Genomic DNA, 72,089 nt, shown 5'->3' with positions numbered 1-72,089 from the left:
ATGAGTATATTGGTGGAAGGGTACTGAGGATCGAGCTGCCAGGCAAAAGAGCGAGAGGAAGACCAAAGAGAAGGTTTATGGATGTGGTGAGGGAAGACATGAGGGCAGTTGGGGTTAGAGAGGAAGATGCAGAAGATAGGCTAAGATGGAAAAAGATGACACGCTGTGGCGACCCCTAACGGGACGAACCGAAAGGAAAAGAAGAAGAATATACAATTGAGAATCAGATGAACATTTTGTACTTGTTTTAACTTTCAAACGATAGTGCATTTATTACTACTATTGAAAGTATTTTGTGTGCTGTTTGCAGACTTCTGAACAATGCCCTTTCTATAAACAAAATACGAATACTTGTGTTTGATAAATTCCTAACTGATAGTTATAGTGTTTGCCAGACCTAATAATAACCAAGTCTCTTAATTTTGAACTCAGAATGTGTCTTGAGAAACCACGAGGGGACCCTGAGTGATGTATGAAGTGTGGCCACGTCAGGCCTGAAATATGCGCCTGACAGATGCGGTAGAAGTGGCAGGAAACAGGACGGGAGGAACCAGAATTGACAGTAAATATGAGAGACACATAGTTAAAGTTCACATAGTGCAATATTACATTTGAATTTGTTTGTAACATAATTCAAGAAAAAAGTTATTTGTTCTAAATGTTAAACATGTATTACTGTGGGCTGAATAACCTAATTGTTTGTAATTGTCTGTAGTTTGATTGAAAAACAATCTGGTTTCACACTGCATAATAAAGGTTTCAACCTATGTTTTAATGGCTCCATTTCATGCAACATGGCAACATTGTTTCTATGTTCCAAGGCAACGTTGATTGTATGTGGGATTGTCACGTTAATGCACTTCACGATTACAATGTTGAAGCAATGTTGCTTCAGTTCTTTAGAACAGTTCTGTAAAACTTGGGTCCTAAAGTTCTATTGCATTTCCATAGAATTTCTTTAGAAAAGTTTTATAGAATTTAGTTTGTATATATATATATATATATATATATATATATATAGAATTTCTATGGAACTTGGATCCTAAAGTTCTATAGCATTTCTATAGAATGTTCTATAGAAAATTTTTAGCAAGGAGGAAAAACAAATGGTACTTTGCAATACTTAAGCTTCACAGAAAAGATGAAAAAAAAATTAACACAAAGAAACACTCATTTCACTACATATGTATGTACGTATGTATTTTTTGGAATACATCACGAAAAAGTAAAAATAATTTGCACCAAATGATTATAAACTCGAATTGCAAATCCACTGACTTTGGTAGTTCAACAGTGACAACACATATTACTGAGAACTCAAAACAAATGTTTTAAAATGGAGTGCAACATCTATTTGCACCTTTTTTTAGCCACCTCTCACCTTTAGTATATACACAAGGAAAATGATCTTGAAATGTAGACCTTCTTGTAATGTAGTTTTCGCTTTGACAAATAATTTAGAAAACAAATATACATCGTAACAAGTCAATGTGAGAAAGTATCCTCTTTATATATAAGGATGCATGCATTACAAGAGCCCTAGGAGCTCATTTGAGAATCAGGTCAAAACAGTTATGTGCCTTCCTGACTGAAATGTACAGTATAGACATGAAAAGTTTGTCAGAGATTTTCAAAAAATACTATTTACAGTGTATGTATATAAATTTAAGGGGATTATAAATGTGTGATTCTGAGCTCCCATTGCATTCATTCTCCTCTCAGCTATAATGCTAATTCATGATAACACCTTTGAGGCAATATAGCAAAAAATATTGACTTTAAAACATATAATGATATCCTGTAGGGTATTTTTTATTTTTCCTGAAATCTAAATTTTCTACTTTAACTTCAAAACGTATTCACTGAACATCCAGAGCTATTAGACACTTGGGTGTGAAAGATTACATTGTTGAACTTCGAACGTAGGCTGTTACTCAGTACTTACGGGGACCTAAAAGGTAGCCAGCACTATTGAGAGTCCAGCCCCTCTTCTCCTTTGCCTGCAGGGTTAAGAAATCCAAAAGCAAATGCGTTAACAACTTTAGTACTCTGTGCCATCTTGTTAAGTACAGTATTTGTAACTGTTAGGAAACTCACATTCCATTTATGGATTAAAATTATTGCTGGAAAACTAAGTTGAATACTCTGTATGTATCTGTAATAAATGTTGATTTAGTGACTTTCATTATCTTTTAAAACATTTTATGAATTTTAACAAAATAATCATTGTATATAAATCACAATAACTTTCTGGTTATTTGTTGTCAGGGGGGCGGCTGTCTCCGGGGGCAGCTCCTCACCTGCGTTTCATTGCCTCTAATTATGCCATGTATTTCAGCCTTGTGTGTTGTCTCACTAGTTGCCAGTTTGTTGTTTGAGACTGCATTAGTCTGTGTGAGTATACGAGCTTCTTGCTGTGTATTTGCCTCGTTGTCACAGCCAGCGTTCGTGTGCCACCACAGCCAAGTCTAGTTAAGCCTTGTTTTTGTCTGGTAGTTATCCGACCTCGTTTTTGGACTTTGCTTTTTGCCTTGTGTTTTTGTGCCTTTGTCTTTGTTGGACTCCCTACCTGAGTGTGTATGACCTCTGCCGGGATTAAAAACACCCTCGTAATCAGGTCATTGCCTCAGAGTCCTGCATGGGTCCCATCAGTTGTCCCATGCTTGCGACATTGTTGCAGTATGTTGTGAATCCAGAGGTGTCCATTGTTTTTCCGTTAAAAGGAGATAAGTTTCGGATTTTGGGATGGTCAGTGCCCCTAATCGCCATGTTTCTAGTATTGTACCCTGATTTATGGACTATTTAGAGAGCTTGTACATACTGGTGTATCATCGGCTCAATAACAAACAACTATTTTAATAATTACCAATTATTTTAATCGTTTTTAAGAGTAGTAGTACATGCAGCTAGTCTTTGATCCAGATATCGCAAGTGCCAGCTACTGTCCCAAAACCTAGTCACATGCACGGATACATTTTGGAGTTGCTTCAAGAAGGGCGTTTATAAAAACTGCACCAAATAAATTCAAGAGATTTGCTGAACCAGCCCTTATGGGTAAAGCAAAAAGTCACAACAAATGCTGTTTATTTTTTTATAATTTATGGCAGTTTTGTCATGAACCTTAATTTGGCTGATAATCTAATAAACTTTGTCAAGCAATGCACATTGCTAATAATTAATGGGACTGATGAAATCATCTGGGATTTTATTTTTCTTAGTATTACAACATATATTGTAGCAAACAGAACATTGATGAATACAAATACAAAGGCAATAATGAATTAAACGCAATAATGGAAAAGAGATCTTACCGAAATAACCAGCCCAACAGTCTCACAGAACATTGTGCAAAAGATGAGCGACACAAGAAAAATCCCAAAGCACCTCTTCATCTAAAAAATAGAGTAAAGATATGAAAAACTACCTAAATAACGTCAAGAAATTATTTTAACACTGTTTTTAGGATTACTCCAACTAGAAAAACTTTCTTTTTTGGGCGATTTATAAATACCTTACATACAGTATGTTATTTAAATAAGAATTACACAAGTTTACAAAGCAGCAGGTTTACCTTTGATATGACAGCAATACTGTTCCCGAGAGGCAGACGCTGAAGTTGTTGAATGTGTGAACACTTCACAGTTCAGATGAAATGAGTACTTCATACACCTTTTATTATCCTGCAGCTTACTCTGGTTTCAGTCCATCTGCGTCAGCAGCCCTCTCCTCTCAGACAAGAGGACGCAGAATAAAATTCAATTACCTCATGTAATGCCTGGATCCGTTTTTTTCTTTATGCCACCCTCGGAGATATTGGATTAAATCAGAAAATGAGGGAAATACTTTTCTTTCATCGTCTTTCGTTCTATCAGCACATGCTTCAAGTTTGTGTAGCAAATAATGAGTGGACATTTGCTTTTTGCTTTCTTTGGCTAAGCTTAGGAAGAGTACTTATGAAAACATTTATTTTATATTAAAACAATTCCTCCTCAAGCAAATATTTCATCCTTTGGTGCTTTTAAAGCACCTATTGTTATGCTGATCAGATAAATGTCTACCATTCACTCAATAATGTCCCTAGAATTAAATTAAGATGTTCTAGACTTGGCTCTACAATTTCAAAATTGGTGGATGAGCAGGTGGAACATCTGGAAAATCCAAACAGACTGACGTTTGTTTCCAATTACAAACGATCAACTATCCATCCATCCATTTTCCTTCACTTATCCGAGGTTGTGTCATGGGAAGAACAGCTTCAGGAGGCAACCCCAGCCTTTCCTCTCCTAAACCAATTTCTCCAGCTCTTTCCAGGGGATCCGGAGGCGTTCCCAGGCAATCTGAGAGACATAGTAACTGCCCACGTGAGCATTGAGGTCCCCCAGCATAACGATGGAGTCCCCAGCGGGAGTGGTCTCCATCACCCCATCCAAGGCCTCCAAAAAGTGTGGGTGCTCAATTGCTATTTGGTACATAGGCAACATTCAGGACCCATCCCCCCACCCGAAGGTAGAGAGGAGCTACCCTCTCGTTCACTGGGGTGAACCCCAATGTCCAGCTGCTGAGCCGGAGGGCAACAAGTATAACCAAACCTACTTGGCACCTCTCACTGTGAGCAACTTCAGAGTGGAGGAGAGTCCAACCCCTCTTGAGAGGACTGCTACCAGAGCCCAACTTGTGTGTGGAGGAAAGCCCGACTAAATCTAGTTGGAACTTCTCTACCTCGCAAACCAGCTTGGGCTTGTTCCCTGCCAGTGAGGTGATGTTCCACCTCCCAAAAGCCAGCTCCTTTAGCCGGGGACCGGATTGCCAAGGTCCCTGACTTCGGTTACTGCCCAGCTAACAATGCACCTGAACCCTATGTCCCCTCCCACAGGTAGTTGGCCCATGAGATTCGGGACCCACATTACCCTTTCAGGCTTTGTTCGACCGGGCCCCCTGGGTGCAGGTGCTCGCCTTTGCGCCCAACCTCCATACCTGGCTCCAGAGAGGGGCCTCGGTGACTTGCATCTTGGCATGGATGCATAATTTGTATTGTGGCTTCTGTTAAAATTGGAATCAATTGTGAGTACTCCTCGCTAACACTATGATGGCTCAGAGAACGTGACCATGTATTGTCTTGTGAGCTGAGGAGAACGAGACGGAGATGGCATTTTGGGACAGATCTTTGACAAAGGACAAAACACCTTTAAATAGATAACTAATTAACAATATTAAGTCAATTCTTTTCTGAAATATAACCGTGTTTAGATTTGCTGAGTTTCATGAGTCATCTGGTGAGAAGTTCCTGGAACCTCTGAAGGTAAACTGGAATAAGCAAAGCAAAGCAAATGTATTGATATAACACATTTTGCTTTACATGATTAAAATAATATAAAAATAAAGAAAAAAAACATACAAATTTAATAGAAACAAAATCTTAAAATACAAGTATAACAGTGTAAAGTACAAGAAGGATCATTTCAAATTGGAATTGTTCTAAAAAGCATGAGAACAAACAAAAGCTTTGAACCTGGACTTTAAAACATCTACACTTTGGGCCGACATCACTTCTGTTGGCAACCTATTTCACTTACGTGCAGCATTACAGATAAATAATGCTTCACCATGTTCGCTTTGGACTATGTGGACCACTATTTGACCTGAGTCTGTAGATCTCTTTGTGATACAGAAACCAGAAGCAGAATTTTGAAATTTATTCTAACGATGACTGGGAGCCGGTGTACAGACTAGAATTGGAGTACTGTAATATGTTATGACCTCTTTGTTCTGATCAGAAACTAAGCTGCAGCATTTTGAATGAGCTGCAGGTGTTACTGACTTTTTTGGGGGAGTCAAGTCCGAACACCAATATGACCAACATGACAAGATGAGAGAGGACAGGAAAGGACAGGAATCAATGTGAAAAATGAGCAAGGCAGTACTACTATTGAGTAGTGTGGTGGGATGCTTTTATACTGTTTAAACACCTTTAAGAAACTGTGAGTTAACATCTTAATAATCTGCTATTGTTAGTTTGTTTAAGCATGGCCCTAGTAGTCAAGCCATGAAAAATGTGTAGAACCATAACAAAACTATTACTATGGTTACTAGGTCCCCGACTGGCAACCATTATCCATTATATAGTGATCATGTGTGGTGAGGTGGCATGCATTAAAATTGGGGAGACTGGAGGGTTGGGGTAGGATGGTCACAGGCTGTGATAAACACGCTACGGTCATTTCGACCAAGCGTCAGGTTGCTATTAAAACAACGAGAGCTCAAATGTAGAAATGAGCATAATGGACACATTTAAAAAAGCGGGAGCGTGCAAACAATGTGCACACAATTAAAATGCTTGCTCAGTTTTGCAATAGCACCTCTCACTTTTTGATTTCTACCTCTCATGTTCTGATTTCTACACTCGCTTCTGTTGTCCTTGCTCTCAATTCTTCACTGAGCTACGCTTGTTTCCTAATAAGCTACGGTTCCAAAAGAGCTACGGTTCCAACTGAGCTTCACTTGCTTCCAGTTTTACAAGGGATAAGATCACAGATTATGACTCGGTGAGACAATCACCAATCAGTATCTAACTGGAATTATTAAAGTTGTATGCACAGAATTGACTCTGCAGGTGTTCTGTCACAGTTGACACGCATGGGATGCACAGTGCGACGAACGTATTCTGTCAAAGGACCATTGTCACTTGTCCTTATAGACACTAATCACGAACCCATAAGGTTTGTCTTATTTCTGACTTGAATGGGTGGGATTACTTTACTTATTTTTTACTTTGTATACATTTATGTCTGCTCCTCACTAGTGTGTGTATGTATGCATATAGAAAGAGGCCCCATAGCTCAGTGGTCAGTCGCATGTTTTTTTACTCCCCAAGAGGGGTTGCGTCAGGAAGGGCATCCCGCGTAAAAACTATGCCAAACAAATATGAGCATTCATCTGAGATGTCACGCTGTGGTAACCCCTAACGGGACAAGCCGAAATAAACTTACTTATTTATATATATATATATATATATATATATATAGTGTATTTCCTGTCGATAGGATTACTCAGATTATTGAAAGAGGAGGTAGAAGCATGCAGGTGGATTACATTTTTTGCAGACAATGTAATTTGAAGGAGATTACTGACTGGAAGGTAGTGGTAAGGGAGAGTGTAGCTCAACGGCATAGGATGGTGGTGTGCATGATGCTTCTGGTATCTGGTAGGGCAGAGCAGAGAGCAGAGAATCAGGTGGTGGAAGTTAAAGAGTGTTGTGTGGCCTTTCGGAAAGAGGTGAGACTGACACTAGATGGACAGAGAGAGCTCCCAGAAGACTGGAATACTACTGCCAAGGTTTTCAGAGAGGCAGGCAGGAGAGTACTTGGGGTGTCTTCTGGAAGGAAAGGGAAGAAGGAAACTTGGTGGTGGAACCCCAAAATACAGGAAGTCATTGAACGAAAGATTAGCAAAGAAGAAGTGGGACACGGAGAGGACTGAGGAGAGGCTAAAGGGGTACATTGAGATGCGACGTAGGACAAAGGTAGAGGTGGCAAAGGCTAAACGAGAGGCATATGATGACATGTACACCAGCTTGGACATGAAAGAAGGAGAAAAGGATCTCTACAGGTTGGCCATACAGAAGGATAGAGATGGGAAGGATGTGCAGCCGGTAAGGGTGATTAAGGATAGCGATGGAACTATGTTAACTGTTGCCAGTGGTGTGCTAAGTAGATGGAAAGAGTACTTTAAGAAGTTAATGAATGAAGAAAATGGGAGAGAAGGAAGAGTAGAAGAGGCAGCCGTGAATGACCAGGAAGTGGCAATGATTGGTAAGGAGGAAGTTGGAAAGGCACTGAACGGGATGAAAAATGGAAAGACAGTTGGTCCTGATGACATACCAGTGGTGACATACCAGAATTTGGAGAGGTGGCTGTGGAGTTTTTGACCAATTTCGTCAATAGAAAACTAGCGGGAGAGAAAATGCCAGAAGAATGGAGGAAAATTGTACTGGTTCTCATTTTTAAGAAGAAAGGCGATGTTCAGAACTGTGTAAACTACAGAGGAATAAAGATGATGAGCCACACAATGAAGTTATGGGAAAGAGTAGTGGAGGCTAGACTCAGATCAGAAGTATATCTAAGCGAGCAACAGTGTGGTTTCATGCTTAGAAAAAGTACCACAGATGCATTATTTGCCTTGAGGATGCTCATAGAAAAGTACATAGAAGAGCTACATTGTGTCTTTGTAGACCTAGAGAAATCCTATGACAGAGTACCAGGAAAGGAACTGTGGTACTGCATGCGCATGTCCGGTGTGGCGGAGAATAATGTTAGAATAGTACAGGACATGTATGAGGGCAGCAGAACAGCGGTGAGGTGTGCCATTGGTGTGTCAGAAAGATTTAAGTGGAGGTGGAACTGCATCAGGGATCCGCCCTGAGCCCCTTCCTATTTGCGGTAGTAATGGATAGGCTGACAGATGAGGTGAGACTGGAACCCTCTTGGACTATGATGTTCGCAGATGATATTGTGATCTGCAGTGAAAGCAGGGAGCAGGCAGAGGAACAATTAGAAAGATGGAGGCATGCACTGGAAAGGAGAGGAATGAAGATGAGCCAAAGTAAAACAATATCTGTGCATGAATGTGAGGGACGGAGGAGGAGGAGTGAACCTCCATGGAGAAGACATAGCGAGGGTGGGTGACTTCAAATACTTGGGGTCAACAATAGAGAGCAATGGAGAGTATAGTAAAGAAATGAAGAAACGGGTCCAAGTGGGGTGGAACAGTTGGCAAAAGGTGTCTGGTGCTCTATGCGACAGTCGAATCTCCACTAGGATGAAGGGCAAAGTTTATAAAACAATGGTGAGGCCGGCCATGATGTACAGATTAGAGACGGTGGCACTGAAGAAACAACAGGAAGCAGAGGTTAGATACGAGCTCATTAGAGGGACAGCCAAAAGTGGATGGAGACAAGGTGAGAGAGAGCAGACTTAGATGGTTTGGACATGTTCAGAGACGAGAGAGTGAGTATATTGGTAGAAGGATGCCGAGTAGGGATCGCAACCGGTTACAAATAACCGGTTATAACCGGTTTTCGTTTTTTAAAAAAAAAACGAAACTGTAATTGGACTTTCGAAATCGGTTAAAATTTCCAATCATTTCTTCCGGTTCCGGTACTCCACATTCCGCTATTTTTTTCAACATCATTTCCACTTTTTTCAAGTTTCGCTGTTAGAGTAAAGTTGGACTCAAAAGAAAATTCAGTTAAATCAAAGAAACATCAAACATGGCATTGAGGAAACGCTCGGTATACTTTCATGCCCTTTCTGAAAGCCCGAAAGAAGAATGTTAACAAAACATTTTTATAAAAAAAATAAAAATTTAACTTGTCACGTCCCATCTGAACGAGAGGTAGGACCCAAATGCAGGAACTCGGAAGACGCAAGGTAGTTCAAGAAGAGACACGTTTATTGTATGCTGAGGTCGGGGATCGAGCAGGCAGTCCGGTGCAGCAGCGGTTGTTGGGGCGTCGGGCGAAGAGAGCAGATGAGTGGGCAGGCAGTAGTCGGTACACGGGGAAACAATCAACGCAGGCAGGAGTGTCAAGGAGTCAGGCTTACAGGGTTGGTCGGAGAACGGACGAAGGTCGGTACACACAGGTTCAGTCAGGAATACGAGGGTGCTGGAACGGGACATAAAGCTCAACGAACTGGCAGAGGACCAGTCCTCACCGGGTCCTATATATACACGGGGGATGATCAGCCCGCATGAGGCACAGGTGTGTGCCTCCCAATTAGCGCAGCCGCGCGGGCACCCGCACAGCTCGTGCTGAAGCGGCAGGATCATGACATAACTTACACGAGTGCGTTGTTGAAAGCCACATTCAACAAGCTTGTTTGTCAATATTGTATACAAACTACCCCATTACCGCAGAGTAAATTAACGATCGATGGTTTAGCGCCGGAGAAAAGGAGTGTCGGACACAGGAACAAAACTCGTTTTATTGGCAGACATCAAAAACACTACTCGCATAACGGGGGGAACTCTGTGAACTCGTCACTCCGGAAAAGCAACAACAAAAACAGTCCGTGTGGAACCCCGCACCCCAACTTGAGGTCCCGCGGGTGAATTATGTAAACACCACAATGGTACCGGTTTTAAAACCGGTTAATCGGTTTCTTGCTACAGCTGTTCGGTTAAAACCGGTTATGAAAGTAAGCAGTTTTTTGCGATCCCTAATGCTGAGGATGAAGCTGTGTGGCAAAAGAGCGAGAGGAAGACCAAAGAAAAGTTGATGGATGTTGTGAGGGAGGACATGAACATTGTGGGTGTTAGAGAGGAAGATGCATGAGATAGGCTTAGATGGAAAAAGATGAAAAGCTGTGGCCACCCCTAATCGGGACCAGCCGTAAGGAAAAGAAGAAGACGGATTACTCAGAAACCGTTTTAATATCAAATACAATGACCAGTTTGCATTTCACTTTGCTTAAAAAGTTTCTGTTTATGGTTTAAGGTACAACATTGTCATTTTTGGAGGTCCTTATGGATACTCAAGAAAGGTGAGTAAATAATTGGTATTAGTTAGTGTGTTCTTTCCTAAAGGCGGTAACTGTAAAATATGTGGTTAGATCATGTATATGAATGCTGCAAAGGACAAGAAATCAGTCACAGCGCTCAGCTTCATTCAAGAAGCTGTTCAGTGGTTTGGTTGGCCATTGAGGTATGGTTTCATACTTTAACAAAGCCTTAAAAGCAGTAAAATGTAGAAAATTGGGGTAATTATTGATAATTAACTAAACTAACTAAAAATGGACAGTGCAATCTAATGTTATATTTACAGATGCACAGTCATTGGCTTATTTTACAGTGTTGACACTCACCATTATAAATTTGTTTTTCCTGAAGTACTAATATTTCATGGTCATTAGCTATCATAATTTCGAGTCATCTAAAATGGTATGCCATTATGAAGATATTTTTGAGATGCTCTAAAATGAAAGCATACATAACCACCTTGAAAGTTGCCTTCCCTGGAAAATTCCATTTGAGCATTAAAACTCTACTTTTTCAACCAGAAAAATCTGGGAATAGCCCGCTGCATGTTCACAGTGCGTGGTATTGGATGAGGCAGCTTCACATCAGGAAAGAGTATTCTGAGGTGTGTTGTCCTGTTTGTGGAGTGTGTTGTCGTAATCCTAAAAAAGTTGAAAGGTATCGGTTAAACATGAAAATGTTTTTGACACTTTCAGAAATGAGTGTTTGTGGAGAGATGCATGGATGGCTGTGACGAAGTTCTGCATGACATGGAAGAAAATAAATTAGTTGACATCTTCAATAGTGTCCACATGTTATGCCTACATCACATCTTCCTTCCCTGCCTGATAATTTCGCACACTGATTGAGATGTAATTACATACCTTATCAATGAGTCCCTTTTTCTGCCTTTATGACCCCCGTACATCCAAGTAGATCATCAGCAAGACTCAGTGTTCTTCATCAGTAGCTCTTTTTACCCAGAAAATTTTAGATATTAAATTCACATGATTTTCTGGATACTAACTTTGTATAAGTGCACAAATGTTATACATGTATGGATCTTAATTATTGAATGAAGGGTATTTACCTTTTCCATTATCTGCTTCTGTATCTGAGATGTCTTCAGGGGACACCACTACACTATCCATATCTCCAGTTGCAAGACAGGTGCAACACCAGTCGCTCATAAAGTCAGGTGTTGGACCTCCTCGAGCCAAGCATAAAGCAATGATCTCCCCAAAGCTCTTGAAGATATTACAACACGCACACACGCATGCATGCACACACACACACACACACACCACACACACACACACACACACACACATGCACACACTTTTATGTGAAATATGCATAGTTCATGATCTTAAGACCAATGTTTGATGCAACCTGAAGTAGTTTTCCTCCAGAGCACTCATTGCGTATATAGGATTCTTTCCTTTGTTGTCAGTCCCATGCTCGAAGTAGCGCCCTTTAATTCGAGACATTAGTTCTGCCAAAATGATACTCTGCTTGTCAGTAAATCAGCATCACCATAGAATATCAGAAAAAAGAAGTGTAAGAGCAAAATTACAAAATTGACATTTCTTCTTCTTCTTCTTTTCCTTTCGGCTTGTCCCATTAGGGGTCGCCACAGCGTGTTGTCTTTTTCCATCTTAGCCTATCTTCTCAATCTTCCTCTCTAACCCCAACTGCCCTCATGTCTTCCCTCACCACATCCATAAACCTTTTCTTTGGTCTTCCTCTCGCTCTTTTGCCTGGGAGCTCCATCCTCAGCACCCTTCCACGAATATACTCACTCTCTCACCATTGAAAACATGTCAAACCATCGAAATCTGCTCTCTCGAATCTTGTCCCCAAAACATCCAACTTTGGCTGTCCCTCTAATGAGCTCATTTCTAATCCTATCCAACCTGCTCACTCCGAGCGAGAACCTCAACAACTTCATTTCTGCTACCTCGAGTTCTGCTTCGTGTTGTTTCTTCAATGCCACCGTATCTAATCCGTACATCATGGCCAGCCTCACCACTGTTTTGTAAACTTTGCCCTTCATCCGAGCAGAGACTCTTCTGTCACATAACACACCAGACACCTTCCGCCAGCTGTTACAACCTGCTTGGAACCGTTTCTTCACTTCCTTACCAAACTCACCATTGCTCTGGATTGTTGACCCTAAATATTTGAAGTCGTCCACCCTCGCTATCTCTTCTCCCTGTAGCCTCACTCTTACCCCTCCACCTTTCTCATTCATGCACATATATTCTGTTTTACTTCGACTAATCGTCATTCCTCTCCTTTCCAGTGCATGTCTCCATCTTTCAAATTGTTCTTCCACCTGCTTCCTGCTTTCACTGCATACCACAATATCATCTGCGAACATCATGGTCCAAGGGGATTCCAGTCTAACCTCATGTGTCAGTCTATCCATTACCACTGCAACTACACCCAAGGCACACCTCACCATTGTTCTCCTGCCCTCATACATGTCCTGTACTATTTTAACATACTTCTCTGCCACACCAGACTTACGCATGCAGCACCACAGTTCCTCTCTTGGTACTCTGTCATAGGCTTTCTCTAGATGCACAAAGACACAATGTAGCTCCTTCTGACCTTCACTGTATTTTTCCACTAGCATCCTCAAGGCAAATAATGCATCTGTGGTACTCTTTCTTGGCATGAAGCCATACTGTTGCTCGCAGATACTTACTTCTGTCCTGAGTCTAGCCTCCACTACTCTTTCCCATAACTTCATTGTGTGGCTCATCAACTTTATTCCTGTATAATTCCCACAGCTCTGAACATCGCCTTTGTTCTTAAAAATGGGAACAAGAACGCTTTCCCTCCATTTTTTAGGCATCTTTTTGCCCGCTAGTATTCTGTTGAATTGTTGGTCAAAAACTCTGCAGCCATCTCTCCAAATTGCTTCCATACCTCCACTGGTATGTCATCAGGACCAACTGCCTTAACATTTTTCATCCTCTGTAGTGCCTTCCTGACTTCCCCCTTACTAATCATTGCCACTTACTGGTCCTTCACACTTGCCTCTTCAACTCTTCCTTCTCTCTCATTTTCTTCATTCATCAACTTCTCAAAGTATTCTTTCCATCTATTTAGCACACTACTGGCACCAGTCAACACATTTCCATCTCTATCCTTAATCACCCTTACCTGCTGCACATCCTTCCCATCACTATCCCTCTGTCTGGCCAACCTGTCGAAATCCTTTTCTCCTTCTTTCGTGTCCAACCTGATGTACATGTCTTCATATGCCTCTTGTTTATCCTTTGCCACCTCTACCTTTGCCCTACGTCGCATCTCGATGTACTCCTTTCGCCTCTCCTCAGTCCTCTCAGTGTCCCACTTCTTCTTCGCTAATCTCTTTCTTTGTATGACTCCCTGTATTTTGGGGTTCCACCACTAAGTCTCCTTCTCCCCTTTCTTACCAAAATACACACCAAGTACTCTCCTGCCTGTCTCTCTGATTACCTTGGCTGTCGTAGTCCAGTCTTCCGAGTGCTTCTGCTGTCCATCGAGAGCCTGTCTCACCTCTTTCCGAAAGGCTGCACAACATTCTTTCTTTCTCAGCTTCCACCACATGGTTCTCTGCTCTACCTTTGTCTTCTTAATCTTCCTACCCACCACCAGAGTCATCCCACACACCACCATCCTATGCTGTTGAGCTACACTCTCCCCTACACTCTCCCATACCACTACTTTACAGTCAGTAATCTCCTTCAGATTAAATCATCTGCCCAAAATATAATCCACCTGCGTGCTTCTACCTCTGCTCTTGTAGGTCACTATATGTTCCTCCCTCTTCTGGAAATAAGTGTTCACTACAGCCATCTCCATACTTTTTGCAAAGTCCACCACCATCTGTCCCTCAAAGTTCCTTTCCTGGATGGATCACTTCTTCATCGCCCATTTCCTTTACCAATATGTCCATTACAATCTGCACCAATCACAACTCTCTCGCTGACTGGGATGCTCAGAACGACTTCATCTCGATCCTTCCAGAATTTCTCTTTCAACTCTAGGTCACATCCTACCTGTGGGGCATAGCCGCTAACCACGTTATACATAACACCTTCAATTTCAAATTTTAGTCTCATCACTCGATCTGATACTCTTTTCACCTCCAAGACATTCTTAGCCAGCTCTTCCTTTAAAATAACCCCTACTCAATTTCTCTTCCCATCTACTCCGTGGTAGAATAATTTAAACCCTGCTCCTAAACTGCTCGCCTTACTACCTTTCCACCTGCTCTCTTGGATGCACAGAATATCAACCTTTCTCCTCATCATCATGTCAACCAACTCCTGAGCTTTTCCTGTCATAGTCCCAACATTCAAAGTCCCTACACTCAGTTGTAGGCTCTGTGCATTCCTCTTTTTTTCTGACGATGGATCCGGTTTCCTCCTCTTCTTTGTCTTCGACCCACAGTAGGTGAATTTCTACCGACGCCCTGCAGGTTAGCAGTTACGGATAAGTAACTCTTGTTTTCAGGCACCTGTTTTTACACCTGCTTCATTCAAAAAACAAACACTGAGGGAGCAGTTTGGAATAGATGTGTTTTGTCTTTGCCATCTCTTCAAAGCATGATGAAAAAAAGTTTGATCTCGTGACGCAAAGAGAAAATGCATTCGTGTTATCCACTTCTTCTGCTAGACTTGAAAACATATAGCCTTCTGATTCCAGGGTAATCACAGTTATGGTCCGCTGTCCACTTCCACCCGTGAACAGAGGAGCATTACAGCGAAGTAATCTCATTAAAAGTAAAGAATACTCAAGATCTTCCATCAATCCATTTTCTTGGCCACTTGTCATCACGCGAGTGCTGGAGTCAATCCTAGCTGTCATCTGGCAGGAGGGAGGGTATACCCTTAACTGGTTGCCAGCCAATCAAAGGGCACATCGAGACAACCAGCCGCACTCACAATCAAACCTACGGGTTATTTAGAGCGTTCTATTAATGTTGCATCTTTTTGGAATGTGGTAGGAAACCGGAGTGCCTGGAGAAAACCCACGCAGGCATGGGGAGAACATGCAAACGCCACACAGGGATTGAACCCAATCTTTCTTCTTTCTCCAGAATATGCTTTCTGGAGAAGAACTAACAAGTGGCTCTCTCCTTCTCATCACTTCTGCTTTCCCGGTGAGGTGGGTGTTGTGAAACACTGTTCAAAACCGTTATCCTTGAATAATGTGTTTGTGTACTGTATTGATGGATGGCCGATCTACACCTGAGGAGCAGATGTTTCAGAGCAATGGAGCTCAGAAGAATGGAGCAAGTGTGGGTGTGGTGACGTGACACGTTAATATGACCTTTTTTTTTTAATTTCAGTTTATAGCATAGTATAACGCTGAATGGTCAGCAGTAGTTAATGACTGTAAACAGTTATAATAAAAGAACCTCCCCAGTTTAAAGTAAAGGAATCCAATGTAGGATTGAAATGTCTTTGAAAGAGAGAACTTTCACTTTGTGACAACATTGCTTTGGTTAGTGACATGAGCCATTCTTTGAAGTCCTTGATTGTGTATCAGCAAGAGTGGATATGTACGTATACGGTTGTGATTGACTGTAAAGTACAATTGTTAGAGATGGGAAGTTGATTGTAAGAAGAAGACAATGACTATAATGTGAAGTTTTGTTTAAAATTGTACAAAAAGTACTTGAATGTGCTTTCCGGGGAAGAAGTAACAACTGGCTCTCTCCTTCTCATCACTTCTGCTTTCCAGGGGTCCAAAAGGAGAGGTAGGAGAGGTCAGTTCAAAGCAGCAAAAAATATTCAACTTTGAGACGCTGGCCTCAAAACTTGAGGCCCGTAACATCTACATCTACATCTACATCAAAAGCTGTAACAAGACCAGAACTGACACTTTTCCTGAGTCAGTATTCAACCTTATATACTGTAATTTTGCACAATGATCATAGCTGATTCAGTACAGTGAAGGATTTTGAAATTGAAGTCTGTCAAATTCAATTTCAGTTGAAGAAATTGATGAGTTGATAAAAAATAGCTTTTGCAACAATCTTGGCTGTGATGGGGAGACTTGCGATGGATTGATAACTTTCTAAAATCAAAGTGTCCAGTGTTCTATTTTTTTCCATTTTATTTTTATTTTGTTAGAAAATTCATTTCAGAAAACTCCCCTGACTGAAGTGAGTGTTTGCTTCAAATCAGCAGCACAGATTCACAATACCTTTTTGGCCAACTGTATCAAATTCTGAAATGATAATGCAATGCAACTGGAGTGTGGTGCGAGTGCCTATGTATAGAAAATATCTAAACACCAGTGGGAACTGGGGGCAGTGATGAACAATTTCAATGTTCAAAATATGTGCAAAGACCAATAATTCATCCATACATTTTCTGATCCGATTATCTTCACGAAGGTCATGCGAGTGCTGGAGCCAATCCCAGCTGTCATCTGGCAGGAGGCAGTGTATACCCTGAACTGGTTGCCAGCCAATCACATTGCACATGGAGACAGACAACAGTCGTACATGCAATCACACCCATGGGCAATTTAGAGTCTCTGATTAATGCATGTCTTTGGGATGTGGGAGGAAACCAGAGTGCCTGCAGGAAACATATGCAGGCACGGGAAGAACATGAAAAGTGCACACAGGATTTGATTCCCGGTCCTCAGAACTGTGATCCCGACACTCTACGGCTGCACCACCGTGCCGCCCATCGGGTATGCCGGTGCCTATCGAAGCTAGTAAATGCAGGCAGGAGGTGGGGTACACCCTGAACTGGTTGCCAACCATTCGCAGTAGACATATAAACAAACAATTGTTCGCACTCACGTTCATACGTATGGACAATTCCGGGTCTTAAATCAAGCTACCATGCATGTTTTCGGGATGAGGGAGGAACCCGGAGTACCTGGAGAAAACCCATGCAGGCATGGTGAGAACATGCAAACTTCACTTAGGCAAGGCTCTGGATCCTCAAAACTGTAAGGCTGATGTGCTAACCCATCATTCACTGTGACGCCAAGATAATAAATAATAAATATATTAACTAATTAAATAACTGAAGCTAAATATATGTAAACCAGAAACCCAAGTTATGTAATGAAAGTGTAATGAAACAAAACAATTTTAACACTGAAACTCAGCTGTTGGCGGGCGGAGACCAAGAATTGTAATTGCTATCTACAAACATAGCTAAATATTAAAGTAAACAAGAAATAAAAAGGAGAAAAAAACAATTTCCCACAGTAATTACTGCAAATACACGCCGCACCATGTCACCACGGTGCGCAATGGTGCCTCACATCAAGCACATGGAGGAGATGAGGCACAAAGTGGAGCTTCAACGGCTACTTTAACAAAAGACTGATATTATTTGTTTCATAAATTCTCATTTATAAAAGGAACCTTACTGGAAAAAAGTGAGCTTAATACGCATATGAAAAAAATGTGACAAATGGACCCCAGAATTGCCCCAGCCCTTTAAGGCCTCTGCCCATGTGATAAGTGGTCTGGTTTGCTTCAGATCTGCTTTTTGGTCAATTCAAACCCAATTGTCGGTTTGGATTTCATTAGAAAAGGATGTACACAGCTTTTTCCTCAAATGTGGCTTTGTATAATTCAATGGATACATCCATTTTCTTTGCCGCTTGTCCTCCCGAGGTTCGCGGGGAATGTTGGAGCCTATCTCAGCTGTCAACGGGCAGGAGGCGGGGTATACCCTGAACTGGTTGCCAGCCAATCGGACAGTAGATTGAGACAAATAGCCGCACTCACAATCACACCTAGGGGAAATTTAGAGTGTCCAATTAATGTTGCATGTTTTTGGAATGTGGGAGGAAACCGGAGTGCCTGGAGAAAACCCACGCAGGATAGGGGAGAACATGCAAATCCCACACAGGCGGGTTCGGGATTGAACCCGGGACCGCAGAACTGTGAGGGCAACGGTTTTCCCAGCTGAGCCACCGTGCCGCCTCAATTCAATGTATATCAATGTGTATATATATTTAAAAAATGACAATAAGCAATGTTATCTGTCGACTGGATGTAGAGAGGTTACTGTATTTAAAAACAACAACACATACACAGGCATATATGGTGAAGATAAGTTTTTGAACTTCTTCATCTTCTTCTTTTCTTTAAAACAACAACACATACACAGGCATATACAGTGAAGATATTAAGTATTTGAACTTCTTCATCTTCTTCTTTTCTTTCGGCTTGACCCGTTAGGGGTAGCCACAGCGTGTCATCTTTTTCCATCTAAGACCATCTCGTGCATCTTCTTCTCTAACACCCACCGTCCTCATGTCCTCCCTCATAACATCCATCAACCTTTTCTTTGGTCTTCCTCTCACTCTTTTGCCTGGCAGCTCCATCCTCAGCACCCTTCTACCTATATACTCACTCTCTCGCCTCTGAACATGTCCAAATCATCTAAATCTGCTCTCTCATACCTTGTCTCCAAAGCATCCAACTTTGGCTGTTCCTCGAATGAAAACCTCTGCATCTATATTTCTGATACTTCCAGTTCTGCTTCCTGTTGTTTCTTCAGTGCCACTGTCTCTGATCCGTACATCATGGCCGGCCTCACCACTGTTTTATAAACTCTGCCCTTCATCCTTGCGGAGATTCTTCTGTCGCATAGAACACCAGACACCTTCCGCCAACTGTTCCACCCCGCTTGGATCCGTTTCTTCACTTCTTTACCACACTTGGTGCTATATTCCAAGTTCTCTCACTTAGAAATCATGGAGGAGTCTGAAATTTTCATCGTAGGTGCATGTCCACTGTGAGATAATCTAAAAAGAAAAATCCAGAAATCACAATGTATGATTTTTTAAAGATTTATTTGTGTAATACAGCTGCAAATAAATATTTGAACACCTGTCTATGAGCTATAATTCTGACCCTCAAATACCTATTAGTCCACCTTTAAAAGTCCACCTCCACTCCATGTATTATCCTGAATCAGATGCACCTGTGTGAGGTCGTTAGCTGTATAAAGACACCTGTCCACCCCATACAATAAGTAAGACTCAAATTTGTAACATGGCCAAGACCAAACAGCTGTCCAAAGACACCAGAGACAAAAATATACAACTCCACTGGGCTGGAAAGGGCTACTGAGAAATTGCCAAGCAGCTTGGTGAAGAAAGGTCCACTGATGGAGCAAACATTGGAAAATGGAAGAAGCTAAACATGATGGTCAATTTCAATCGGAGGGGAATCAGCTCAGGACTACACGACAGGACTTGTTCAATGACCTGAAAAGCTAGGACCACCGTTTCCAAGGTGACTGTTGGTAATACACTAAGACGTCATGGTTTGAAATCATACATGGCACGGAAGGTTCCCTTGCTTAAACCAGCACATGTCAAGGCCTGTCTTAAGTTTGCCAATGACCATTTGGTTGATACAGAGGAGTTATGAGAGCAAGTTTTGTGGTCAGATGAGACCAAAATGAAACTTTTTGGTCATAATTACACTAATCGTGTTTGGAAACAGACAAATGATGAGTTCCATCGCAAGAACACCATCTCTACTGTGAAGCATGGGGTGGTGGCATCATGCTTTGGGGGTGTTTTTCTGCACATGGGACAGGACGACTGCACTGTATTAAGGAGAGGATGACCGCGGCCGTGTATTGTGAGATTTTGGGGAACAACCTCTTTCCCTCAGTCAGAGCATTGAAGATCGGTCATGGCTGGGTCTTTCAACATGACAATGACACGAAGCACACAGCCAGAAAAACCAAGGAGTGGCTCAGTAAGAAGCATATAAAAGTTCTGGCATGGCCTTGTCAGTCTCCAGACCTAAACCTAATGGAAAATCTTTGGAGGGAGCTGAAACTCTGTGTTTCTCAGCAATACCCCAGAAACCTGTCTGATGTAGAGAAGATCTGTGTGGATAAGTGGTCCAAAATCCCTCCTGCGGTGTGTGCAAACCAAGTCAACAACTACAGGAAGCGTTCGACCTCGGTAATTGCAAACAAAGGCTACGGTACCAAATATTAACATTGGTTTTCTCAGGTGTTCTAAGACTTATTTGCGGCTGTATCACGCAAACTGCTAAAAAAAAAAAAAAAACATACATTGTGATTTCTGGATTTTTCTTTTTAGATTATCTCTCACACAGTGGACATGCACCTACGATGAAGATTTCACACCCCTCCATGATTTCTAAATGGGAGAACCTGCAATATAGCAGGGTGTTCAAATCCTTATTTTCTTCACTGTATCTCCTGCATCTTCCTCTCTAAAAACAACTCCACTCATTTCTTCCCTTGCAACATCCATCAATCTTCTCTTTGGTCTTCCTCTCGCTCTTTTGCCCCGCAGCTCCATCCTCAACACCCTTCGACTATTGTACTCAGTTTCTCGCTTCTGGACGTCCAAACCTTCGAAGTCTGCTCTCTCGAACCTTGTCTACGAAACATCCAACTTTGGCTATCCCTCTAATGATCTTATTGTTAATCCATTCAAATCTGCTCACTCCAAGAGAGAACCTCAACATCTTCATTTGTGCCACTTCCAGCTCTGCTTCCTGTTGTCTCTTCAGTGCCACAGTCTCTAATCCAAATTTGACTGGCCTCACCACTGTTTTATAAACTTTGCCCTTCACACTCCAGTTTCCTCCCGCATCCCAAAAAGTTGCAACATTAATTGGACACTCTAAATTGCCCCTCGGTGATATTGTGAGTGTGGCTGTTTTTCTCTATGTGCCCTATGATTGGCTAGCAACCAGTTGAGGGTGTACCCTGCCTCCTGCCCATTGACAGCTCGGATAGGCTCCAGCAATCCCCATGACCCTTGTGAGGATAAGCGGCTCAGAAAATGGATGGATGAATATCATTAGACTTTTGGATATTTTTATGTTTGCACTGAATGGGCTGCATCTTATTTTATTTTTTTTGCACTTTTTGCAGTGACAATATATCATTGACTCTGAATCTGAATATAAAGACAATGTCAAGGGGTCAACATTTATCCTATACAGTACGATCCTGACCCCCTGATACTGGTCAATGGAGATTTTTATTTCATCTCATAAAAAAAGAAAAATGTGTAACAAGAGGGAATAAATCCCCTGTATGCAAGGTGCCAATGTGAATGCAGCTCTGGTGAAAATTATTTTGTTTGGTTCTTTATTATTGCATATTAATAACAACAACAACAACAATAATAATAATAATAAGTATTATTGATATTATTCTTTTTTTTGGTTTGTGTACAGCGCTTTGGTACAGCTGGAGCTGTTGTGAAAGTACAACAAACTGTAAATAAAGTTGAGTTGAATCAATAGGCGCAAACCATCACTAAGATGCAGGGAGTACCCCAAAATAAAGTGATACTCGGAAAGTTTCTGTTCAAAGAGTTTTTCTGAATTGACTGAAAACATGTCTTCCTCTAACTAGCAAACTTAAATATTAGATTCAAACCTTCCTCGTTTGATAAAATATCTATCCTCTGCTACTGGGTGGCACTGCTGTACTCAACATGATCAATAGGGCTTTACTAAAGGGCTGTGTAACACAGCCATTTTAAGTGAAATCAAACCGCTTCTTAAAGGTCAAGTGTCATCAAACAGATGATTTTTCTATTATATTAATGAAAAGCCCACAGCCAATATGGTCCCATGTGTTTTTTCAACACAAAAGATGATTTTGACGTATGCAGCTTTTTGTAACACCCGCCATGAAAATCCTCTCAGGGTTTTGTTTTTGAGAACAAGCAGGAAGTGACGTAAAGGACAGCGGCGCCCCCTCATGGACTCGTTTGTTTCTATTAGTTTTACCTCCGGGAAGGTAGCTCGTTGTTTCTTCGTGTTAGCCAAAATACCGGCTGATTGCATTGCTGGACATTGCTTGAACACTCGGGAGAATGGAATTACCCTTCATAAGTTTGCAAGAGACCTGGTTCGTTGTGAAAAATGGATTGCACGGGTGCAGAGGACGAGAGCTTTGTGGGTTCCAAATACCAGGTAGGTGTGTATACAGCTACTAAAAAAAATAATAATAGTTAAGGGCGGACCACGTAATCGGTCTCTCTCGTAACGTAACAAATGATCCGCGTATGAAATGTGTCGATGTGCGCGTCGCCCAGCCAACAATGTCTCAATAGTGTTCATTGCGTACTGCGGCGACTTTGAACATACCCCTAAAACCAGCATAGCTCTGCTCCACCTCCTGCTTATATGCCACCACAGGCTCCGAAACTCAGCCACACCAGCTGCGTTCGGCGGTCATTGCTTTTGTGAAGGCTGCGCGTCGGGCTTTGCGACGAGGGCGGCTCTGAAGAACCCAGCCGAGAATGCGTTACTCAGTCACGTGCGCGCGTAAAGCGCCGGTTCGACTGCGAGCACCCCCCTAATGCGATGAGCTGCGATGGCTCATCTCCGCCGCGGAAGTGGATCGGATGGGATGCGGTTTGGCCGTGATCGGATATCATCTGAATGTGGCTCGAAACAATAGTGTAATATTGCCCTGAGGGCTCGAAACAATAGTATAATGTTGCCCCGGTAACTTCACTCGGTTGTGTGGTATTGTCCTTTTCGAAAAGAACTTTGGTGTCAGAAGGTGCGTCGGAAAAATCCGAATATCTCTGTTGTTAAGCTTCCATAGTAGCAGGCTCTGCGCGTTTTCAATGACGGAAGTGACGATGACGTCGAGGACAGAGGACACGACTAATATGGCGACCACTTGGATGTCGACGGACACTCAATTGCGCAACTTTGTGCATGGATGACGCGCTCTGCTCACTTTTTTTTTTCCCGTATGGCCATTGAAATGAATACTGTTATATGTATTTTGTATCTATTTTAGAATGTTTATAAGGATGACAGTCCCACTTTAAAGAAATTAATATTTAACCAGATGTATATATTATAAATATGGACTGATATCCATTCTGCCTGGCAGCACGGTGACACAGATGTGGAATGTTGGCCTCACAGTTCTGAGCACTGGGGTTCAAATCCCGGTCCCGCTTGTGTGGCGTTTGCATTTGCTCCCCGTGCCTGCATGGCACTCTAAATTGCCCCTAGGTGTAATCTGAGTGCGACTATTGTCTCTTTCTATGTGCCCTGTGATTGGTTGCCATCCAGTCCAAGGTATACCCTGCCTCCTGCCCGAAGATAGTTGGGATAGGTTCCAGCACTCCAGGGACCCTCGTGAGGATAAGTGGCTTAGAAAATAGATGGGTGGATGGATCCAACCTTCCTTTTCTGTATATGATTCTCCAAAAAAGCAGTTGCCGAACAGTTACATGATTTCTGGAAAGCAACAATTTTTTTACGAGTTTCAATCAGGGTTCAGAATTTGTATTTCACTCGGTAAGATATTCACTGCACGCAAATGTGTCACTTGGGTGTCCAACTCCACCAATGATGATTATTTGACAAAAGTAATTTCATGTCACGGCCAAGAAATTATTGGCGTAACTCTGTCACCCACTTCTGGTCCAAATTACACTTAATCACCCATCATTTCGGTCATCTTCAAAAGGAAATGCAAGTTAGATAGTAAGTATGATTATGTGTTATTTGGACAACTAATTGCCAGTTTTCTTTGAAGCACCCGGTCATTAAAAAAAAAAAAAATCTACTGAGCCAAAACTGTCCCCAACCCTTTTCTCCTAATGTAGGGACATTCCCAATTAATATGTACAAGAAACCAAACAGTGGATTATGTTAAGTTCTAAGGCAGTTTTATTTGTACAGTTTCCTGGAAACAACCAAAGAGGAGAAGATTTTTATATAAATTAAAGAGAAAAGTTCTGAAGTAATATACAGTATAGTAAAGATTGTGGGAGCCAGGTTACAGCAATTATCTTTCTGATGTTTTGTCAGAAGAAATGGACATCTAAGTTAAAGCCCAAGTGTCATCCCTATAAACATTCTAAAATAGATATTGTAATGAAAAATACATGTAACATTATTCATCTAAATGTCTTTTCGAAAAAATAAATGTGAGCGGAGAGTGCGTCATCCATGCGCAAAATTGCAGAAGTGTCATTCTACGATATCCAAGTGGTCGCCATATTGGCTGCATCCTCCGTCTGTGATGTCACCCGGACATTCGCCAACGAAAACACGTGGTGCACTCTAACTATGGGAGACAAACGCACCCCTTCTGACATGGAAGCTTTTTTCGAAAAGGAGAACACCATACAATCGAGTGAAGTTACCGAGCGGTGCTGCTTTAAGGGGTTGTTCATAGATGCCGCAGTACGCGGTACGCGATGAACAACACAGTCGAGCCGGGGCGCTTTGTTGCGCGCACGCGGCTGAGCGAGGTATTCTCGGCTGGGTTCTTCAGAGCTGCCCCTGTCCGCAAAGCCCGACGCGCAGCCTTCGCAGAAGCTGTGACTGCCGAACACAGCACCTCAGCTGGTGTGGCTGATTTTCAGCGCCATGGTGGCATATATTGCAGCTGAGCCGTGCTGCTTTTACGGGGTTGTTCATAGCCGCCGCAGTACTCGATGAACACCGTTGAGCCGGGGCGCATTACTGCGTGCACGCGGCTGAGTGAGGCATTCTTGGCTGAGTTCTTCAGATTTGCCGCAGTCCGCGCCGTCCGACGCGCACATCGACATATTTTGTACGTGATGAGAGACCGATTACGTGGTCCGCCCCGGAGTATTATTATTTTTAATAGCTGTATTCACACCTACCTGTTATTTGGAACCCACGAAGCTCTCGTCCTCTGCACTCGTACAATCCATTTTTCACAATGTACCGAGTCTCTTGGAAACTTATGAAGGGTAAATCCATTCTCCCGAGTCTTCAAGCAATATCCAGCAATGAGCCAGCATTTTGGCCAACACAAAGAAACAACGAGCTACCTTCCCGGAGGTAAAACTAATGGAAACAAACGAGTCCACTTGGGGGCGCCGCTGTCCTTTACGTCACTTCCGGCTTCTTCTCGAAGACAAATCCCTTGAGAGGATTTTCATGGCGGGAGACACAAAAAGCTGTGTACGTCAAAATCATGTTTTGTGGTGAAAAATGCATGGGCCCACATTGGCTGATGTTTTTTCATTAATAACATACTAAAAATCATCCATTTCATGACAGTAGCCCTTTAAATAAGTGTTACAGTAAAGGCTCTGAATACTTATGGCTGTATGAAATTTCAGTTTTTGTTCTTTAATAAATCAGCAAAGATTTCCAAAATTCTTTTTTTTTGGGTCTATATGGGGTAATATTTGTACATTGATGAAGGTAAAAATTAACATTAACTTTTTAGCAAATTACTTTAACATACATTCAGTGAAAATTTTAATGGTGTGTATCCTTATGCCTGACCTGCCTGATGCCCAGCCACCTTTCAACTCCCGTTTCAGCGGTGGCTGACCCGCCGCCACATCTCGGTCATGCTTCGGCGGTGCTTGACCTGCAGCCGCCTCTTGCTCATGCCTTGGCGGTGTCTGACTCTAAGCTGGCTCTTGCTCCTGTCGCAGCGGTGCCTGATAACAGTTCATGGCTCTGTGGTGCTGAACCAGCAGTAGCAACAAACAGTGTCTCACTCTAATAATGCTTTAGCAGTTCTCGACCAGGAGCAACAGCAGCCGTGGGACGAAGACCACACACCTTCCAGTGGTGTCTCGCAAGGGGCTCTCCTCCTGGGGAACCTTATGAAGCCAAATCACTCCACTCTGACTCGCGCTGTGAGAGGTGCCCTTGTCCCTCATTGGAGCTGCATTGCCGTCCTGCATCCCTGGTCTCTTATTCTTTGGGCGGGCAACATTGAGAGCAACCTGGGCTCCGTCATTTGCCCAGGCTGCTCCAAGACCATACACTGTGACTTCACCCCGATCCCCGATCACCTGTACCGCCTGCCAACGGGGGTTCCACAGGACCTGTTCCAGGCGGGGACGATATTCAAAGGGATTTCAAGGCTTCCTGTGCAGTCTATGCTCGGATTCACCCCTGCTAGCCCCGGTGGCACAGGCTAGTCACAGCACCTCCATATCTGTCACCCCATCATCCTTTGGTCCAAACATTCTCTCGTCATCTCCTTCTCGACCATCATCCGGGAAATGTTCTGTTTGCAAATTGACCATAAGGTCCAAAAAAAACCCTCCCATACAACACCTGCCAAACTGGGTTCACCTATCCTGCACCGGCATCAATCGCTATGAGTAATCCCAGTCACTCACATTTGAAAAATGTACGGGCTTGGTCAGTCATGCTTGCAGATATTGTTACGGGTCTGGTCCACCAGTCATGCCCGCAGATAAAGTTGCGGGTGTGATTAGGGATGGAATCTCAAGACCTTAAAATAATTCACTGGATTACTATAACATACTGTAACTGTAAATTAAAAATAAAATAAACAGATAAATAAAATGGAAAACAAAAATTCCAAACTCAGAAATGGCAATTTCCAATTTCAACTGATATTAGTAGAACATGACATAAAATGATATTTAAAATTTTTCATCAATAAAAATTCATGATCTGACAAACTTTATCTGAAGAAAAGTTAAATGCACTGGCCTGTCGAGGAATAAACCCGAACAGTCTATACCTGCAATGTTTTGAAAATGCTGAAAGTTTAGTTCAACATAATTTGCTTTAGTGGCAACAAACATTCCTCTCGGTATTCGTGATATATTATTATAATCTATCGTAATTTACGGAAGGATCTATTTTCAATCCATCGATGAAATCTATATCTTCCTAAAGCAAGTACAGGGGAAAACTTTTCAATTTCAAGATAACGCATACCATGGGGGAAAATGACCGTTTGCATCTAGATATATGGACAGACTAGTCTAACATTAGAATTTAGATCAAGTCAAAGTAAATCCCAATCTCATATTTATTGTTAGATACTGAAACATTACCTGAGTTATATCCCAGAAATGTTTTCAGCGTAACTGAATTTTCTTTGACATTGCTCATGATGACATTGCTCATGATGACTTTCCAAGTAAATGCGCTCGCAGTACGTGAAGAAGCTCAGAACATGCACTTTTGACATAACTCAGGGCCTTGGCTAGCCTTCTTTCATCATTAGCCATTTTTTTTCGCCAAAATAAATTTTCATTAGCCACTTTTCTATAATCATAGCCAAAAAATAGCCAATCACATGGCAGTCAAACTGTGGTCTACTAAGATAACTAATACTCTTTCTTGTTCTTCAGGTTACATGCATACAAATAACTTTCAGACGTAAATGTGATACAAGGAATTATATTTTATATTGGTAACAATCTAATCAACATTAAGAATGACAGATGTGTCGTAAAAATAAAGTTTCTCAATCCTCTTCTGTACTGCTGACTGTAGAAAATAACATCACTCTTCAACACTACGTTTTTTGTATGATTCCTGCCATAAAGATTCTCCTCTTTTTACTGCTCACCCTTTTACAGAAACATTTATCAAAATCAAACAATTCTTCTTCAGGTCCTTCAATTTTAACGATTAATAGTTCATTTACACTTTCTGTTTTGAGGCAGTTCATTAAGGATGTCTTGACAATGTTATGCCTGCCAGTTGTCTGCATTGTAAACAATTATTCCGTTATAGCTTCTGATGAAAATTTCATCACGCTAAACACAGGAATCAAATATGAATTCTATGCTAGGATAAACAGCCAATTTACACGTTCGCCAATTTTTTTTTTGGCCATTTTAAAACTTTACTCGCCAGACTCAGTATGCGTTTGCATATGGCGAGGGTCCTGTAACTTCCGAACATGCTCAGTACGGTTAACTTGCATTTCCTGTTTCTGGGTGAATACTGATTGTTAGGAGCAGGCTTGTTTAGTTAACAACGTTGATGAAATAAACACGTAAATTAATGTCAAGATGACACAAAATAAGTGACGTCTTCCAATATCTATTTTTTTCTACTTGTAACAAATTTTACGCCCGTGATTTTTTGTGCTCGACTGTGCAGTCAATTATGAGTGTCTCAAATGTGAGTGACTGGAGTAATCCCCCTGCTGGACGTGTTCCGCCTGCATCTCTCCCACAACCACGACTAACGAGCACAGTGCAGCTGCAATCCCACTGCCCAAGGGCAGTCCCCCCACCAACGAGCAAGGACCTCAACATCCCCAACCAGAAGCGCCAACTCCCAACCAGCAAGCACCTCCCTAACTTCCCCATCCACAAGTGCCGCCTCCCAACCTGCAACTACTTCCCAGTCCCCAAGAAATCGTCTCTGCCCAATGTGTAAGGGGAAGCTAGCCCAATATTCCCCCCTCTCCTACAACTCTTGTAAGAGAGGCTTCCACGTCAAGTGCGCTCCTGAAACCAGACAAGCATGAACTCATTTGGTACAACTAAACTCATGCTCCTGAAACCAGACCAGGATGAACTCATTTGAGACAACTAAACTCATGGTGATGCCCAACCTGCATCCATTCCCAAATTCCAAACTCAAGCACCATCTGTGATAACAGAAAGGCCCAACTCCCCCACTGCTCCCAATCCCACCTAAACACCCTGCAGTGGAACTGTGATTCCCTGGCAATGAAGATTACAGAACTAGGGGCCCTAGCAAGGAGGCTGAAATGTGACGTCCTCCTGCTACAAGAAAACAAACTCGGCCATAAAGACCCTACTCCCTCCCTCCCCAGCTATGACACAATCTGCCAACACCGTGCCAACAGTAGTACAAAATACCACAGAGGCGGGGGGTGGCTGACTAACCTACGTTTGTCAAGGGATTGCCTACACCCTGACGTCGCCAGTTAATTCGGGCCCTGCTGAGATGCAGCAAATCCTTATCCTCACTGCAAGAAGGTCCAACCTTTCACTCACCAATATTTATGTTCCCTCTGTCAAATCCTCATTCTCTGGCCCGCCCAATACCCACACAACTTGGCTACCTTGTCTCTCCACCAGTTGCGGCCTTATCCGTGATGACTTCAACCCCCCATCACATCACCTGGAATGATTTTTCACAAGCAGACCCAAGAGGGAAATTCATCCACAACTGGGTTGAAGATAAAGACAGATTGTCCCTGAACGATGGCTCCCTTACACGAAACTCGACGCCTGGAAAGAAGCAGTCTCAGCGCCCCAGACCTAACACTAACAGTCCCTGTTACCGCAGAAGCCTGCAGCTGGACCCCCCTTGTTGAGCTCTCCTTTGACCACTGTCCCATTCTGGTTAAATGGTAGGAAGAGTTCAAGATTGAGGCGCAGAGGCAAAGAGTCACTCGCAACTTCAAGAAAGGTGATTGGGGGAAGTACAAATGTGCTGTTCTTAGAGAACTCCCCTCTATTGATCCGTCTGCGGCCCCCACACCTCTTCTCAATGTGTTCACCCATGTACTCAAAACTACAACCGCAGAAGCAGACCCCCAAAAGTCTTTCAACCAAACAACATCCCCTGGATGAACAGTGACTTAAAACACGTCATGAAGGAGAGGAATCGGTGCCAACACCAAAACTGCTGAGAGGTAGCTGAGAAGACTGCAGAGCCAAAATGCGCAGCTTGGCATTGCCATTCTCCCATGCCTCAGTGGTATCAGACCAGCAGCCACCACCTCTCGCCCACGCCTCATGGATGATTGTCCAGCAGCGCCCGCCACCTCTCACCCATGCATTGGTGCTGTTCAATCAGCAGCAGCCGCCTCTCGCTCATCCTCAGCGGTGCTCAGCCAGGAGCAGCTACGTCTCACCCCGGCATCGATGGTGCTCAGACAACAGAGGCCGCCTCTCACCCATCCTTCGGCTGTGCTTGTCCAGCAGCAGCCGCATCTCAATCAAGCTTCGGCTGTGCTCGTGCGCAGCAACTGCCTCTTGCCCATATTCAGGCTCTGCTCGTCCAGCAGCAGCAACTTCTTGCCCAGGCCTCGGCGGTGCCTGAGCAGCAGCTGCCGCCTCTCACCGATCCCTCGGCGGGGCCCAAGCTGCAGCTGCTGGCTCTTGCTCATGCCTCAGCAGTATCCGAGCAGCATCTGCCGGCTCTCGCCCATGCCTCGACGGTGCTCAGCCATAAGAAAACACCTCTCACCCATGTCTCGGTGGTGCTCGGCCAGCAGCAAAAACACCCCCTGCCTCACATGGATGCCTCAGCTGTGCTCAACTAGCAGCAAAAGCTTCAGACTCTTGCCCATGCCTCGGTGATGCCCAAGCAGCAGCCACCGCCATTCACCCATGCCTCAGTGGTATCAGACCAGCAGCCACCACCTCTCGCCCACACCTCATGGATGATTGTCCAGCAGTGCCTACCACCTCTCAACCATGCCTTGGCGTTGTTCGGTCAGCAGCAGCCACCTCTCGCTCCTGCCTCAGCAGTGCTCAGCCAGCAGCAGCTGCCTCTCGTTCATGCCTCGGTGGTGCTCGACCAGCAGCAACAACAGCCTCTGACTCACATGGATGCCTCAGCGATGCTCAACGAGCAGCAGAAGCGGTAGACTCTTTCCCATTCCTCAGTAGTGCCCAAGCAGCAGCTGTCGCCATTCGCCCATGCCTCAGTGGTATCAGAGCAGCAGCTATGACCGCTTGCCCACGCCTCATGGATGGTTATCCAGCAGTGCCCGCTGCCTCTCACTCATGCCTTGGCGTTGTTCGATCAGCAGCAACCGCCTCTTGCTCATGACTCGGCGGTGCTCAGCCAGCAGTAGCTGTCTCTCACCCAGGGCTCAATGGTGTTCGGACAACAACAGCTGCATCTCGCCCATCTCTCGGCTGTGCTTGTCCAGCAGCCGCTGCCTCTCGCCTGTGCTTTGGGTGTGCTCGTCCAGCAGGAGACGCATCTCGTCCATGTTCAGGCAGTGCTCGTCCAACAGCAGCAGCCTCTCACCCATGCCTCAGCGGTGCTCAAATAGCGGCCACCACCTCTTGCCCATGCCTCGGCAGTGTTCCATCAGCAGGAAAAGCAGCCGCTGCCTCTCACCCATGCCTCAGTGATGCTCAAACAGGAGAAGCCGCAGCGTCTCGACCATGCCTCGGTGGTGTTTGACCTTCATCAACAGCAGCCGATGCCGATCACCCATGCCTTGGCAATGCTTCGCCATCAGCAGCCACCTCTTGCCTATTTCTTGGTGGTGCTCAACCAGCAGCAGCCACTGCCAATGAATAGACTGGCGTGGCAGTCAATCTTCAGTCTGTGATATGACACATGATGTGAGTCTATGTTTCCTGGACACATCTGGTTATTTTTGTCGTAGTTTGTGATGTGTTTTAATCCCTCCTACATCTTTTTTCAATTATTTTCTGTGAAACACTCCACAATGTTCCTTTTGTTTGATGCCTCTCTTTAAGTCAGCCCTGGTAGCGCTGTATTGTACCTATCCCCTGACCTGATGGTGGTGTTGCAGCATCTCTCGAGTGCCTTAGTTTCTCGGGTCATCCAGGGTTTTTGGTTTGGGAAAACCTGGATCAGTCTATTGACAGCCACAGTGTCTATGCAGTTTTTGATATAAGAATGAATAGTATCTGTATGTTCCTGCCCTGCATCTGAGAGAGCACATTCTCAGGCCTTATTGTAATTGTCTTTGTTTTTGTAGTGGAGTGTATGTGGGGGTAATGGAGACGAAAACATGATTGGCTCCAGCAAGTTGGGGCCCTGTATGCATGTTTAATGTTGGAGTAAACATGGTCCAGGGTTTTGTCTCCTCTGGTGGGACACTTCCCATACTGGAAGAATTTGGGAAGAACAGTCTGTGTTAACATTAGCATGCGGCGGTATGTAGACGGCTACCACAATGACTACCGTTAGCTCCCGTGGTAGATAAAAGGGTCTGCACAAGACTGCAAGAACCTCTAAATCAGGAGAGCAATGGGTGTTGATGATCCTGCTGTTAGAACTACAGCCGTTGAGCACAAACACAAAGCCCTCCTCCTTTGGTCTTACCGGTGACTGTGGTTCTGTCCTGCTGATGTACCGTATGGTCTGCTAGTAGAGCTGCAGCATCGGGGATTCGCGGATGTAGTGACGTCTCCATGATGAAAATACTACCGTTCTGGACAAAACTCCTCGTGGCTAGTTGTAATTCAAATTCACCCATTTTGTGGTCAGAAAGATACTTGCTCGTGGTGGTCTGTGAGGTTGCTTCCTTACCTTAACAGCCAGGCCGGACTGACATCCTTGCTTTTGTTTATGCTCCTTCGCCTTCTCCATCGCTTGCTGGGTAGACCAACTATCCATGGAGTTCCCGCGGGTCTCGCAATTTCCTTAGGAATATTGTTTTCTTTTGATATTCATTAGTGATTGATAAATAAATTATGATTCAGTCCCAAATCAATCAGGTCCTGGAAGTTATAGGTGAATGTGGCTTTCCAAAAATCCACAATCCCAAATATCGCGCAAAAATAACGTAAAAGAAAAAAAAAAAACTAACCTGGAGAGCTAAGAGCCACTGCATACATGCCCACTGCCATCTTGAGTCAACCTTATTGTTAAATCCAAATATTTAATCCATCCATCCATCCATTTTCTTATCCTCACAAGGGTCCAGGAGTGCTCTCAATGGGCAGGCAACAGAACTGGTTTCCAGCCAATCGCGGGGCACATGGAGACGAACAACCGTTGCACTCACAATCACACCTAGGAGCAATTTAGAGTCTCCAATTCATACATGTTTTTGGAATGTGGGAGGAGGCTTGCCTTGAGAAAACTCACGTAGACATGGAAAGAACATGCAAACTCCACAAAGGCAGGCCCGAGATTGAACCCTGGACTTTAGAACTGTAAGGCCAACACTTTATAACTGCACCACCATGCCGCCCAAACATTTAATGCTTCTCCTAAATCTCATAACTAAATGCTGTGTTTAAATAATTCCTTTTACTCCAGCACAAGAATATATAATTTATATATAATTTACTTTATTATATGTATACACAGTATTCATAAAACAATGTCTTCACAGTTACACAGCTACCATACGTTTATTTTCCCTGCCAGCACCAACAAGTGAAAAAAAAGAGACTTATGAATCCTATTTCTATAAATACAAACAATATGGCTACCTCAAGAAAGAGTCAAGATAATTTTGGCAACAGGAAACATGACCATACAAGAATAAGAGAGAATTTAAATTCAATAAATTCAGCTGGTGGGTGAACAGGTACTTCTTTTCTGTGGATGAAATTTGTCCAATCAGTTTTTATTTTATTTTAAAGAATTGAGGTTTTGACTGAATCAACCAACGTATGGAAATACAAGGACTGGGGCAACATCTAGGCTTGTGTATTGTCTGTGAGTCAGAGTATACTGACATCACATTTTTTCTTAGAGCTCGCTTTTCATTCTTTCATAATAAAGAAATTGTAATTCAGTGAAGCCCCGCATATCTGTCTGTTTTTGGGGGGTTGCAAAATCCTGTCTCTAGTATGTATGGTGTTAATTGTATTGTAACATATCTTTAATTGAGACAGTAAACGATTACTGTTGGCCATAACCACGGCAAAAACAAAGCAAAACAAACTCGTTGTCTGATCAACACTTGTAAGTCGACATTCTGTGTTCACACACTGGCCAATCCAAAATCATAAGTGTAAAAAGAGCAATATTACAAACCCCAGTTCCAATGAAGTTGGGATGTTGTGTAATGTGTAAATAAAAAAATTCAATGATTTGTATATCTGTTACAAGACAAGATATTTACTTTTTGAACTTCTGAACATTATTGTTTGCAAATATACTCTTAGAACATGTCTGAAGTAAATGAAAATGTATAGTATTTAAAGATGTAGTACATACAGCTGAACTGCATGCAACAAATGTAGCATATTCGATTTCTAAAAAAAAAATCAAGATAGACTTTATGGCACAATATGATCATATACTTCATTATTTGGGTTTCTTACTAAAGGGAGCCTGCATACTACCAGTGGTACTTTTCCCAAACTTTGAGAAACACTGATATAGTCATAGCCATCATAATTGTTTTCAGGGAAGCATCAATCTGTGGGAATTTACTATTTGTGGTCAGGCTCTCTCCCAAACCCCACTGTGAATGACAGAGGTCCACTCTATATATTAGAATCTGAATCAGAATCATCTTTATTTGGCACGTGCTTCAGAAACAAAGAATAGTAGTTGGAGCCGCAAAGTGTTTCATGACAGTCTCCATATATATAATGCTACGCATTAACTTTGTGGTAGCATGACAATTCTTCACAGCCATGTGTGAATAGTGGCTGCAAAGAGTCTAACATCATACAAGTTCATGATATGGCCTGGCCAGCATGGTAAAATAAGAAATCAATATTGCTGATGAGTCCAGTAAGTTTAAAATTTGGAATAGATATCACCAAATCATAACATTTGGTACGACACACTGCTGCATTTACAATGTCATTATCTTGCCACCCTCTCTCATACTTTGTTGAATGCTTCAAGCAGTCTGACTCTGGTGCCCATTTTGATGGGCTCTCAGGTTTGCTGCCATGTATTCAGGCATGGAGACACTCTGTTGGAGGTTTCTAACCACAGGGGTGTTGCCCAATCTTTCACTGGTGAAGTTCATATTGTTATGATTTTGGTAGAACATCAAACAGTCACTTTCCAGGATGAGGTCGCCATCATCATCATCATCATCATCATCATCATCATCATCATTTTCTTCATCACTGTCACCCTCGACAATGCTGTTACTGAAACATATGACAGACACATCATTAACAAAATTATGATTCATAAACAAGTGTACGCACAGAGTTGAGTACAAAATATATATGTAGTATGGTACAAAACTCTTGCCCACAATACAAGGCATAGACTTCTCCTGTCACTGGATACTTGATTGCGTATGAGTCAAGACAAGACAAGCTAAGCCCAGTGTATATATGCAAGTGTAGGCAGAATCATAGCAGTATAAAAACTAAATATGAGTAAAATTTATTATTGCTTTCATTTCCATCCATCCATCCATCCATCCATCCATCCATCCATCCATCCATCCATCCATCCATTCTCTGAGCCGGTAATCCTCACAAGGGTTACGCGACTCCGAGAGCCTATCCCCGCTATCATCGAGGAGGAGGCAGGGTACACCCTGAACTGGTTGCCAGCCAATCTCAGGGTATAAAGAAACAAATAACCGTTTGCACTCACAATCACACCGAAGAGCAATTTAGAGTCTCCAATTAATGCATGCTTTTTTAGATATAGGAGGAAACTGGAGTGCCCGGAGGAAACCCACATAGGCACGAGGAGAACATGCAAACTCCACACAAGCATGGCTGGGATTTTTACCCGTCCTCAGAAATGTGTGGCTAACACTTTACAGTGAAGAAAATAAGTATTTGAACACCCTGCTATATTGCAAGTTCTTCCGATTAGAAATCATGGAGGGATCTGAAATTTTCATCATAGTTGCATATTCACTGTGAGAGAGATAATCTAAAAAGAAAAATCCAGAAATCACAATATATGATTTTTTAACGGTTTATTTCTGTGATACACCTGCAAATAAGTATTTGAACACGTGTCTATCAGCTAGAATTCTGACCCTCAGAGACCTGTTCGTTCGCCTTTAAATGTCCATGTATTATCCTGAATCAGATGCACCTGTGTGAGGTCATTAGCTGCATAAAGACACCTGTCCACACTATACAATCAGTAAAACTCAAACTTGTAACATGGCCAAGACCAAAGAGCTGTCCAAAGTCACCAGACACAAAATTGTACAACTCCACACTGCTGGAAAGGGCTACGGAGAAATTGCCAAGCAGCTTGGTGAAAAAGCTCCTCTGTTGGAGCAATCATTAGAAAATGGAAGAAGCTAAAAGTGATGGTCAATCTCAATCGGAGTGGAGCCCCATGCAAGATATCACCTCGTGGGGTCTCAATGATCCTTAGGAAGGTGAGGAATCAGCCCAGGAACACACGACAGCACTTGGTCAAAACCTGAAAAGAGCTGGGACAATCGTTTCCAAGGTGACTGTTGGTAATACACTAAAACATGATGGTTTGAAATCACTCATGGCACGGAGGGTTCCCCTGCTGAAACCACCACATGTCAAGGCCTGTCTTAAGTTTGCCAATGACCATTTGGATGATACTGAGGAGTCATGGGAGAAGGTTTTGTGGTCAGATGAGACCAAAATGGAACTTTTTGGTCAGAATTCCACTAACCGTGTTTGGAGGAAGACGAATGATGAGTTCCATCCAAAGAACACCATCCCTACTGTGAAGCGTCATGCTTTGGGAGTGTTTTTCTGAACATGGGACAGGACGACTACACTGTATTAAAGAGAGGATGACCGCGACCATGTATTGTGAGCTTTTCGGGAACAACCGCTTTCCCTCAGTCAGAGCATTGAAGATGGGTCGTGAACATGACAATGATCCGAAGCATACAGCCCGGAAAATGAAGGAGCAGTTCCATAAGAAGCATATTAAGGTTCTGGCGTGGCCTAGCCAGTCTCCAGACCTAAACCCAATAGAAAATCTTTGGAGGGAGCTGAAACTCTGGTCCTCAGCGACAGCCCAGAAACCTGTCTGATCTAGAGAATAGCTGAGTGGAAGAGTGGGCCAAAATCCCTCCTGCTGTGTGTGCAAACCTGGTGAACAACTACAGGAAATGTTTGACCTCTGTAATTGCAAACATAGGCTACAGTATCAAATATTAACATATTACCAATGTTCTAACAACTGAGCTATGGGGCCACAGGAAATACACTGTCTATGTGAAGAAGGCGACCCTAACTGGCCAATAATAATCCTCAACAGAACATGTTATGTTTCTCTTCTAAAACACCATTTAACAAAGACGTGTGGACACAAATAAACACAGATTATGACTCTGCAAATCAATTACTTTACAAACCTTGCAGTGATGGGGGTGCTTTGAGAGGCAGGACCCGTTGAATCGTGCGATAGTGCCGAGCCTGTAGATCCGTTTGATCCAAAAGAACCAGAATTTCCTGTGTTTTTACTCCCTCGATGCATGACATTGTTCCTCTGATTAGCTGGTTTCACTGTCACTATAAGATTGTGGCTGTTGGCCACCATCATGTCTGTCACCTGATATAAGATTCAAAAAAGATTGTAGGTGGTGTTAGAACTGGAAAATCATTGGCAAATACATCATAATGTATAGTGTTAGTTAATTATGTGTTGCTTAAAGTCACTTAGACTTGCATGAGACTTTATCCCAGTTTTATTATCATACACACAAATAAGTTTGCAGTGACTCAAATCAGTCAACGGGTAGCACACTCATTTTGAGGTGCTCACGATGTGATATCACTGACGTGATGTGGTCGTTTCTCAGACAGCCACAAATTGGCAAAGCTGTCTAAAATTTTGATCACCCAAGTTGCTTACTGAAAAACTCCAAAATATTAAGTTCTAAATTCTACACCACCTGCAAAAAACACGTGAATGAAAACCTCATTGACAGTACCAGAGAAAACTGAATAATGTTATCTTTATAATGGCAGAATAATTTAAATGTAAAATAACCTCATTCCATTTTGCAAGTCAACATAATGTTGAGGCTAGTTCACCCTCAACATAAAACGAATTCTGAGGATATTTACTCTGTAATATACTGCATTTATTATTTTTGAAAAATAACTTCTCATTAAGGCAGCACAGTGTAACTGTAAAGCGTTGGCTTCAGAATTCCTGAATGAGAAATGGCAAAATTCCGGACAGACTGTATTACCTCGAAGAAATACCTCTGCACACTGGACATCGAACCGTTAGCTGAGCGAATCTTCTTCTTCTTCATTTCCTTTTGGCTTGACCCGTTAAGGGTTGCCACAGCGTGTAATTTTTCGCCTGCATCTTCCTCTTAAACACCAACTGCCCTCATGTCTTCACTCACAATATCCATCAACCTTCTCTTTGGTCTTCCTCTTGCTCTTTTGCCTGGCAGCTCCATCCTCAGCACCCTTTGACCAAAATACTCACTCTCTTACCTCTGGACATGTCCAAACCATGGAACTCTGCTCTCTCGAACCTTATCTCAAAAACATCCAACTTTTGCTGTCCCTGTTGGATTAATTTGGATATAAAGTTATATCCTCTTTGCTCTCTTGGTTGTTTTGAATGCTTCTTTGCTTAATATGATGCAATCAAGAGGCCCACTGGGTGCCGTGGAAAATTTTGCAATGATGTGCTTAAACAATGTGATGCAATCAAGTTACATTGGGTGCCATGGAAACACCAGATAGTGAGGTACAGTGGAAACATCAGAGAGTGATGCAGCAGACAAATAAAAATTGATGATATCGAGAGGATGGTGAAGACATCGCAAAGACTCACATTGGCTATTTTTGTCATGGTTGTTTTGTTTGTCACATTTGTTTTGTTGTGATGCGGACTGCGCTAAAGAATAAAAATGAGGGTTCGTGGAGATGTGGGCAGAACGGGTTGAGGATTGTGAAAGAGACACATCCCACGTTCTTCTCGTGAGCAAGAAGTTCCTCTTCCTTCCCAAAGAAATTTTACTTTAAATGGGTTGCGTAAGCCTGACTATCACTGGATGCTATATCACCAGACACATCACTGACCATGTCCGTGAAGAAGCTGTTAAGATAACCCTGACTAAGCAAAAGGCTGCGTAAACCTGACAGTCCCTCTATTAAACTGATTTCTAATCCTATCAAATTTGCTCAACCTCAACATCTTCATTTCTGTCACCTCCAGCTCTGCTTCCTGTTGTCTCTTCAGTGCTACCTTCTCTAATACGTACTTCATGGCTGGCCTAACTACTGTTTCATGAACTTTGCTCTTCATCCTCGCTGAGCTCTGTCACATAACACACCAGACACCTTCCGCCAGCTGTCCCAACCTGCTTGGACCCGTTACTGCACTTCATGACCATACTCACCACTGCTCTGGATTGTTGACCCCAAGTATTTGAAGTCATCCACCTTCGTTATACCTCACTTTTCCCCCTCCTACTGTCTCATTCTCACACATATATTCTGTTTTACTTCAGCTAATGTTCATTCTTCTCCTTTCCAGTGCATAACTCCATCTTTCTAACTGGTCCTCCACCTGCTCCCTGCTTTCATTGCATATCAATCACATTGTCACCTGCGAACGTCATGGTCCAAGGGGATTTCAGCCTAACCTCATCTGTCAGCCTATCCATTACCACGGCAAACGGGAAGGGGCTCAGAGCTGATCACTGATGCAGTCCCACCTTCACCTTAAATTCTTCTGTCACACCTACGGCACACCTCACCGCTGTTCTGCTGGCCTCATTTATGGCTAACATATTTCTCCGCCACACCAAACTAATGCATGCAGTACCAAATTCATGTCTTGGTATTTGGTCATCGGGTTTCTCTTGCACCACAAAGACACAATGTAGCTCCACAACATTCTTACTTTCTTAACTTCCACCACATGGTTCTCTGCTCTACCTTTGTCTTCTTAATCTTACTACCGACCACCTAGATCCACAAAGACACAATGTGGCTCCCTCTGACCATCTCTGTACTTTTCCCCTAGCATCCTCAAGGCAAATGATGCATCTGTGGTACTCTTTCTAGGCATGAAATGACACTGTTGCTCGCAAATACTTCATTCTGTCCTGAGTCTAGCCTCCACTGGTCCTTCCCATAACTTTATTGTGTGGCTCATCAACTTATTCCTCTGTATTCTGTTTAATAAGTTGATCAAAAACTCCACAGCAACCTTTGCAAATTGCTTCTATCACTCCACAGGTAAGTCATCACGACCAACTGCCTTTCCATTTTTAATTTTAGTCCCTTTCTCACTTCCCTCACCAATCATTGGCACTTCTTGGTCCATCACACTTGCCTCTTCTACTCTTCTCTCTCATTTTCTTCATTCATCAAACTTCTCAAAGTATTCTTTCCATCTATTTAGCACACTACTGGCACCAGTCACATTTCCATCTCTATCCTTAATCACCCTTACCTGCTGCACATCCTTCCCATTTCTATCCCTCTGTCTGGCCAACCTGTAGAGATCCTTTTCTCCTTCTTTCATATCCAACCTGGCGCACATGTCATCATAACCCTCCCTGAGCCTTCACTACCCCTACCTTTGCTCTACGTCAAATTTCAATGTATTACTTTCGCCTCTCCTCAGCCCTCTGTGTCCCACTTCTTCTTTCAAATCTAGGTCACATCCTACATGTGGGGCATGGCCGGAAAGGGAAACCCTCAATTTCAAGTTTTAGCCTCATCACTCAATCTGATACTCTTCTCACCTCCAAGACATTCTCATCCAGCTCTTTCTTTCAAATAACCACAACTACATTTCTCTTCCCATCTACTCCATGGTAAAATAACTTAAACCCTGCCCCTAAACATTCAGCCTTACTATCTTTCCACCTGCTCTCTAGGATGCACAATATAAATGTGAAGAAAATGAGTATTTGAACACCCTGCTATAGTGCAAGTTCTTCCACTTAGATGCCTTTGTGTCTGTGTGTGGGGGGGGGGGGGTGTCAAATGAAGTGACAGAAAAGAATAATAAACCACTGAGTGAGAGTATCTATTCAAAATCCTTAAGTTAGCAGTCCAAGTGCAGGAAGCTAGGCTGATAGCTTGGTTACTGAACTGTGGGCTAATGCATAAATCCAACAAATATGGGAAAAAAAGACTGGCAGCAATCTCAATAATTTTTGGTTAATTATTCCAATTACCTGGTCTAAAGATTTTCCTGTGACATCGATGCCATTGACCTCAAGAATTTCATCATTAACTCCCAAAAGTCCAGTGCTCTCTGCAAGACCACCACGAACAAGGCGGGATATGTATACTCCTGGAACCTATAGCAGGGAAATACAGAAGGTAAATATTCATTGTAAAAGGCAAATATTAACATCACCATCTCCATCACTGAATAACGTTCAACGTACAAGCTCACAGCTACATTTCAACATTGGAGGAGTTCGTCAAAGTTGGGCTTCTGGAAAAAGGCCAAACAATGCATTCTGATCAAGTTAAGTCAGTGATTTTCACACTAAGGGGCAACTTTGGGCACCATGACAAGATTAATCAGGGGTCGGGAACCTATGAGTCGCGAGCCATACCTGTGTCTTTTGATGGTTAAATATGGCCCGTAGAGCCAATAGTGACATTCTGTCGTGCAGGCAATGCAAATGACGCAGAGACAGTTTGTCCAAGTGGGGTTGCCGTAGTTTGGTCTGGCAGTTGATTTGCTCAGGCATAGAAGGATAGAACGCTGATCGGGTCGGAACTAGGGATCTCAACCGGTTACAAATAACCGGTTATAACCGGTTTTCGGTATTTAAAACCGAAACCGTAATCGGACTTTCGAAATTGGTTAAAATTTCCAATCATTTCTTCCGGTTCCGGTACTCCACATTGCGCTATTTTTTCAACATCATTTCCACTTTTTTCAAGTTTCGCTGTTCGACTAAAGTTGGACTCAAAAGAACATTCAGTTAAATCAAAGAAACATCAAACATGGCATTGAGGAAACGTTCGATATACTTTCATGCCCTTTCTGAAAGTCCGAAAGAAGAATGTTAACATTAAAACATTTTTACAAAAAAAATAACAAAAATTTAACTTACACGAGTGCGTTGTTGAAAGCCACATTCAACAAGCTTGTTTGTCAATATTCTATACAAACTACCCCATGACCGCGGAGTAAATTAACGATCGATGGTATAGCGTCGGAGAAAAGGAGTCGGAGGCGGAGTGTCGGACACAGGAACAAAACTTGTTTTATTGGCAGACATCAAAACACTACTCGCATAACGGGGGAACTCTGTGAACTCGTCACTCCGGAAGATCAACAACAAAAACAGTCCGTGCGGAACCCCGCACCCCAACTTGAGGTCCCGCGTGTGAATTATGTAAACACCACAATGGTACCGGTTTTAAAACCGGGTAATCGTTTTTTTGCTACAGCTGTTCGGTTAAAACCGGTTATGAAAGTAAGCGTTTTTTTGCGATCCCGAGTCGGAACAACTCATTGTGGAAACTCTTTTGACAAAGTTTGCTCAAAGAAAAATAGACGAGGAGTCCCGAAATTTTCAACAAAAATGGACAGCCTTTGTGGAGAGAGCATTCGTATTTGATGCTGCCAATAAACATTTTGACCACTTCGCATAAAGACAAGATAATCAAACGAATAAAAGACATGCCTTTGTCGGCAAGAACTCTTCAGCATCGTACATCATGATGGAAAATCAATTTGTATTACGTTCACAATTAACGGATGGAAATCTCATCGTCTGTGAAGCTTAATCTGACGATGTATGAAACAGACTCCAAAGCCATCAGCAAAATCCTGCAGCACCAGAAGTCGCATTAATGATAAAAAGTACTTTTGTCATCATTGTTTAGCAACATTATAACAATGTTGTCTAAAAGAATTCAGAGGGTTAATGCACTCTAAAACTGTTGGTCTTACATAAACGTGCAAATACACCCGTACTTATTTTATTAAAAACTGCATGGCTGTTTTGACATGACATTTTAAAATATTTGGCTCTCTCAACCTCAAAGGTTCCCAACCGCTGGGCTAAATGGTCAGTTTTAGGACCAATGTTCCCTCTAATTGAAGTTACATGGCTTATAAAAAAAATCAGATCATAGCGTTCCTATACATTATACATTCCTATAAGAACACTTTTAAGAACAATTTAAGTATTTTTGCACACTTACAATGAAAATGCCAACAAACTTCTTTTTGTCAACTACACACACACACGCATGCACGCACACACCCATACGAAATACATTGCTAACTAAACCAACCAATCTATAAACTATAGATTTGAAAGCCCACTTTCATATTTATTTAATTAATCTTTTTTAGTCATCATATTGCCGTATGTTTTTCTTGGAGTGAAACTGCAGTGCATGCTGACAGCTGAATGATGTTCCCAAACAGTTTGTCATAACCAGAACGCTAGGGTGGACCCAAATGCATGACTCGGTAGACAGGGAGGCAGTTAAAGGAAGATCTTTATTTGTTCCAAGGTCGTAAGCCAGATAGTCAGTCAGAGAGAACAGCAGTATCAAGAGCGTCAGGTTTAGGGGGTTGGTCGGAGGACAGGCAGAGGTCGGTACACAGTGGTTCAGGATCAGGAACGAGGAAGTGCTGGAATGAGGCATGGATCGCAACAATCTGGAAAAGCCAGACCATCCGGTACCCCACCCTCAACTGCCGTCTCCAGGCGGCCCGGGAGCCTCAGGATGGGATGCGTGGAAGTCTCTGATAAGGCTAGGGTACACAATAAAAGGGGACAGGATCCAGGAATGTTCTTCTGAGCCATACTCTTCCCAATCCACCAGGTATTGAACCGCCCTCCCTCGACGATGGGATGATAGAAATCAGCGTACCTCCAGGGGGAGGGGGGGGTTGACTAGGAGGACTAATGGCGATGGATGAGTTGGTTGAAGCCGGCTTACATGGAACGTGGGATGAACCCTCATCGATCTGGGAAGCTTTAAGGAAACAGCGTGTCATGATCCTGCCGCTCCAGCACGAGCTGTGTGGGTGTCCGCGCAGGTGCGCTGATTGGAAGGTGCACACCTGCGCCTCATGCAGCCTGGTTATGCTCTGGATTTATATGACTGCGATGACAACTGGCCGGTGCCAGTTCGTTGATCTTCATGTCCCGTTCGTGTGCTCTGGAATCCCTGATCGAACCTGTGTGTCCCGACCTTCGTCCGTTCTCCGACCAACCTTGTAAGCCCGACTCCTTCGTTACTTCTGCCTACTTTGATTGTTCTCCTGTGTACGGACTCCTGTCTGCCCGCTCACCTGCTCTCTTCGCCCGACGTCCCAACTGCCGCTGCTGCACCGGACTGCCTGCTCGATCCCCTACCTCTGCATATCATAAACGTTTCTCCTTGAACTACCTTGCATCTTCCGAGTCCTGCATTTGGGTCCTACTCTCGTTCCGATGGGACGTGACAGAACGAACTGGCCACAACAGGACCCAGCAGGAAAGACCCGGCGTCGCCGGGACCGACGCAAGGTAGACCGTCTGCCGGAGGACCAAGTCTGTCCAATCCGGGTAGGCTCCCTGACGTCCTCCGCTTCCGTGTCTTACGCTCCGCCAGCGAGGTATGAATATGTCCCGAACACGACCCGTCCGGCTCCTCATATTCTTCTGGACTCTGACTTTTCGGAATATGAGGAGGACCGTGATTTGTATGACCGGCTGCCTGAGTACGACTCCGATGACTTTGATTTTGAATCTCTTTGCCCGGCTTTTCATCCCAGTCAGTTTGATCCACCTCCCCGCGTTCCCAGCACCCGAACGTCTTCGCCCGGTGGATACAAACACACCAATCCGTTTGAGGGAACCCGCTTGGCCATCTACCCGGGACCTCCGCGTGGCGGCCAGAGGAGACGCCCCGGCCGGGCGCTCCCCGGTGCCTCCCGCTGCGCGGCAACTAAGACATCGTCCTCCCACTCCTCGGCGAAACCGGCAGACACGCAGCTGGTGGCGAAGCTTCCAGCCCAGAGGGAGGAGGAGTCACCAAATCACGAGGCGTTCCGCCGTGAAATGCGGGCGGAGATAGAGCAGCAGAGCGCGGAATTGCCGGCCCTCATGGCCCAGGTCTGGCAAGTATTGGCGAACCAGCCGAGCTATGCTGACGTCGCAACGGCGACGGACTCGCTGCTGGTGCAGGTTCACGTGGCAGTTGTAACTGACCCGCTCCCGAGACACGCCCACGTGTCAGTTTCGACTGACTCTCTGCCTACTCTTATTCACGTTGCCGTAGAAACCGACCCGCCCCTCGCCAAGCGCACGCCGCAGTGGGAACGGACTCGCCACCTCGTCAAGTGCACGTCGCAGTGGGTACGGACTCGCCACCTCGCCAAGCGCACATAGCTGTGGAAACTGACCCGCCTCCTCGCCATTCCCACGTCGAGGTTTTGGCTGTTCCGGGCAGAGTTCACGCGGCAGTTGGAACTGACCCGCTCCCGAGACACGCCCACGTGTCAGTTTCGACTGACTCTGCCAACTCTCGTTCACGTTGCCCTGGAAACGGATTCGCCACCGCGCCACGCCCACATTGCTGTTTCAACGTATGCACTGCAAGCTCATGTAGCAGTGGGGACCGACCCGATGCCGCCTCATGTTGCTGTCCAGGAGGTGGCGACGTCTCCACAGCCGCTTCTCGTCCGTGCTCTGGAGTGCCAGTGGCGACCGGCCCACGGACGCTCCACACTCCTGCTCTGTCGGCGACCGGCCCGCGGTCGCTCCCCGTTCCTGCTCTGTCGGCGACGGGCATGCCCATACGTTCCCGTCCAGGAGGTGGCGACGGTGACACTGACGCTGCCTTCTCACGTTCCTGTCCAGGAGGTGGCGACGGTTCCCCAGCCGCCTCACGTTCCCGCCCAGGAGGAGGTGGAGTTGGTGATGCTGCCTCCGCCTTCTCACGTTCCTGTCCAGGAGGTGGCGACAGTTCCCCAGCTGCCTCACGCTCCCGTCCAGGAGGAGGTGGAGTTGGTGATGCTGCCTGCGCCTTCTCACGTTCCTGTCCAGGAGGAGGTGGTACTGGCGCCGCCTTCTCACGTTGCTGTCCAGGAGGTGGCGATGGTGTCGCCGCCTTCTCACGTTGCTGTCCAGGAGGTGGCGATGGTGTCGCCGCCTTTTCACGTTGCTGTCCAGGAGGTGGCGATGGTGTCGCCGCCTTCTCACGTTGCTGTCTAGGAGGAGGCGATGGTGTCGCCGCCTTCTCACGTTGCTGTCCAGGAGGAGGCGATGGTGTCGCCGCCTTCTCACGTTGCTGTCCAGGAGGAGGCGAAGGTGTCGCAGCTTTCTCACGTTGCTGTCCAGGAGGAGGCGAAGGTGTCGCCGCCTTCTCACGTTGCTGTCCAGGAGGAGGCGAAGGTGTCGCCGCCTTCTCACGTTGCTGTCCAGGAGGAGCTGGGGAGTTCTGTGGAGCCACCCTGGAGCTGGAGAGACTTCAGGATGGCGGTCATGGCTCTGGTCCTTCTCTCCATCATCCTATTCGCTCCAGATGGCTCCCAGCCACTTCATGACCTGGCCTCGTTGGTGACCAATCCACAGCTGCCTACTGACCAAGCCTTGGTGGCGACCAATCCCTGGTCGTCTTGCAACCACGGCGTGGGAGGTTCTCATCTGGAGCCGTGGCCTGCCTCGTTCTGGTTCCTGCTTCGCTGTTTGGTTCCTCACAGAAGTCGTCCGCCCGAATCGCCCCTTGGGGACCCTGGTGCTTGGCGTCTGGGTCGTCCTCCTGACCTGTCCACCCGGACGCCTTGTGTTTGGTGGCCTGGATGGCCACCAGACTGGGGTTCGGGGGACGTGCCCTCCTCCGGACACCCCTTCCGCCCACCCCTGCCTGTGTTAATTATTGTCTGTTTTTTCGTTTAGGCACGTCTGGGAGCCGTGCCTTTGAGGGGGGGGGGGGTACTGTCATGATCCTGCTGCTCCAGCACGAGCTGTGCGGGTGTCCGCGCAGGTGCGCTGATTGGAAGGTGCACACCTGCGCCTCATGCAGCCTGATTATGCTCTGGATTTATTTGACCGCGATGAGAACTCGCCGGCGCCAGTTCGTTGATCTTCATGTCCCGTTCGTGTGCTCCGGTATCCCTGATCGAACCTGTGTGTACCGACCTTCGTCCGTTCTCCGACCAACCTTGTAAGCCCGACTCCTTCGTTACTTCTGCCTGCTTTGATTATTCTCCTGTGTACCGACTCCTGCCTGCCCGCTCACCTGCTCTCTTCGCCCGACGTCCCAACTACCGCTGCTGCACCTGACTGCCTGCTCGATCCCCTACCTCTGCATATAATAAACGTTTCTCCTTGCACTACCTTGCATCTTCCGAGTCCTGCATTTGCGTCCTACTCTCGTTCCGATGGGACGTGACACAGCAACAGGGTTAACAATCTTGGTGATAGGAAAGGGACCCATGAACCTGGGAGCTAGCTTGCGTGACTGCGTCCGCAGCGGAAGATCCTTTGTGGACAGCCATATGCGTTTGTGCCCTTCTTCGCTTGAGGTCTGCCGCGGATTTGTAGGAGCTGCCTATGCATAGTAGCGTCTTTCTGGCGAATTCCCAGGTCCACTTGCAGCATCTCACCACTGCCAATGCGGATGGCACCGCGGAGTCGGCGGACACAGATGGAAACAGAGAGGGAGGGTAACCATGAACAATGTGGAACGGAGCCATACCTGTGGAAGTGGAAGGCAGAGAGTTGTGGGCATATTCCACACATCCGAGGTGCTGGCTCCAAGTGCTGTGATCATGTGATGCCAGACAGCGTAGACCGGTCTCCAGATCCTGATTTATTCTTTCCGTTTGGCCATTGGACTCCGGGTGATGCCCTGAAGTGAAGCTTACTTTTGCCCCGATGAGGGTGCAGAACTTCTTCCAGAATTGAGACACGAATTGCGGTCCTCTGTCTGACACGACATCCACTGGCAGGCCATGATAGCGGACGACTTTGTCTAGCAGTAGCTGCACAGTCTGCTTGGCGGACGGAATCTTAGGAGCTGGTACGAAGTGGACCATCTTAGAAAACCGATTGATGACTGAGAGTACCACTGTGTTCCCATGGGAGCAGGGTAGACCTGTAACGAAGTCTAAAGAAATGTCTGACTAGGGGAAAGAGGGAATAGGTAGTGGCCGTAGCTCACCCATAGGTCGCAGCAAGAGGTCTTACTGGCCATACAGACTGGACAGTACTGCTCCCATTCCCGAGTCCGATGCATCCACTTCCACCACAAACTGCATCTCTGGATCTGCCATGAGGACTGGAGCTGTGGGGAAACGTGAACCGTTGCGTCTGAAAGGTCACTGCTCTCAAGGCCTCGACTACCCATGGATTTATCAGGTTGGCATCCGATTCCGAGTCAATAAAGCCTGTTGCAGAATAAGTATGACCCCCCGTGCTCAAGGTGACTTGAAGCAGAGGTCGACTTGATCCCGCCACGGTGTAATTCTCACTCACCGGAGTCGTGATCTTGAGAGCGGAGCGCTTGGGCCTGACCGGACAGTGCGCTATTAAGTGGCCCAGGCATCCACAGTAGAAGCATCGGCCCTCTCGCTGGCGTCGCAGTCGTTCCTCTGCCGGACCATCGAGCCCCTCAACCTGCATCGGCTCCATCGCGGTTATGGGCGTCGGCAGAAGTGGAACTGGTGGGGCGGACGTGCCCTGCTCTCCTTCTATTACTGTGCCCACTTGTCCCTTGATCGCTAGCCTCTGGGCCATCTTGAGAAATAGGGTGACGAGCGAATCCAGGGAGAAAGGCAAATCCACTGCAATGTGGTGACTGCGGCTCTGCGGTGAAAGCCCATGGAAAAACGCGTCGAGAAGCGCATCCTCATTCCATCGACTCAGCTCCTCTGATGCGAAACTCGATAGCATAATCTGCCACATGACACTGCCCCTGTCGTAGCGTAATCAACGTCGCTGCTGCTTCGCATTCCGGCGAGGCATACTGGAAAACTAGCATCATGTCACATACGGATGATGTCCAGGAGTGGCACGTTTCGGAGTTACGACTCCACTCTGTTGTGGCCCATGCCTCTGCTCTTCCTGTCAGGTGAGATATGACGAAGGCAATTTGTGCGTGGTCTGTCGGGTAGGCGGAAGCCTGTAGCTCGAAGTGGAGGTTGCACTGGGTGAGGAAGGATTTGGAGTTCCCTGGGTCACCGGAAAAGCATTCAGGCCGAGAGAGAGGTGTGGCCCCAAACTGCTGAAACTCCGCGACTGGCGGTGTAGTCGGAGCGACCTGGACTGAGGTAGGAACTGTGGCGGGCGCAGTCGACGTGGCGTTAGCGTCACTAGCCTGAGATGCTAGCCATGGCTCTAATCGGGCACAGATCTCGAGAAGTCTCTGGTTGGTCACCTGCTCGGCCAGGCATCTGCCCTGGATCTGTAGAGAGCGGCGGATGGCTTCTGAGTCGGCTGGGTCCATGTTGTGGACAGATCGTTCTGTCATGACCAGAACGCTAGGGTGGACCCAAATGCATGACTCGGTAGACAGGGAGCCAGTTAAAGGAAGATCTTTATTCGTTCCAAGGTCGTAAGCCGGAGAGTTAGTCAGAGACAGCAGCAGTATCAAGAGCGTCAAGCTTACGGGGTTGGTCGGAGGACAGGCAGAGGTCGGTACACAGGGTTTCAGGATCAGGAACGAAGAAGTGCGGGAACGTGGCATGGATGGCAACGATCTGGCAAAGCCAGACCGTCCGCTGGGTCTTAAATATACTGGGGTTAATTACCCCCGATGAAGCGCATGTGTGCATGGGACCTGCACCGCCAGGGCTGGGACAAGCAGGATCATGACACAGTTTTAAGGTAAACATTATTTTGCTCCCTGTATATAAAATACACAATTAACTCATAACTAGTAAGCAACATTGACAAGCTGCGTAAGTACATATGTGAATTGTGTCATTAAATATTGCAGCCAGACACCACTGACTGATTAAATCACATTGCAAAATTGCACAAACTGAATAGTTGTATGCTATACTTTCAATGCGCATGGAACAGTGGCAAGCAGCCACTGTTTTTTTTCTTCTTTTTTTTTTTTTAAATTTTTTAAAACTACGGTGTTACATTCAGAAGGTCCCAACAATGTGTTTGAATGTTGGCCATATTGGAATGTGTTGCACCATCTAATTACGGAAGTGTATTAATAAAAATGGATGAATCGTACCTTTTCTACACCATAAGGTGTTACTCGCATGCTGGCCCCATCTCGGATGTAGAAGCCCAAGGGTTTATGGGTACCATGCTTATGGAGCCGTACACGGCGGTGTGTCTCTGGTAGAATATCCACGTCAATAATTGATGAAATTTGACGGAAGTTCTGTGGTCGGCCAATCATGAGACCAATTTTGCTCTTTGAATGTGAAGACAATGAGCCAGCATTCCGAAGTCCTGTTAATCCCAGGCCTTTTTTATGCCTTTGGAGGGAGTTGGTTCCAAAACCTACAGGTTCATCCTCTTTATGAAGACAAAGAAAGATGAAAAATAGATGTGTGAAAAAAAGCAATTAGTACCTCAAATTAGCTAATGGTTTTCATAAAAAGACAGATGCCAAAAGCTGTTACTATACTATATACTTTTAGTCTCGGTGAAGTGCAAAGTTTATAAAACAGTGGTGAGGCCAGCCATGATGTACAGATTAGAGACGGTGGCACTGAAGAGACAACAGGAAGCAGAACTGGAGGTGGCAGAAATGAAGATGATGAGGTTCTCTCTAGGAGTGAGCAGGATGGATAGGATTAGAAATGAGCAAAAAATAAAAAAAGGACAGCCAAAGTTGGATATTTTGGAGACAAGGTTCGGGAGAGCAGATTTCGATGGTTTGTTCATGTCCAAAGGCGAGAGAATGAGTATATTGGTAAAAGGGTGCTGAGGATGGAGCTGCCTGGCAAAATCGCCAGAAGAAGAACAAAGAGAAGGTTGATGGATGTTGTCAGGGAAGACATAAGGGCAGTTGGGGTTAGAGAGGAAGATGCAGGAGAAAGGCTAAGATGGAAAATGATGACATGCAGTGGCAACCCCTAACGGGACAAGCTGAGAGAGAAAGAAGACTCAAGGGGAAAATACACTTAACTACTCTAATGACCATTCTCCTCTTCTCATGAATAATGTTCTATTTGCGTTTAAGTGTAATTTTTACAGCAAGTGATGCCATTGAAATACTTTTGAGATGTTGACTTGGAGATCCCTTTGGAATTTCAACCCGCACTAGCTTAATGATGGATAGTTTAGCTGAAAGTTATCAGCCAATCAGAAAAGAGGTTCCCCCAAGAAGCAGAAGAAATCAAACAATTGAGCAGTTTTTGAATGTTGAGGAATAGCAATGCAATTTTACTGTATTTAGAGCATTTCATACACAAGGTAACTCAATGTGCTTTACATGATTAAAAATGATTAAAAACAGCTTAGAAAAAAGCCCAATTAAAACAACGTACAGAGCAATACATATTAAAGAGTGGACATGGTCTAAAATCATGAGAAATTCAAAAATGTTTTTTAATCTGGACATAAAAATAATATTCTAATTTCTAATTTGAAGGTGTAATGTGGCCAGACTTTCTATAGGTCAGCTACAAAAAAGTAAAACTTATTTAGACACACACACACACACACACACACACACACACACACACACACACACACACACACACACACACACACACACTCACATGCACGCATGCACACAAAACAAAATTTCTACAACCCATCATCTCATTTTTTAAACACTTGTGCATTGTACTCAGGTTAAAGTGGTCATTCCAACCAGATGTAGGATTTTGACTGTCACATTGCAAATTTTTAACAGAGTATTCATCCATCCATCCATCCATCCATTTTCTTACCTGCTGATCCTCACAAGGGTTGCGGGAGTACTGGAGTCTGTCCCAGCTGTCAACGGGCAGGAGTCAGGGTACACCCTGAACTGGTTGCTAACCAATCGCAGGGTATATAGAGACAAACAACACCCGCACTCACAACCACACATAATTGTCGCAATGATGCATGTTTTTTGGCTGTGATGTGGCTGGATGAAACGGCAGTGCCCGGAGAAAACCCACGTAGGCATGGGGAGAACATGAGAACTCCAAACAGGCGCGTCTGGGATTGAACCCGGGTCCTTAAAACTGTCAGGCCAACAGCTGTCCCACCGTGCCGCCAACACAGTATTACGAGGAATAATTTTTTAATCATCCAAGAGCACATCAATAAATTTGACTATTATATAAAAGTTTAACACAATAGCACTATTCACTATTCATTGTTCCTGAGAGAGTTACAATAAAGTTATATTCTGTTACTGCTGTCATTTTGCAATGAGTGGTTGTGACTCTTAACAAGTGTTATATGGCATTTGAGTGAAACATATGATGTGTTCAAAAAAAGTGTGTTCATGAGTAATATTTGTTTGCATTTAATGACATGCTCATCACAATGACAGCATTATCAAGTATGAGTACTTGGTATCAGAAAGGACTCATTAAGTACAGTGAAAAAAATAAGTATACGAACACCCTGCTACATTGCAAGTTCTCCCACTTAGAAATCATGGAGCGGTCTGAAATTTTCGTCATAGGTGCATGTGCAGTATGAGAGGGATAAACTAAAAAGAAAAATCCAGAAATCAAAATGTATGTTTTTTTTTTAACTATTTGTGTGATAGAGCTGCAAATAAGTATTTGAACATCTGTCTATAAGCTTGAATTCTGGCCCTCAAAGACCTGTTAGTCCCCCTTTAAAAGTCCACCTCCACTCCATGTATTATTCTGAATCAGATGCACCTGTGTGGAGTTGTTAGCTGCATAAAGACACCTGTCCACCCCATACAATCAGTAAGACTCAAACTTGTAACATGGCCAAGACTAAAGAGCTTCCCAAGGACACCTGAGACAAAATTGTACAACTCCACATGGCTGGAAAGGGCTATGGAGAAATTGGCAAGCAGCTTGGTGAAAAAACATCCACTGTTGGAGCAATCATTAGAAAATGGAAGAAGCTAAACATGACGGTCAATCTCAATCAGAGTGAAGCCCCATGCAAGATATCACCTCATGGAGTCTCAATGATCCTTAAAAAGGTGAGGAATCAGCCTAGGACTACACGACAAGACTTAGTCAATGACCTGAAAAAAGCTGGGACCACCGTTTCCAAGGTGACTGTTGGTAATTCACTAAGACTTCATGGTTTGAAATCATGCATGGCACGGAAGGTTCCCCTGGTTAAACCAGCACATGTCAAGGCCCGTCTTAAGTTTGCCAATGACCATTTGGATTATACAGAGGAGTCATGGGCAAATGTTTTGTGGTCAGATGAGACCAAAATGGAAGTTTTTGGTCATAATTCCACGAACTGTGTTTGGAGGAAGGTGAATGATAAGCTCCATCCCAAGGACACCATCCCTACTGTGAAGCATGGGGGTGGTAGCATCATGTTTTTTGGGTGTTTATCTGCACATGGGACAGGACGGCTGCACTGTATTAAGAAGAGAATGAGATTTTAGAGACAACCTCTTTCCCTCAGTCAGAGCATTTAAAATGGGTCATAGCTGGGTCTTTCAACATGACAATGACCCGAAACCAAACCAAACCAAGGAGTGGCTCCGCAAGAAGCATATCAAGGTTCTGGCGTGGCCAAGCCAGTCTCCAGACCTAAACCCAAAAGAAAATATTTGGAGGGAGTTGAAACTCTGTGTTTCTCAGCGACAGCCCAGAAACCTGTTTGATCTAGAGAAGATCTGTGTGGAGGAGTGGGCCAAAATCCCTCCTGCAGTGTGTGCAAACCTGGTGAACAACTACAGGACATGTTTAACCTCTGTAATTGCAAACAAAGGCTACTGTACCAAATATTAACATTGGGTTTCTTCGGTGTTTAAATACTTATTTGCAGCTGTATCACACAAATAAATAATTAAAAAACTCATATATTGTGATTTCTGTTTTTCTTTTTAGATTATCTCTCTCACAGTGGTCATGACGAAAATTTCAGAACCTTCCATGATTTCTAAGTGGGAGAACTTGCAATATCGCAGGGTGTTCAAATACTTATTTTCTTCATTGTACTTCTTCCCACACCAGGTCTGAAAGAAGTTGTATTGGTGCATCGTTAATAAGTATTAATTTTAATCAATGTTCATTCCAACCTATTCTTTATTCAAGAAGTATTTTCAAATGCACAGCCCTTGTTCAGTGCATTTATGAAATTTCAACGATGTACTTAATTATGTCTTTTAAAATAAAACTAAATCTATGCAACTCAATCCTTACCTTTCCTGGTTATAATAATGCGAAGCAAGGGATTTGCTGATGAGATAGCTTTGTTGAAGTTATCATCATTGTTGATTGGAAGGAGGTCTCCATGGTCATCTGCGTACCCCAATAACATGTCTACTTCAGGAATGCGATGGATAGTTTGGAGGAGGGTATAGAACTCTTGGAAGCCACCTGGGCAGTTCCTCTTGAAAGCAAAGCGACGGTATTCTGCTTCAAACTGCACCAAACAAGACAATGGACAGCAAGAAATGCAATTTTAAGCAATGAAATTACCTTCATGGAAGATTGAATTGAATCCACATGAATTCTTTGGGATGCACAATAACTATCAGGTTGATATTGGGGGAAAAGGAAGCCACACAATAAAGAGGTACTGTATTGTTTTGTTCTTATCTTATCAAATGTGAAATGCTGTACATATGATATATGATAGGAAATTATGATACATTAATATAATACTTTTTTGTTTCAAATTATAGTTCATATGATTAAAAAGGGGTGGAACGGTGGATCAGCTGGAAAGCGCTGGCCACACAGTTCTGAGGTCCTGGGTTCAATCCCGGACCCACCTGTGTGGAGTTTGCATGTTCTCCCCATGCCTGTGTGGGTTCTCTCTGGGCACTTCGCTTTCCTCCCACATCCCAAAAACATGCAACTTCAATTGGACACTCTAAATTGCCCCTCCCGTAATTTCTCGAAAATAATGCATACATTTTTCAAGAAATATTTTCAAAAAGTTAATGGAGTGCATTATATTTCGGTATGGATGAAAAATAAAAAATACAATCACATTGTATAGTCGTATACAGGTACATAGCGTGGTAAAAAACATACATATACATTTCGATATGATATTTGATGTCTTATGTTACACATTTATGTATATTACGGTAATGTGCACCCCCAACCTGTGCTCTCAGAGCAACTCCGGGAGCTTGCATTTTATGTTTGTTAGCGTATCATGCTTGTTGCCACTGCACCAAAGATCAGAATCGACTGCCCATGAGTTTGTTTCAACTTAAACTAAGACAAAAAAAAATGTCAACTACAACGGCGAGTTGTGCAGATGCTTTTAAAAGAAATGTGTCATCACTTGTGCCGATGATGCCAGCAACCCGGAAGTCGTGCCGCAGTCCGAAACAACGATAGCTCGCCCCAATGGCTTCAGGTGGGTATCAAAACAACGTGACGTAACGCATTCTCGGCTGGGTTCTTCAGAGCCGCCCCCGTCGCAAAGCCCGACGCGCAGCCTTCGCAGAAGCTGTGACCGCCGAATGCGGCGCCTCAGCCGGTGAGGCTGATTTTCGGCGCCGTGGTATATAAAGAGGAGGTGGAGCCGAGCTATGCTGCATGAAATGTCCCAGTGTTTTTAGTCCCAAATGAAGACCTTGGGTGGGATGATTGTGTTTAAATTGGATTTTGTCACAAAGGTTTTCGATTTTAAGACAGTACAGCTTTGTTGTGATTTCATACAAATTTGACTGTTGAGCTTATTGGCGTGAGCAGCATGGCTAAGTTCATCAGGCTTGAATCCAAAATGTTCCTACATCAACGTGGTGTTCTTAGACTTTGGATCTACATTAAACCCTTGTTTTTCGTGGTTAATTGGTCCCAGAACCTCCCGCGAAAAGTGAAAAACCGCGAAGTAGCGGGGGATGTGTTTACGTAGGTACCAGAATGTTTAAAATATGTACACACTTTTTGTACATTGCATATTTGAGACAAAAGAGGTATGTAGTTAAATATAAAACCTTATAAATATAATATAAACCACATTATAAATGTATCATATAATTATACATTATAAAACACTATTATATCACTGTATATTTACCATTCATCACTCAGAGACTTCTGCTGGAGCTGCCGTTTGGGTATCATAATGTTTAATCAATAGTACAGCATTTTTACTTTCCCCACTTGAGACAAAAATTACACTACAAGTTGTCATGGTCTTTCCGGTCCCTGTCCTGGCTGTGCCGGTTCCCTACACAGCACACACCTGCAGCAATCAGTGAGACGCACACCTGTGCCTCGTACCCCATAATTAAGACAGATACAAATAGGACTCTTCGAACGGTCTGGCCTTTGCCAGATCGTTGCCTCATGCCTTGTTCCCGCACTCTTGTTATTCCGTTCCTGATCTCCTGTGTACTGACTCCTGCCTGCCCACTGCCACTTACGCCTGGCGTCCTTGTTACTGCTGCTTCTGTTGACTGCATGCCTGATCCCCGATACTGGAATGAAGAAAAACGTTTGCTGAACTGCCTCTACGTCTCCCGAGTCGTGTATTTGGGACCAACCCCACGTTCTAGTGGTGACACAAGTGTCTAGTTAAAGAATAACAAAATAACATTTCTATTGCAGTACAGAAAGTCACAAACAAACCAAATGCATGGTCTTCTCGTATAGCATTCGCTCGTGAAGCCTTTTTTCGATATCACTTCCGACACGTCACTGTGACAACACTTCCGTTCTGCTCGGGCTGCCGTGTGGGTACCAGAATGTTTATTCAACAGCACAGCATTTATACATTGCCCACTTGAGTTAAAAATTACAACACTACAAGTGTCTAGTTAAAAGTCAAGTGTCATCCCTATAAACATTCTAAAATAGTGAAATGAAAAATACCTATAACATTATTCACTTCAATGTCTACACGAAAAAATAATTATGAGTGGAGAGCACATCATCCATGCGCAAAGTTGCGGAAGTCTCATTCGACATCCAAGTGGTCACCATATTGGCTGCATTTACTGTCCGCGACGTCACCACGGACATTCGCCATTGAAAACATGCTGTGGCCCCAACAGTGGGACATGCCCCGAGTGTCCGGGGCAATATCATCCTATCGTTTCAAGCCATATTTAGATTATATGTGGATCACGATGATGCCGTCAACAATTCCTAAACTCGACAGCTCATACCATATTGTCGCATGCTCTTGAAAGTTTTCAAACCAACCTTTGCTTGCCAAAAAGCCTCGTCCTCGAGGGGTTGAATGCTTCATTGCAGCTTCAGGTTGATGCTTACCATTTTTTATGTGGCGCATCGCTGATTCATTCACACCACAATGTTTTTCTTTTCCTTTTGGCTTGTCCCGTTAGGGGTTGCCACAGCATGTCATCTTTTTCCATCTTAGTCCATCGCCTGCATCCTCTACTCTAACACGAAGTACCCTCATGTCTTCCCTCACAACATCCATGAACCTTCTCTTAGGTCTTCTTCTCACTCTTTTGGCTGGCAATTCCATCCTCAGCACCCTTCTCCCAATATACTCACTCTCTCACCTCTGGACATGTCCAAACCATCAAAGTCTGCAGTCTTGAACCCAAAACATCCAACTTTGCCTGTCCCTCCATTTAGGTCATTTCTAATCCTATCCAATCTGCTCACTCCGAGCAAGAACATCAACATCTTCATTTCTGCTACCTTCAGTTCTGCTTCCTGTAGGATGAAGGGGAATGTGTAAGTGCAAAGCTCATTAGAGGGACACCCAAAATTGGATGTTTTGGAGACAAGGTTAGAGAGAGCACACTTCGATGGTTTGGACATGTCCAGAGGCGAGAGAGTGTGTGTATAGACAGAAGGGTGCTGAGGATGGAGCTGCCAGGCAAAAGAGCGAGAGGAAGGCCAAAGAAAAGGTTGATGGCTGTGGCGAGGGACATGAGGACTGTTGGTGTTAGAGAGGATGATGCACGAGATAGGCTTAGAATCAGTGGTGGCCAACCAGTTAGAGATGAAGAGCCACATTTTTTACTGTCTTACGGCAAAGGGCCACATCATACACACGAGCATTATTCCGTCCTCAGACACATACCTTTGCTCAGTCAGATTAATTGTAAATGTCACACACCAATATTATAACAAGAAAAATACTATTCCAGAGTACCATGACCACAGGGCAGTATTCTAAAAAAGTGGTCTCTCACACAGACAAAGTACAAGTTCAACCAAGTTTTGTCTTGTTATGTCACAACTCTCATCCAATGCCACACTAAAATACTCACATGCTTGAAGGTCAGAGTGCAACTGTGATTCAACAGGTGTATTGATATCCGATATTCTGCGTTCAACACTGTGGCAGGACAGTTGAATATCTGATACGCTCCGTTTTAGTTTATCGTCTCCAGGAGCCAAGATTTCAAAGGCGTCAATGAGGCATTTTTTAATGAAGTTCCCTTCGTTGTATGGCTTTCCCGTGCTATGCACGAAGTCTCCTTCTCCCCTTTCCTAACAGAAGACACACCAAGTACTCACCTGCCTGTCTCTCTGAACACCTTGGCTCTTTTAGTCCAGTCTTCCGGAACCTCCTTCTGTCCATCGAGAGCCTGTCTCACCTCTTTCGGAAAGGCCGCACAACATTCTTCCTTTCTCAGCTTCCACCACATGGTTCTGTGCTCTACCTTTGTCTTCTTAATCTTCCTACCCACCACCGGAGTCATCCTACACGCCACCATCCTATGCTGTCGAGCTACACTCTCCCCTACCTTACAGTCAATAACCTCCTTCAGATTACATCGTCTGCACAAAATATAATCCACTTGCATGATTCTACCTCCGCTCTTGTAGGTCACTCTATGTTCTTGCCTCTTCTGGAAAAAGCTGTTCACTACTGCCATTTTCATCCTTTTTGCATAGTCCACCACCATCTGTCCTTCCTGCTTCCTTTCCTGGATGCCGTACTTACCCATCACTTCTTCATTGCCTCTGTTTTCTGCACCAACATGTTCATTACAGTCTCCACCAATCACATCTCTCACTCTGTTCGGGATGCTCAGAACTACTTCATCTAGTTCCTTCCAGAATTTTTCTTTCATCTCTAGGTCACATCCAACCTGTGGGGCATAGCTGCTAATCACATTATACATGACACCCTGAGTTTCCAATTTCAGTCTCATCACTCGATCTGATACTCTTTTCATCTCCAAGACATTCTTAGCCAGCTCTTCCTTTTAAATAACCCCTACTCGGTTTCTCTTCCTACCTACTCCATGGTAAAATAATTTAAACCCTGCTCTTAAACTTCTAGCCTTAATACCTTTTCACCTGCTCTCTTGGATGCACAATATATCAACCTTTCTCCTAATCATCATGTCAACCAACTCTTGAGCTTTTCCTGTGGGAGTCCCAACATTCAAACTCCTTACACTCGGTTTTAGGCTCTGTACATTCCTCTTCTTCTGCTTTCTCCTCTTTTTTGTCTTCGACCCACATTAGCTGAATTTGACGCCTCGCAGGTTAGCAGTGCTGGGGGCAGTCATTGTTAACACGGGGCACGACCGATCTGGTACTCTATTCTTTCGATGAATGCTCATATAGTGAAGAAATAAGCATTTGAACACCCTGCTATATTGCATGTTCTCCCACTTGGAAATCGTAGAGGGGTCTGAAATTTTCATCGTAGGTGTATGACCTCTGTGAGAGAGATCATCTAAAAAGAAAATTCCAGAAATCACAATGTATGTTTTTTTTAACGATTTATTTGTGTGATACACCTGCAATAAGTATTTGAACATGTGTCTATCAGCTAGAATTCTGACCCTCAGACACCTGTTAGTTCGCCTTTAAATGTCCACCTCCACTCCATGTATTCTCCTGTATTAGATGCACCTGTGTGAGGTCATTAGCTGCATAAAGACACCTGTCTACCCCATACAATCAGTAAGACTCAAACTTGTAACATGGCCAAGGCCAAAGAGCTGTCCAATGACACCAGAAACAAAATTATACAACTCCACACGGCTGGAAAAGGGCTACGGACAAATTGCCTGGCAGCTGGTGGAAAAAAGGTCCTCTGTTGGTGCAATTATTAGAAAATGGAAGAAGCTAAACATGACGGTCAATCTCAATCGGAGTGGAGCCCCATGAGAGATATCACCTCGTGGGGTCTCAATGATCCTTAGTAAGGTGAGAAATCATCCCATGGCTACACGACAGGACTTGTTCAATGACCTGAAAAGAGCTCGGACCACCATTTCCAAGGTGACTGTTGGTAATACACTAAGACGTCATGGTTTGAAATCATGCATGCCACGGAAGGTTCGCCTGCTTAAAACAGCAGATGTCAAGTCCCGTCTTAAGTTTGCCAATGTCCATTTGGATGATACAGAGGAGTCATGGGAGAAGGTTTTGTGGTCAGATGAGACCAAAATTGAACTTTTTGGTCATAATTCCACTACCCGTGTTTGGAGGAAAACAAATGATGAGTTGCATCGCAAGAGCACCATTCCTACTGTGAAGGATGGGTGTAGTAGCATCATGCTTTGGGGGTCTTTTTCTGCATATGGGACGGGACGACTGCACTGTATTAAGGAGAGGATGACCGCGGCCATATATTATGAGATTTTGACCTTTGAAAATTTTTCAAGAAAGACTATTGTACCAAATATTAGTATTGATTTTCTCAGGTGTTCAAATACTTATTTGGAGCTGTATCACACAAATAAATCATTAAAAAAAATCATACATTGTGATTTCTGTATTATTCTTTTTTGATTATCTCTTTCACCATGGACATGCACCTACGATAAAAATGTCAGACCCCCCATGATTTCTAAGTGGGAGAACTTACAATATAGCAGGGTGTTCAAATACCCATTTTCTTTACTGTATTTTTTTTAGCACAGTTTTATGCCGGATGCCCTTCTTGATGCAACCCTCAGCATTTATCCGGGCTTGGGACCAGCCTACAGATTGCACTGGTTTGTGCTCCCATAGAGCTGCATTTCATTAACGCCATAATGGGGCCACAAAAGCAAAACTTCTGCGTTCTTTGATTATATCCAAAAGTTTCACATTTTGGCTCATCCATCAGCTCCCTCCGCTCCTCTTCCTCATTGTCACCAGGCCGTTCTTTTTTCAATTTTTTTTGGCAATCCCCTGTGCACAAAATGAAAGCAGCTTCATTTTCAAGAAACCTTCTAATTTTCCATCGTTCTCTTCCCCTTGGGTGTTTCGGCAGCAGCTTTAAGATCAAGCCTGGCCGCTTTGGATGCATTTTGACCCAGAGAGATTATGCACACAAAGTCAACAGCCGGAAAATGGCACATTTGAAGAAGAAGTGAGGGAGAAAGGGAGTTGCTGGGTGGAGCTTCAATGATGGAGCCAATCAGCTCCAAAAGACGGATTTGTCTTTTTTTTCTAGGGTGGGGGATAAACGCGATGCACTGAATCCGCGATAGGTAATCCACAAAATAGAGAGGGATTACTGTAATTCCATTCACACCACTGTGACTTGAGACCGATGTCTCAAAATGGTGAGGAGAGGTGTGCTAACAGACAGCCACCTAGCTCAACAATGAGGACACATGTGGACTGTGGGAAGAATAACGGATCCTCTAGGTACTGAAGCAAGACTTCATTGATCTCCTCACAAAAGTGCAAGGTTTGGATGGGTTTTATAAGTGGACCCCTCCCACTTGTACGATCTGGAGATAAATGTTTCTTGAGGTTCCATCAGTTGAATAGGTGATTAGGTAAGGTGTGCACTGCACTATCCGTGAGTTTCATTGACCATTTCTGCCTTTTTTGGGAGCGTGAAAAATTCGTCTAAATAGACAAGGAGTTAAGTTATTAGCTGCCAACATTTTCTACTGTGTGTGTCATTCACCACCCTGTAAAGAAAATGTTTACAAAAATCAAGGACAAAAGGATACATTTGTTCCCAAACAATCGGAGGAACAAGAGATAAGGCGAGACAAGGAGCACAGATTCATTTGGGTCATTCAAACAATCTGATGAGCAAATAACAAATGGAATGTGCCAGCACTTTAATTCTCCCCCACCTCTTCCTGCCCCGTTGGAGCCATCGAACACAGAATTTCCCTTCTATGACCAAGACAACCAAAAGATCTGCAGTTGATGTTGGCTCCACCTCTTCAAGCCTTAATCCATTGTTGGGTCTGATGGATAGGATGAAGACTATTGTCAATGATGGAGTCCAGCCCATACCACACCAAGATCTTCCTACCATCCCCCCTCGCCTGAAACCACCATCCACTTAGATGTGAAAGCCCACTGCTCCACCCATGAAGAAATTTATCTGTAAATTTGACTGATAGATGCCAGGTCTTTTCCAGAATAAATCAGACCCTCTATGGAGATCAGGCATTTTTCATCCATACAATTACAAGGGACAGAAAGTTGGTCAAAGAGATATGGCACAAAAAAAAGTAGAATTTCTAATTTAGTGAGGACTAAATGTGAAACTTTCAAACCGTCATCTCCAGATAACTCTGTGAGACTAGCTCTTGTTAATATCAGGTCACTGGGTAACAAATCAATGTTGATCAATGACATCATTACAACGTATGGTCTGGAATTTTTGTTCTTAAATGAAACGTGGTTAACCGAAAGTAGCTGTAATACCATTTTAAATGAGGCAACACCAGCAAATTAGTATTGCTGTTATTTTTAAAACATTATTTCAATATAAAGAAATTATACTGGGTGATTTTAGCTCTTTTGAGTATATATGTTTTTAGTTAAAGGTGACCCAAAGATTATTGTTGTTATAATTTATCAACCTCTAAGATATAATCGAAAATTTGTGGAAGATTTTTTAGAACTGCTGTCAATTATTTGTACTGACCGATGTTTTCATAATCATGGAATTTAATATTCATCTTGGCAACATGGAAATAAAATACAAAGAACTATCTGCTATACTCAACACACTTGACCTCTCTAACATACTAAGAGTTCAACTCACACTCATGGTCACATCATGGACCTGGTCATCTCTAAGTATTGTTGAAATTCTGTCAGTTGACATTAAAGGAAGATTCTCCCCAAATTTCACATGTACAATAAACCCTCCAATGTGAAGTAACATTATTAATACATATATTTTGGACATTAATTGAAAAAAAATTGAAAATAAAGAACATTTTTGAAATCCAAGCAAAATCTGGATGTGTGCCGGCTTTCACAGCCTAACACGAAAGAAACATCCTTGACCCCGTCCCTCGCATCGCAGATGCTTAGCATTACAGACCATTCATTCTAGCTAAGCCAAGATGCCGACGTGTTGTGCAACAAAAGTGAGAAAACACACCCAAATTTCTCCTTCTTTAACCTCTCATGTGGTTAACCTGACAGGATAAAGCTCTGGCTGTCACAGTTGAGGCTCATTCACCAGCAGGGGAAATTTGCATGAATCTAATCATTACTGGTTATTAACTGTTTAGTTATAGCCTCTCGTGCTGGTACTGTATAAGCAACAACATATTTTATGAGACTGCACAGTGGCGCAGCTGTTCAATCCCGGACTTCCGTGTGTGGAGTTTGCATGTTCTCCCCGTGTCTGCGTGTGTGTAAACTTGCCTCCTGCCCGTTGACGGCTGGGTTAGGCTCCAGCATTCCTGCGACGATGGTGCAGCTAATAAAACGGATGCATGGCTATATATGTGTAAGCACACAACACTTCCCGGTTACTATTTACGCCGATGCGCGGTACATAGATGCACATGAGTACACAAATGAGTACTGCCACTAATTTCATGGAGACTGTGGCTGCGCCACAGACTGTGAATGCTGAGACAGTTGATAAACTTTGGGACAATTTCACCTTGAAAATCTCAAATGGCATGAATGCTGTCGCTCCTGTTAAAACTAAGACCATCCTGAGGTGACCGAGAACGCCGTGGAGGAGCACAATAATCATCAAGTGGTCTAAATCAAAGTGTAGGAAAGCAGAACACAAGTGGAGAAAAACTAAACTCCAAATTGACTATTACCTCTACAGACAGTGTCTTTGAATACAGACAGTGTCTTTGTAATTTTAACTAAGAGTTAGTTAGAGCTAGACAGCAACACTTTTCTGCAATCGTCACAAAAACCTCAACAAAACTCGCAGTCTATTTGCTGTGGTTGATACCCCCCCCCCCGACTTCCAAACAGCAGACAAATGCGAAGAGTTTTCCTGTTATTTTAGTGAAAGAAATCCAATCAAATGTCAGCACAAATCAGCAAAATGATAAAATGATGCTACATATGAATCCATCCAGGTACAACTCGATTATGTCATGATCCTGCCGCTACAGCCCTGTGCGGGTAAAAGTGCGGTTGCGCTGATTGGGAGGCGCACACCTGCACCTCATGCGGGCTGATTATCCGGCATATTTATATAACTCCGATAACGACTGGTCCGGGCCAGTTCGTTGAGCTTCATGTCCCGTTCCAGCACTCTCGTATCCCTGATCGACAACCTGTGTGTACCGACCTTCGCCTGTTCTCCGACCAACCCCGTAAGCCTGACTCCTTTGACACTTCTGTCTGCTTTGATCGTTCTCGTGTGTACCGACTCCTGCTTGCCCGCTCACCTGCTCTCTTTGCCCGAGGTACCAACTACTGCTGCTGCACCTGACTGCCTGCCCGATCCCCGACCACAAAATAATAAATGTTTCTACCCGAACTACCTTGCATCGTCCGAGTCCTGCATTTGGGTCCTACTCCCGTTCCGATGGGCCATGACAGATTAACTGGTCAGAATTTGATACAATTAACCAAAAACTCTGGAGAAAACTGTTCAGCAACTGAAACCATCAACGGGCTGTCTCGACTGAATACTATCTGACTTTTTCAAAACTATTGTGAAGTCAGTGCTCGCTAATTTGCAGCAAATAATCAATTGTTTGCTTCAGTCTGCCGAGTTTCATGAAGTTCTTAATGTAGCTGCTGCTACTTAAAAGGTTTAGGTCCTAACTGGAGGAAAGGATCTACTTTGTAACCATTGGAAGTGCTCAATCTCAACAAATGGCAATGACCTATGGGATCCCTCAAGGTTCACTTCTTGGACTGTTCAGTCTGTATTTGGTACTCTTGGGTTAAATTCTTCAAAACTTTAATTTTGATTACCATAGCTATCCAGATGACACAGTTATATTTAGCAGTGTCTCCAGATTGGCTACAGTCCAATTGAGGTATTGTGCCACTGTCTAAATCAGATAAATAACTGGATGTGCCAAAATTTTCTTCAACTAAATCACAACAAAATTGAGACAATTGTTTTTGGCAATAAAGAAAAGAGAATTGCTGTCAGTAAACACCTGGACTCTCTATCTTTAAAGACCAAAGACCAAGTACGAAACCTTGGAGTTCTGATTGATTCCGACCTGACTTTCAACAATCATATCAAATCAATCACAAAAACTGCCTTCTACCATCTGAAGAACATATTTAGGGTGAAGTCTTGTCAGTGTCAAGCAGACCAGGAAAAGCTCATCCATGCTTTTATCTCAAGTAGACTTGACTACTGTAATGGTCTTCTGACTGGACTCATTCAGATGCTGCAGCTCGCCTTCTGACCAAAACAGAGCATATAACTAATTCTAAAGTCCTTGCACTTGCTTCCAGTAAAATTTGAAATAGATTTTAATGTTCTGCTACTTGTCTATAAATCACTAAATGGTTTAGGTCCTGAATACATGAAAGAAATGCTTACGGAAAACAAACCCAGCAGCTGCGAACTACGACAAACAACGCCGCAGCCGCGAGCAACGACAACACCACAGCCCCGGAAATCGACAGATTTATCACCCCTGACTTACGCACTTTATTAAGTTATTATGACGCAGATCTTTTGTTACTTTTTAGAGGATTATGTTGTCCCCCCAGCTATTATTTTTTTTAATAGCTCTATATACCTACTAGTCATTTAGAACCGACAAAGTCCTTGTCCTTTGCACCTGTGCAATCCATTTTTCAGAACAAACCAGGTGATATGGAAAAGTGTAAAGAGTGAATCCATCCTCCCGACTGATCGAGCAATATACAGCAATACAACAAGACAGCATTTTGGTTAACAAGGAGGAAAAAACAGCTACTTTCCCGCCAGTAAAACTATTATAAACACACGAAGCTGCTAGTGTGGGCGTCTGGAAAAAAATATCACTTCCTGCTTCTTCTCCAAAACGAATGCCTTGAGAGGACTTTCATGGCGGAGATACAAAAATCTATATACGGCAACATCATGATGTATGGTGAAAAAACGGGTGGGTCCATTCTGGCTGCCTGTATTTCCATTAAAAACATATAAAAAAATCATGCTTTACATGTCAGTTGACCTTTAATGTTGCATGTTTTGGGGATGTGGGAGGAAACAGGAGTACCAAAAGAAAACCCACGCAGACACGCGGAGAACATGCAAACTCCACACAAGCGGGGCTGGGATCAAACCCTGGGCCTCAGTACTGTGAGGCTGACACTTTACAGCTGCGTCACTGTTCTTATTTTGTCTTATGTTCTTATCAATCAGTTAAAAGTTTTAAATTTATTCACGCCTTATTTGATGATCCCCAAGAAGGAAGTTTCTACAATTTTCCCAAAAGTTTTGTAAATCTTTTGGTGGTAAATATTAATATAACTGAAAGATAACTGTAACAGCTTTGAAAAGCAGGACAAAGTGTTCAAAATTATTAAGGAGGGATGGGTGAGTGATTATGTTTCCCTTGACCCCCCAAAAGACTAACTATCTACATACAGCCATTGGTTTGACCATGACAACCAAAGTGCGAATAGTGGCTTATGCATTGTTGAAGAATGCAGCTGGTTAGCTGCAGAATTTATGTCAATTGCATAACACATTGACCGTCAACGCTTCAAATTTTCATTGTGGTAATTAATATGCATACTTTGTATTGGCTGTGAAGGGTAAGCAAGTTTTGTCTTCCCCAATATGTTGCTACTGCAGCTGGCAAAAACCGTGAGCCTGACTGCTTCATCTGGAGAGAAGATTCAAGCATTTTATGAAGCAGATGGTGGAATGAGCGCACATCGACAATATTGGCTTCACTATGTACGGTTTCAATTAGTCATTAGCAAGATGGCGAATGGGCAGCATCAACCCTGAGATGGACAATATTTCTTCTTGCCATCCACAACTTTATGTTCTCTGTTGTTGTCTGACCATTTTATATATGAAGTATTATAAAATTAAGTAACCAAAACATTTAAGTTCCAAAGGGCAACCTTTTTTTTCTTTTACATCTTAATTTTAGAGACACTAATTGCGTCATGAATACATGATGAAGATGTATTTTTTTTCCACTGAAAATTGGCTTTCTGGAAAGTTCTGACTCAAGGTATTGTATTACATTTTCAATAAGTGCCCTAGTGCATAGTAGTAGCTACAGTTGCCCTGGCATGTGTTACCATTTCCATCTATCCATCCATTTTCTCAGAATCCCAGAATCAGAATCAGCTTTATTGGACAAGTGTGTAAAAACACACAAGGAATTTTTCTTCGGCAGCCAGTGCTGCCCTGGTATGACACAAAGAACAAATAACAACAAAGCAATAAGAATAAAGAACAAGAGAATTTTCTGTTTTTAGGAAATCTTCCTTATAAAAGTCGTGCAAGATGTAAAATCTTCCTCATTTAGAACAGGTAAGAGATAACTGTGTTAACGTCCCACGTTGTGTTTCTGAGTCACTTATCGTCACGAGGGTCGCAGAAGTGTTGGAGCCAATCCCAGCTGTCATCAGGCAGGAGGCAGAGGGTACACCCTGAACTGGGTATCAGCCAATCGCAGGGCACACAGAGCCAGACAACTGCCACACATACAATCCTACCTTGGGGGAGTTTAGAGTGTCCAATGAATGCATGTTTTTGGAATCTGGGAAGAAATCGGAGTGTCCGGAGAAAACTCACGCAGGCACGGAGAGAACCTGCAAACTCCACAGAGGCGGGACTGAACCCTGGTTCTCAGAAATGTGAGGGTCAACGCTCTACAGCTGTGCCACTGTGCCGCCCTACCATAAAAATATTGATTTTGACAAAATTAGATTGTGTGGATTCCCACTAAGTAATGGGAATGGCTTTTAAAATTACCTTTTCTATGTGAAGTCTGTGGAGTCTTAATCATTGAAGCCATAAAAAAAAAAAAAACATGGATTCTTCAGATCCTGTAGTGTAAGCACGCTTGAAGTGTACCACAATTGGTACGCAAAAGAAACACGCCCCAAGTACTCTAGCTACAGTTGTATTTAACTTTTTAGTAAATATTATTATTATTCCTAATAATGTTCCTAACTTCAGGTGTAGTGTTATGTTCAGTCTGCTTACTTTTACAGCGATGTGCAGGAATATTATTTTCATAAACACATAGACCAACACTACTGTATTATAATGACGGTCATGATGGTGGTACTTAGAGATATTTAGCGTAAAAGGTTTGAGAACGACTTCCATAGTAAATTTTAATCAAATTCCCTTTTCTTCAAGGAATGATGCTTCAACAAGTAGTAATCGCACAAAACATCCATCCATTTACTGGGACGCTTATCCTTACAAGGGTCGTGGGACTGATGGAGCCTTTCACAGCTATCGTTGGGCAGGAGGTGGGCTAACCCTGAACTGGTTGCCAACCAATCGCAGGGCGCATAGAAACAAACAAACGTTTGCACTTACAATCACACCTATGGGTAATTTAGATTTAGATTTTCCAATGAATTCTTGTTTTTGGGATGCGGGAGGAGGCTGGAGAAAATTCACACAGGCGGGGCTGGGATTTGAACCCCAGTCCTCAGCATTGTGAGGTTAACGCTGTAACCAGTCTCCTCACCATGCTCCCTGCACAAAACATATAAAAACAATTCTACTAGAATGATGAGGCAGAGAATGTGAATAGTATAGATGAGCCATCACTCATATTATTTGTAAATTATCAACTAGATTTTCCAACATATTGCCTGACCTAACTTCGACTGGATCAGCCACCTGAGACTCGCTGAAGGAGTCAAACGACAGCTCTTGTGTCTGTTTACTGTTTAGGAAAGGACAATTTCAAACAAGGATCTTTCCGGAAGGACAATCAAGACGAGCAATTCAATTCAGTCATCCACTCACTTTACTTTTGACCTCCACCACACCGTCCAAAGCTTTGAACGAAATCTGCTGCTGTAGCTGTCGTGACATTCTTCGCTCGGTTTGGGTGACAAACTGCAGCACTGCAGCTAAAATCATTCGGCAAAAGGAGACTCGTTTCCCCTGTCCGCTCCCCTTAAAAAGCAATTCCAACAGCGTCAAGGCGTGAGAGAAGCCACTGCCGCAATTAACGTTATTATGCTCAGATAAAATCCATTGTTTTGGAGACAGGTGGGATTTTGAGAGTTTAGTATCTGTAGTCCATGTGATGCGAGGCACGGATCCGCCGCCAATTGAGGAAGGCTGCCTTTGGAGGGCGGGGCACGACGAAAAGATGACGCCAAATAATCAGAACACCGTGGAATTTCCTCTCAAAATCCCAACACTTCTGTGCGCGTGTCCGACTGATTCCTTTTTTCAAAAGGTGTGAAAAACAACCTTTATCGTGCGAAATTACAATTATTTTTAAATCGTATTCCATTCCTAAAAGTGTACTGGGTCATATTTTGTCTCTCATGTTACACTATGTGTGGTATGTTAAATATGTCCCCGGTAGCATGTTTGAATCAAGGTGTGACAGGTATCTGATGATGTCAAAGAACAGGTTTTCAACTATGCTAAGTTGCTTAATTTAGTCCAGACTGGCCCGTGGTCATTAGTGTGGATCTCTTTTAAGAGCAAGGGCTGATTCTAGTAGCAGAGATTTAGGTGTACGGGCAAGCTAAATCTCACTCTTCTGTACCTTTAACATCATTTCATTTCTGAAAGAAAAGCACAACTTTTTTTTTTAGATTATGGCGATAGCTGCTGTGTGGATAATGACTGAAATGGTGCAGTCCAAATTTCTATCCAACACAAGCTGGAGCGCCACTTCACAGCCAGGATGCAGCAAAGGATGGGTGAAGACAAGATTTGGCAGAATAAGGAGGGAGGCTGCTGGTGCAATTCAACTTTATCCAACACTATCAAATAAGGGTCCATTTATCCATACAGTTTCCAAGAACATCCACTATTGCCCACATTAACTTTGTCCATGTAACTTTCCACTTCACCAGGCGATTTAATGTGACTTATATCTTGTATGTCTATGTTCACGACAATTCCTCCATGATTGCATGGTTTCTCTCATGGGCGCACACTAGATGAAGGAACACAAACACCTCTTGCTCCTAACTAACAGGTCATAAATATAACTGCGTCAATTAACATCACAACATCTCAGTGACGCTCTGTTTCTCACCGTCTCCCTCTCTCTTCCCTCTTTTTCCTTCTTCGCTCACCCGAATGCACACAAACGATCCATAAAGGACCCAAACTTGGCTAGCTGAACATCACCTGCCTGAAACATCCAAATACTCGAGTCTTTTGTACAACAACACCTTTTTTTCTTTCCAAAATTGGACTTAACTGTCAAATCCATCTTCTAGACCACTTATCCTCACGAGGGTCGTAGGAGTGCTGGAGCCTATCACAGCTGTCAACGGGCAGGAGGCAGGGTACAACCTGAACTGGTTGCCTGACAAACACAGGGCACATCGAGACAAACAGCTACACTCACAATCACACCAAGGGGCAATTTAGAGTGTCCAATTAATGTTGCCTGTTTTTGCCGTGTGGGAGGAAGCCGGAGTGCCCGGAGAAAACCCACACAGGCATGGGGAGAACATACAAACTTCACACAGGGGGATCCGGGATTGAACCCGGGACCTCAGAATTCTGAGGCCAATGCTTTCCAGCTCACCCACCATGCCGCTCACTGAAAAATCTAGTTCAGTAAATCAGATTTCAAGGTTTTGCCACAGTACAAGAGGAATGGACTCCAACGGTAAAAGACATATTGAGATACTGATTTCTTGGGGGTGGCACAGTGGAGCGACTGGTTAGAGCATTTGGCCTCACAGTTCTGAGGACCAGGGGTCAAATCCCGGCCCAACTTGGGTGGAGTTTCCATGTTCTTCCCGTCCCTGCGTGGGTTCTCTCCGTGGTCCTCGGTTTCCTTCCACATCCCAAAAGCCTGTGTTAATTGACGACTCTAAATTGCCCTTAGGTGTGATTGTGAGTGCGACTGTTGTCGATATCAACGTGCCCTGCGATTGACTGGCAACCGCTTCTTGGTGTACCCCGCCTCCCGCCTGTTGATAGCTACGATAGGCTCCAGCACTTCTGCGACCCCCGTGAGGATAAGCAGCACGAAAAATAAATCAATGAATAATTTCTTGGGGCAAAAAAACTCACTGACCAGTTTGAGTTTTTCCTTAAGTAAACCAATCAATTATAGTGATTACCAAAAATGGAGCATGGGCTAAATTTTGGGACCTTTGTTTGAAATGCTCTATAAATAATGTAAAACATATCAAAAGAAAGAAAGACTTTTGTGAATACTTTGGACAGGTTACTAATAGCAATATGACAATTCTTCTATTTGTGGCACTCTCTCTCCCTGTCCCAAAAGAAGAAATTATGTTAATCATACTTAAATTCAGTAAGCTTATCAACGCCAGAACCAAGTACAGGATCCAAAATCCATGACTACAATGCAAAGGACAGTTCAAGAAGAGAATTTTAATAACAGACAGAGGTTGGTAACAGGCAGGCAGTCCGAAAAGGCAACAATATTAAAAAATATCAGGGGAAAAGCAATGTCAAACAGGGTCTTGGCTTACTATAAGTCTGTGACATTGAACGTGACATGTTACAACAAATTCGCAAACAGAACTGGACACGAGGTTTAACTGCATGATGTAATTAGGGCAGACAAGGCACAGGTGGAGAGGCTACTCTCAGGAGCAGGTCGGTACAAGCCATGGGGAAGACAACACCCATGACAGTTCCACCCCACACCCTCCAACGGGTGGGACTCGACCGCCCTGAATCCTCAGGATGCATGGAACATAGAAGTCCCGAATGAGCGAGTTGTCGACAATAAACCAAGAACGCACACAGAAAAGTCCCTCAGGGTCATAACCCTCCTAGTCCACCATATATTGCAAACCCCCACAACGAGACAAAACCAACCTCGTCGTTAAGTGGACCCCACCCACAAAACAGGGGGGAAGGGGGTCTGGAAGGCGAGACCAG

General features: G+C 43.8%; 2 protein-coding genes and 1 long non-coding RNA gene across 4 annotated transcripts in view; 1 reads left to right on the top strand and 2 right to left on the bottom strand.

The window, feature by feature from the left end:
- Positions 1 to 3,577, bottom strand: part of gal (galanin/GMAP prepropeptide) — a 27,790-nt gene extending 24,213 nt beyond the window's left edge. Inside the window, exons 1-3 of the mRNA XM_061823864.1 lie at positions 3,572 to 3,577; positions 3,312 to 3,392; positions 1,946 to 2,000 (exon numbers count right to left, since the gene is read on the bottom strand). Coding sequence (XP_061679848.1) covers positions 1,946 to 2,000; positions 3,312 to 3,392 — 136 coding nt within the window. The 5' untranslated portion in view covers positions 3,572 to 3,577. The remainder of the gene's footprint in view (positions 1 to 1,945; positions 2,001 to 3,311; positions 3,393 to 3,571) is intronic.
- Positions 3,578 to 10,332: 6,755 nt separating this feature from the next.
- LOC133502730 (uncharacterized) lies at positions 10,333 to 16,390 on the top strand. Its single transcript, XR_009795562.1, has 3 exons — positions 10,333 to 10,538; positions 15,611 to 15,678; positions 16,258 to 16,390. It is a non-coding gene; the product is annotated as an uncharacterized LOC133502730 (long non-coding RNA).
- A 16,968-nt stretch (positions 16,391 to 33,358) lies between these two features.
- On the bottom strand, positions 33,359 to 69,350 carry pard6a (par-6 family cell polarity regulator alpha). 2 transcript variants are annotated; one of them, XM_061823179.1, is made up of 7 exons: positions 68,994 to 69,350; positions 67,977 to 68,001; positions 54,137 to 54,359; positions 50,044 to 50,333; positions 41,058 to 41,183; positions 37,251 to 37,447; positions 33,359 to 35,073 (listed from the first exon to the last, which is right to left on the bottom strand). In XM_061823179.1, exons 3-7 carry the CDS (start codon positions 54,252 to 54,254, stop codon positions 34,815 to 34,817), a joined length of 990 nt encoding a protein of 329 aa, XP_061679163.1. In that variant the 5' UTR covers positions 54,255 to 54,359; positions 67,977 to 68,001; positions 68,994 to 69,350; the 3' UTR covers positions 33,359 to 34,814. The 2 variants fall into 2 exon arrangements, with proteins under 2 accessions (XP_061679163.1, XP_061679162.1); XM_061823178.1 differs by lacking the exon at positions 67,977 to 68,001.
- Positions 69,351 to 72,089: the final 2,739 nt, after the last annotated feature.

Source organism: Syngnathoides biaculeatus, chromosome 6 (assembly GCF_019802595.1).
Source record: "Syngnathoides biaculeatus isolate LvHL_M chromosome 6, ASM1980259v1, whole genome shotgun sequence".
In the NCBI taxonomy this organism is placed as follows: Eukaryota; Metazoa; Chordata; class Actinopteri; order Syngnathiformes; family Syngnathidae; genus Syngnathoides; species Syngnathoides biaculeatus.
This window is presented reverse-complemented; position numbering and strand designations above follow the sequence as displayed.

Excerpts from the sequence above, each read along its gene's own strand:
- pard6a (XM_061823178.1), bottom strand. The coding sequence starts at position 69,110 with ATGATTTTAGCTGCAGTGCTGCAGTTTGTCACCCAAACCGAGCGAAGA. Across the intron at positions 54,360-68,993 it reads TGGTGGAGGTCAAAAGTAAA|TTTGAAGCAGAATACCGTCG; the intron begins GTGAGTGGATGA and ends TGTTTGGTGCAG. Across the intron at positions 37,448-41,057 it reads CAGGAAAATCTTTAGACCAG|GTGACAGACATGATGGTGGC; the intron begins GTAATTGGAATA and ends ATCTTATATCAG.